Here is a 72,089-nt window from a genome sequence, read left to right on the forward strand (position 1 = left end):
TGAATACCTAAGCGACGGCAGCGGCAGTGAATATCAAAAGTTGCTCTTTCCTGTCTTGTTCTGCTCCTTTAGATTTGTTTCAGGAATCATACTGCCTCCGTAATGTAGGATACTTTGTATTCATAGAATATAGTTGCAAAAGTTTCGATTGTTGTCTCCTTATTTTGAAGCAGTATAGTTTGTAGAACCAAAGCCAAATTTCTCGTCAATATTTAGATGTTTCTAAACATCTATATACCTAGACATGTTTCAAGACAAGAGTACCTACATACATTATGAAGGTACCTACATATATTTTGCGGAACAAATTTGTTAACAACAACTGAACTTAAGGTGAGAGTACGAAAGCATCGGCAGATAAGTAAATCCAGGCACTGAATACATGGACTCAAATTATGACATCGTCCTTAGAGTGATAATGGTATTTAAAGCTTGAGGTAATCCTATCGAAGTCATTGACGAATGTTGTGAAAGTTCATGTTCAACTATGGGAGCATAATATATACTCTAACCATGGCAATGTTATGTCGGTGCATACACTTAAAAAACATCTCTTATCTAAAAGTACGTAGGTATGTTTAAGTACCCATGTTTATAGAATATACAAATTGGTATATATTTATCAGAGATGGATTTCCATCAAACTTTATTGACGTGACAATCCGTGATAACATTTTCAGCTATAGGTTTTATCATACTCATTTAATTGACAAACTGTTTTCAAAATTAAGCAATATGCTTGTATGACAAAAGACATTTACAAGGACGAAAAGCTATCTTTGTATACTATGTATATAAAAGCGCCTCCATAATAAAAGCCACAAAAACATCTTTTGCACACACAATATCTTACTTTCACGGTTCATTTGCAGTCTGAGATGGGTGAAGCGAAAAATGTCTTCATTATAAAAAAAAAGAAAATGCCTTCAGATTAAAGCGTACGTGTGGGTTGCTCAAAATTGTTCTTTAATCCTTTGATGAAAACATATCGATGTGTGCATGGAATTTTGAATTATGGGACGCGTTATTTACGTAAGGATGCTCTTGATTGAGAAGCGCGTTATCAATTTTTAAAAGAGATTCTTCAGAAAATGCCACCAAACTTTAATAATGTTAGGTTTTTTGTGCTGCAAAAGGAGTTTTAAGTTTTAAATATTGTATTATATTAAATGGTGTAGTGATTAAAAAAACGCATTCATGGTTCAAATTAACTCAAAGACTTTGCTTAGAAAATATTGCAAACTTTAAGATGTATTGTCAAGATTCCAGATTTTATTCTATGCAACTTAAGTTTACTTTTAAGTAGTTATTGTAATTTGTATGCCGAATGTTTGCATGCATATTTTGTCCTAAATTCATATTTGAATATCCTTCCTAAGCTACAACATTTTTAAAGATCGTTGTTTGAATTACCACCTCCAGTTTATTTAGTTGAGATAACATAAATAAAAGCCAAATTAATGTTTTAAACAACATTTTCAAAACGATTTGATATTTGATTGGAATTCGGTTGAGTGAGCTTACTATATATTTTGAACAAAACAAATAAAAACTTAATATATTCAGTTCAAAAAATAAGTACAAAAATTTACTTTTCAAATGTAAACTCAAATAAATTAAAATTTTGTAGCAACTAAAATATTTGCAAAATGTTATTTGTATAAATATTTACAATTCTACATAAATGTACATAAATAAAATAAATAATCCACTGTTTCACTTTTTGCATTAGAGGTCGATATTCCAAAGCTAATGCAAATCATCCCCATGTGATTTCTCGGTAGGATTTGTTGAATGAAGGCACTTATGACAAATAATACAATTTTTTTTATTTTTGTTTTGTGTGTAATCAATGATCATGGTGAAATATTCAATCAGCTGATGCATAAATTCTCAATTCACTCTAACAAATTAATTCACAACACCATATAATAATTATTTCAAACCACTGCTCTATCAAAAGCAGTCGCCATTATCCTAATGTATTTTATTTTCCGCGGCAGCAATTATGCAAATTTTTCCGCAAATTAACGCCATTTGCTGACGTCAAAAATGCGTTTTGCTTCTTGTATTACAGAAAGCGTGAAGTGTAGGCAAACAGCGAGTAAAGCGGTGCCATCAAATTTCCACACAAAATTTTATGGTACATTCCAATGGTTTATGTTATGCTCGCATATAGTCCTAACTATAGGAAACAATCTGCTTATATTTGTCTGCATTGTTATTCGTATTGGTTGTATGTGATAAACTAACGGTAATATTGTTGTAACACTTGGGTAAACGTGTATTTCAAACTATTAATTTTAATTCTAAAATGTTGTTAAGTACATAAGTTTAGGTAAGCGATATTTTTATATTTCTAAAGTGGGTTGATTATGGACATAAGCTTTGCTGTGTAACTCCGAAGGGTAAACAATTTTCGTTATAATTTGCGAAACATTTTAGCTGAAAATTACGTACTATCGACATATCTATGTATAGAATAAAAACTAGCCTTGTGAGCTTAGTTCTAACTTTTCATGTACTTGGAATAATTTCTTTGATACATATTAAAATGTTACGTATACGCCCGAGTGAACACATCGATATCAATTCTCGCTTTAGGAGAGAATAAAGGCGCAGCGTATTTACATAATCATTTCCTAGTTGATTAGAAGCATCACCAACAAGTTTTTCTCTCCTCTCCTCCTCCACTTCCTGATCCAAGTGCAAAGTGAACTAGTGATAGGTTTGGTTTTATGGAGCTGCTATATCATGGAACGGAACCGTGAAGGTTTCCTTCAATCAATAATTGGTTGAATGCTTTATCTATGATTGTTTTTGTGATGTAGTAGTGACTTTTATCAGATTTGTCTTCGGTTCCACAACCACTAAGCCGTGACTTTCCTATCCTTTGCTTTAAAGCCCTCCGCACATTTTCATTATTAAACGATAACATTCATTGAAGTCATATGCATATATATGTACATTAATTCAGACGGACACCGTTTGTGCGTCTGTTTAGTTTCAATATTTCTCTATTATCCTATTTGAAAGTCAAAGCTTTAGTCATGTGTACCTATACTGAAATACCCTCATTTGAATGAGAGGAACTCAACTCAATTCAAAAAGTAAGAGAAGGGTTAATACACATCTTGCCTTCTCACACAAAGCACATCTGTTGAATCTATTTGCAGGATTTTACTAAAAGAGAATTGTAAAATATTCAAGTTAAAACGAATGTGTACTAAAATATGAGGCATTTAGAAAAATCCTACCAACTCTATTTTTCTCTGAAGTTTTTCTAAAACAGAGTTGAAATATTATGTAATGCATGAGTCGCTACAACAAAAATTTCAATTCTATTTTTCTGTTTCGTAAATCCTGACATTTGATAGAAGTTTTCTCTTAAATCTCACTGAAAACTGAATTAAAGTGTGTTACTTAATTTAAGAGACATTCTGTTGGAATAGTAAAGTTTTAATCCAACTGAAATATATTCTGCAGCTATGTAATACGCCCACGTTTTTGAGGAGTATATAGTTTTTTTTATTGAATATAAGATAGTTAGAAATTAATTTCGAGATTCTTTATGACATTCAAAATTTTTTATTCAAAAAGCTTCTCACCATAGGCAACATCATTTAACATACAATTTCTCTGATATTTTAAAGAAATAATTTCGAGCCGAGGTAGCTTCCTTAAATTTGTTCCATATATGAATAATTTCATAATTTTCTGTTTTTTTGTTCAATAATGTAATGTAATGGAGTATGTATTTGTAAATGTACTCCCCTTGTTTCATTTAAGTGTATATAGATACTGAATAAATTATAACCAGGAAAAGAAAAAAATGAACTTTGAACCTTAATCTCCATACATATTTAACGAACAAGCATTGTGGTCAAATTACAAAAATAATTTCATTCAATTTTATTCATGGTGGTTGAAATCTCAATGGTAATGAATTTGAAATTTATAACATAAACCAATTGGAAAGTTTTATTATTCATGGTAGGAAAAACTTAAAGTTTTTTTTGTAATGTGGATAAAACTAAAGTCTATCAAAATTGTTTAAAAGTAGTTACAAGTTTCTTAAGAAAATTCCATAAATATTTGGAGGGTTGATTTTGACTATTAATGCCGAAACGTTGGGAAAGGTAATGTAACTTAATCACAATTATTACACAAATTGGTCAATAAATAAACTCTTTTAATAGAATAGTCTTCATCTGCTGAACCATACCTTCATGAAACTAATAAACATCGTATTCAAATTGTATCGTCTAGACTCTAGAGCAATTTTATACACATCGGTAATCAGACCAATTTTAATGTATGGTGTGGCAGTATGGTGGACAGCTTTAGAAAAGCTATAAATCGCGACAAAATAAATAAAGTCCAACGTTCTTCTTTCCTATGAATAGATTTTGGCACCCGGTGGTGGCCATTTCGTTTTGGTGACATCTGTCAAATCTTTTGTTTGTTATTCAGTTGCTTATGCCAAATCAAGTTACACGATTGAAACGCACACGTAGCGCGCATTGCACCCATTTTACGGTAGACGTGGTGGCCCTTTACAGTAGACTCTTCAACGTTTGGTAAAGTAAGCAATCAGCCAAAACCTGTACGTTTAAAAAACACAAGATCGGCCGAGAACATAGCCACGGTCCTTGAAAATGTACAGCAGAAAGCGGGGCAGTCTATTCCTCGCCGTGCACAAGTACTCGGCCATTCCAGACTTTAACTTGACGAATTTTTGCGTCGGGACAACTGTATTAGCCAGCAGCTCAAATGACCATAGACAACGCCGTTTGTTCGCTGACTGTGCTTCGAACCAATTGGATGAAGACCCGAATTTCTTCCGAAAAATAATCTTTAGTTGCGAGGCACATTTTTGGAAAGCTGCGTTAACAAGAAATTATTCACCAGGTGATAATAAATCTTCAAAAAGTTACCTTTTTGTTGTGGATTTTGGGTCGGCGGCGTAATTTGTCCCTACTTTTTTAAAAACTTCGTTAGTGAGGCGGTCACCGTCAACAGCGAGCGCTACATAACCGTGATAACAAATTTCTTATGGCCCAAATTAAATCATATGGACCCAGACGACATGTGGTTCCAGAAGGAAGGCGCTACGTGCCACACAGCAAACGCGACGATGGACATTTGCATCAACTACCCGCCCTTATTGAAAAAAATTATAAAAGCGAATCGTTTCGGCAGAGCCCATCTGCTGCACTAGACACAGTACTCTATCTAACACTTCTTGATATATTTAGCAAACAAGCTCTGTTATTCGCCTCAAAGCTTCGTCGCAGTGGATTAACAACAGTATTGGATAACTCATAATTCTTAAGAATTTTGAATCTTTTCCAAAGAACACAGACCTTCGAATTCGACAGAAACTTCCAGATTTCTATACCTTCCAGATCTTTCTGAGAGAAAAGGACATTCCTCGAAGACGAGTCAATTCACTTTTATACAGATGGTTCAAAAAGAAAAGAAGGGGTTGGTGGAGGTCTGTACTCTGAACGACTGAAATTGAGTCACTCATTCCGCCTTCCCAATCATTGAAGTGTATTCAAGGCGGAACTTTTGGCGATAAAAGAAAACGTTGTATCAACATCTGATATCAGTATTTTCTCAGACATTCAGGCACCTAACAAATCTCTGTACTGTGTCTCTACAAACTCTATAAAAGTAAGTAACTATCGATCATATCTAATGGAGATGCGATGGCACAACCCTTTGATAGTCACCTTTGCTGGGTCCGGGCCTTAGAGACATTCCAGGACACTCTAAGGCATATCACTCGCCAGGTATGCTACAGTACTTCCCATTCTACTACATTTGGCAAATGCTGGCATACCAAACACATGTAAATTATTGCTAATGGACGCTATGAAGAAGGCAAACACTAGGTGGAATAGCAGATTGCATATAAGCTCGATAATCGGTGTCATTACCGGGTACTGCCTAATAGGAAAGCACAACACTTTTGCGGAAGCTGTTTGGATGAGAGAGACTATCTTTTACGCTCAAGAATTACCTAAAAGAATTCTTCTATAACGATCTAAAAGATATAAACAGCTTCTCATGTTTCATAAATTACTTAAACTGGTTTCGTAGAGCTTATAAGAAAGCCTCAAGATTCATGTTCTATCACAATAGGCTATTAAACTGGCCTAAGTGTGTCCTCCTCTATTACGAGTCACTTAACCTAACCTAACCTAGTGAACCAATTTTTATTAGTTTTTTCCCCCAAAGTCAGTTATTAGGGAGTTTGAAAAGTTAGACCTGCTATGTTTTGTTCCACAGACACCTTGATCATTATTTAAAATACAATCAATCACAAAGGAATTCTAATTTCTGTACGAGTCATTTCTGACTTCGAACAAATTTCACACGATATGTTTCGCACTTTCAACCAGAAACATTTGTAACCCGATAAATTGATAAACCCTGCTATAAAATTCTCTCTATGAACAGAACACATATGTACATACTCGCATATTGATTGTAATTTTTTTAACGTTTTCAATTAATCTATCATGTTCTTACTTTATTTTGCCATGCGGATACACTTCCTCAAAAAAATATGTTAAATCAAAAAAAAGCTGGAAAGAAATAAAACTAAAAAAAAAACAAAAATTACAACACGATACGGAAATTGCAATTTCCTATGGCAATATGGACCTTCCAGTATTCGAAAATTCGCATAGCCGAGTTAAATTTGGTGTTCATTTCGAATTTCACAGCTTTAATTGAATAAAAAGAACAACGGCCTCTGCATATTTTGTTGATGGTTCTGCACTGCACGTGACTATGTCCAGTCCATCCGGGTGCATTGAATATATCGGTGGAGAGGGGGAGGGTTGGGAGTAGGCGATGCGCGACGTTATGGTCACTTTCCGATTCCATTTTTGCTTTGCTGAAAGTTAATAACAACTACAAGCATTGCAGACAGCAATGATCATCAGTAGGTTGTTCCGGGGTGCTGAAAATCAATATTTTCCCGATTGTTAATTCGTTGCTGGAAATGAAAACATGTTTAGTGATGCACATGCAATGTCGACATCCACTTTTTGGTTTATATGATTATATTTTTTATTTCTGTTTGCTAGCAACGATGTTTTAATGTTAACAACTTTAGTTGGAGTTAATAATTCTGGGTTTGAGAAATTTGATAGCAATATCAAAATTTCATGTTTTTGAGAAGTATTAAATCCTTTTACTCTATAAATTTGGAACACGAACGGTTAATAGTTAATGAATAAGGGTCTGTTATATTTAATATACATTAAAGAAACTATATAATTTTTTACATTCTATATTTTTTTTCTGGGAAAAGTTTGAAAAAAAAACGTAAGTTATACCAAATTGAAGAAAACTTTTTTCTCATTTTCAATAGATTGATGTGAAAATTTATAAAAACTTTAATAATCTTAGCTTTTGGATAGTGGCAAAATAAATGTTGCTTCTCTTGACTTTTAAAGTACTGACAAATGTCACTGAACCCTTAGAACAAAAACGTTTTGAATTTCTAATTAATTTATAAAATAATCAAACAAAATCAAAGGTTTATAACTAGCAATAAGTCCATTACTCTTTTTCCAAAAAAAAACGCTTTGGTTAAAAATTAATAGGGACAAATATTTTGATCAAAAAAGGAAAGAAATGTACTTATTTAAACACATTGTTCATTGTTTAAGTAATGGTTAATCAAAGTTCTTTCAAGGCGCTTTAAAAAAAGTCTCATTAACCTTGGTAAGCTAGTTAAAGCAGACTTTATTTAATTAATTTTGTATAAATAAAATTTTTCAAATTTTGTTAAGAAATACTTTTGGTAAACAGTTATTCAGTGCTTATAAAAATACTTTTTTTTTGGAATTTTGCAAAAAAACTATTGACCAGTTTTAGAGTTATCGAAATAAGAAAAAAAAACTAAATATTTTTCTTAAAAAAAATCGGACTTTGTTCAAAAAATATTTTAATCGCAAATAATGGTTAAGTAGAAGAAGAAAAGGACAAGTAAAGAACGAAAATGTAAGGGAAAATTTAGAAAAAATATATCTGACCATTTGCCAAAAAATTAAATTTTAGATTTTTGGCCAACAAATTTGTAAAAGTGCTACTGTTATTTTGGTCTTTAAAAAAATTAAACAAAATGAAAAACTTTTTAAACTTTGAACTCAGTCGACCCAATGGTTTGGGCTCTAGGGCCGAGGACAGGCACCCATTTCTTTTGATTTGTCTTTCTATAGGAAGTTATTGTAATGTTCCGATTTGTCAAATTACAAATTTTGACATTTCTCGACGTTTAAAGGTCCCTAGAGTCGAAATAAAAGATTTTTAGTAAGATGTCTGTGCGTGCGTGTGTACGAAGTTTTTTTCGTCGTCCATAGCTCAAGAACCAGAAGACATATCGACTTAAAATAAATTTTGTTATACTAATAATAAGGCAGAAAGATGCAAAAAGGGCTCTCAAGAAAATTGCATGGGCGGTTTTTTTACCATAGCAGTTTAAAAAAAAGGAGAACATTTTGGTTAACTCTAAATATCTTACGAACCAAAAACGCTAGAAACATGAATTAAATTTTTTATAATATATTGGAACGTGATATCAAATAAGTATATTCTTTGAAAAAAGTATTCAATTAACGGTTTTTTATAAATCAAAAAAACTTAATAAAAAATTTGTCACCTCGAAAATAATTTTATAACCAAAACAATTTTGTGAAATATAAAATAACGTTTTTAATATCTGGTAAAATTTTGAGAAAAGTCGAATTTACAGTTTTTTTAATAAAAAAACCTAAACTAATTTAAACATATAAAAAATATTGTTTTAAACATTCGGAAAAAATTTTGATAAAAATCGAATCGACAGTTTTTTTTTTACCAAAAATAAAAGCCTAAACAAAAAAATTAATAAAAGCTGATACAAATTGATAAAAAATAAAAATCTAAAAAAATCAATGCTATGACTTGGAAAACATTTTCTTACGATTCAAAAAGCTCTTTTTGTTTTACAAAAAATATTGTTTTGTTTTCAATATTAAGTAGTTTTTTTATAAAAATCCAACAGGCCGCTTTTTCATAAAAAATTAAAATCCACAAAATATAGTACACAAATTTGGTAAAAATTGATGATCGGTTCTTAATGTTTCGCAAATTAATTTCATTTATTCAATTTGTAAAAATTTAAGAAATGCTATTTAAATTGGCAAAAGTTTGTTTTTGACTAAAAATCTATTTAACAAAACTTGATTTTCAAACTAAACTATTTCTATATATGAAAAATATTGTTGGTAATTTTAAAATTTTTAAGAATAATTCAACTAACAACTTTTTAAACCTAACACGAAAAACTACAAACTTTTAAGGAAGACAAATAGACAAACGGGATGGAAAGTTATCAGTGTGGGTCGCATCCCAGCCTCCCTCTTTTTTTAAAGGCACTCAAGGGGTTTTAGTACTCTTCATATGTTTTTATTCAAACACAGTACGAGTATTAGGAAAATAGCGAAGATGGAAAAAGAAAAACAGAGTTGGCCAAAGCATTCCACATTATCGTTGTGCGGTTTAAGAATGAATCTTTATACTGTACACCCGAAATTGATTAATAAAAAAGAGCTTAGCAAACCAATATAAGGAGCTACGAGTAAGTATAGTTTTGGAATTTTGTCTAGCATAAAAAAACGCCCTGCATCTGGGATTTTGTGTGTTTGTTCTTTATTACATAATTTAATATTAACCATTTAAGTTCGGTTAAGCAAAGTGATTTTTGAAGATATGTGTAATTTGAAATTTTAATCCAATATGTAGGTCAATTTTTGAGTGTTTCCAGAAACTCAAATCCATATAAAAAGAATAAATCAATAAATTTTTAGTTATTAATAACGCTTAAGGGATTAAAATAGAGCACCCAGCTCTATAGCGCCCTAGTTCACCTCGACAACGTCATTTTGTCTATCCTTAAAAAATTCTTTATTGTATTTTGTATAAATTTGATTTTAAAATCAGGTGTTGTTTGTTTCAGTTTATTGTTTGTGGTTGGTTGTTCCATGGGGATTATACAGGGGAGAATTGTTTTTGGTTCCAATTTCGTTCGATTGGCTATAAATCATGGTTTCTCTTTTTCAATTTAATTTTATATTCTAAAGGGAATGGACTTTTTTCTTGTTGATAAAAATGTATAGTTTTGCCACAGACTGTATTTTACGATGTTGGCTGAATGATTTGACCTATTTGGTGCTTTTGTGTTGGAAACCAAGCAATTAAAAGATTAATTCGAAACGATAAAAAATAGAAAATTTGTGACCCGACTTTAATTTGTAATTTAAAGGATATTTATATATGTGTTTTTTTTATAGTTCAATAATTCAATCAAAAGCCATCCAAAAGGATCCGAAAATTAAAGGATCCTTTCAAATTTTCGCACAAAGTTAGCACAACAGGAAGGACACTGGACAGAGATTAAATATATGTATGTACGACTGACGACGTTCGTATATGCTGATGATGACACATTATGAAATTCTTCTGTTGGAATTCGTACACGAAGAAATCTAATTAAACATTCTGCAGAGGACTTCTGTCAACAAATATCACTGAGCAATTTTCAATTTATTTTCCTATTTATGTTTGAATGCGTGACTTGACATAGATACGAGGATACCCTAACCTAACCCTATTCCATAAACACTTTGCTGTCATATGTTTGAATAAGCATGAAGCAACCATCAGCCAATGAATATGTGCGCCAGTAGAGGAGAGGATATACGAGTAGTAAAATTAATATACATTTATGGGGTGTGGATTCTAATCATACCATTATCGCATTGTATAGAGACTAGAGAAACTAGAACTCTAGAAGAGCAGCAAGGATATTCTGTTAAGCACTGCACAAATAAATCTGTTCATTGTTTATGCTCAAAGGACATAGATATTTTAAAATAATTCCATACAGTGCTTTTTAAGGATTAACTGATGGTTGTTATCAAGCAACACATTTTATATGGGTAACACACACAATAATTCAGTTTCGTAAAATGTGATTGAAATTGCATTTTGGAAAAAGAACTGAATCGAAAAATATAAATTTGATACCAACGAGAGTAAAAATTAACACTTTTTTGGCAGTAAGAAAGGCATTGTTGAGTGGAACTCCTGTTTTTAATTTTGCACAGTTGACATTTCTCGACGTTTCTAGGTCCCTAGAATCTAAATCAAAGGTTCTTAGAGGGATATGTTTATGCGTGTAGGTTTATACTATCAAATGTTTAACCGTCGGTGCGTCTCTACGTTTGAAATACCTTTTTTCGTCACCCATTTCTTGACGAAAAAATGACATTACATTCAAAATAATTTAATGTATTGAAAAATAACGTTCTTTTGACATTTGGTAAATTTTTTATAAAAATCAAAGTGAAATTTGTTTTTTACTAAAAATATAAAATTAAAAAAAATACTATTCAAATACAAAAATTGTTTCTTATTATTTATAGAAAAATTAAACTGTCAGTTTGAATATCAAAATACTTAATCAACATGGTACATTGCTGTTTAGGTCGGAATTTAATGAACTTATCATTTTTTGTCGGTGCAGTTGCAGTGAGTTTGAAAACAAATATGAAAAGCTAACAACAATGTATTGGATGAGAAGTTGCAGACAGGAGATCATTCATAAAAATGAGAAAGAGTGTTGTAGATAGAACAGAGCCCTTGGGCATACCAGCATTTATTTTATGGTTTTCAGACTTGAACCCATCCAGTACAACTTGTATTGAACGATTCAAAAGGTAATTAATCTACTACTCCAATGAAGCAGGGATTCGTAAAAACCGAAAGCAAACAAAATGATAAGAGGGCCTAATGCTAAACCCTATCAAATGCTTTTGAAATATCAAGTGCAATAATCTTACTCCAAAACGATCTGAATATTTACTCCATTTTTCAGTGAGATGAACCATGAGATAACTAGTGGACATTAAGGAGCTTTCGATCTTCGATATACATATAACTTGAGCTGATAATTTATCAGCGTTTTCATGACCTTGGAAAGAAGGGACGTAAGTGCCATCGGTTGGTAACTAGATGGTGAGGAGAATTCGCATTTTTTTGGAATAGGTTGGACAAATGCTGTTTTCCATCCTCTCGGAAGGAAAAGGATATATGAAAAAAAAACTTACGGAGCGGTTTTGACAGTGTTGAAGAACACCTCGTAAAAAAAACAAAACTTATTTTAACATGTGTATGTAAAATATTCATGCAATCTTTTATTTAGTTTTTTAGAAAAATGTGGTTGACAAAAACAACAAATAACTTATAAGAAATTGATTTTGCTCTTGCATCTTGAAAACAAAGAAAGATATTGACTTCAAACTGTTTTATCTTTCACAAAGTTTTGTTATTAATGTTTTGTTAAGTTTTTAGAAAGATCGACAGAAGGGCACAAATGGGAAGTTCACAGCCAATTACCAACATATTGCCGGCTTTATAATGTTAAAAACCTTAATTCAAGAGGTCATTTATGTATTTTGTCCTTATCTTTAAAACAGTTGTAACATTTTTGAATTTTTGCTTTCTTAAATCAGGAATAGCAGCTTATACATAATTTAGTATAAGTGCATTTCTTGAACTTTTAAGATTGCTGGCAGGACCCCCTATATAATGTAGCCAATATATTCTTAAATATATTAAGTTAGGGCTAAGACGAGATGGGGTGTAATTTTTCGCCGAAAGCCATAATATCGTATAAGCTGATGAGAGGGCGAGATATAGATGATATCAAAAGCATTAAACTCGTTTAACAGCTATTAACAAAAAAAAAACATTACAAGCACGAAAGTGGAATAAATATTAATGAGATGTCTATATATTAAATTTATGTTTATGTTTATTTTAAAACAATCGTAGTTTTGTTTGTTATTTGTTTTCAATAAATACTGAATCTGAGCAAAATATTATTAAATGAGAATAATAAATCAGGACTAAAAGTCAAACGTGTACTTCCACAAACTCGCATATGTATCTATACTACTACTCGCGCTGCGCGTGCATCATTTTGTGTATAGGATGTAGATTCGAAACACAAACAAGGTTTTATTTAATTATTGAATGTTATGATCTATTTATAACAACACCACTTAGAGTCATGAATGAAATAAATTAAAATCCTGCAATCAATTCAAACTTCAAAAAAAATAATTCGAATCGATATTTTAAGGTAGATAAATAATATTATTGTGCTTCAAGGACTAAGTTTTTTTTTGGTTTTTTTTTGACAAAGGAAATTGAGATGATTGATGCATTTAGTTTTAATTAAAATTGTTTACATGAAAAACGATGAAACAGCTAACCATTGACTTTGTTAATTTTTATAACGATTTCTGAAAATTATGTTTACGTGTAATGAGATTGAGTATGAATAAATTTTGGGGAGAGAACATATTTTTTTAAACGGAAAAACTTTATTTAAAAAAACGAGATTCATTTAATTGAGTATTTAACATTACATTGAATTTGAATTATTATTAAGCATAATGGAAAATTAGTGGTTAAGGTATGCTCCAGAATATATATAAATAAAAGAACATCTCTTCAGGACTACGAGTTTTATATTTCACGGTGTGAGGGTGAAAATGTATCTAAAAATAAAAGTAAATGGTGAATGATGAGATATTTTTGTTTTGTTAAAAGACTCTTACTCTCAAAGTTTGTTCCACTTAATAATCAAAGACGATTTGAGTTTTGTAAGCCCGGATTGACATAAAAAAAGACTATATAGCATCAAAAATTTGTATGTACAGATGAGTATACCTATGATACCTACTATGATCGTAAGGATACTGATAGCAAGACTACAAATTTTATTTAAGGGCTTAGGTCACCCTATCTTAATGGTATTAATCTCAACGCTGCATTTTTAAAGCTGACTGGGCATACAAAAGTGCGCCATTTACTTATTATATATAATTAAAGAATATATGGGATTATTGTGATTAAAAATTTAATGTGGACCCTTAAAAACTAATGAGCTCGTCCCAAAAAACGCTGCACGGCTGCCATTTGTAGTAAATCTATCTCAAGAGTTATCCTAAAAAGTCAAATAATGTTCATGTGTTGAAAAAAACGAAAGCCTATTTTATGTAACCTTTATCGTTACATAAGCCCTTTACACTAAATGGAAAGTGATATTTGAAGTAAAGTCTGTTTTCGATATCCTTATCTGGCCAGAAGATATATTGAAGATGTTGTTACGTGTTTCCGCGACCGAATTGTGTCATAATTAATTTCATCCATTTATCCAATAGGAAAAACAACAAAAAGTTCATGAAATCATTGAAACTCGTGAGCAATGAGAGACTTCGGTATAGCTATTGAAAGGTAGCTTTAATTAATTGTAAAATAAGACAGCTTTGTTGCACTTAAAACACATATATTATTTGATTTGGCATCACTGCACTGAGTCTTGTTAATCGAGCTAAGTAAATGTTAAAGGATCAACCTTTGCTTATCTTCACCTTCAAACTGAAGTTCTCTTCAACGATTAAGTATGTTTTTGTTTTAAGTACAAGCGCATTATCTATGTACATACCTCAACGTTTGCATTGCACATCATATATTAAGAGTAGCTTTAAGCCCTTCCGTGCGTTTCAAACAACAGAAGATAGTAAATTTATTATTTTGTAGGTAGGTACTATTCTTACATTGCAAGCTCGTAAAATATTGTTTGAGGTTCATATTAATTGAAAATTCAGCCTCTTCATGGTTTCGTATTAAACTATTTATAAGGCGTTTAATAATAGCACCATACATAACTAACGTGACCTTTTGGCCATCTTATGATTTTGAATTATCATTCCCATTTCCAAAATGAGCAGAAAAAAAAAAACAAATAATAATATTTATTCAATCCTCATAACTTCAAGATTGAATGAAATTAAATTAAAAATTATTAAAGTTACAAAATAGAAAATAATTTCCAACCTTTTTCATCTTAAAATTTAGTATTCATTTATGTATAAATAAAAAGAACTTAAGTATTACTTACATAATTTTTTCTCAAGCATGAAATCACCCAAAATCATCAAAAAATATTCAATCACAAAAAATATGAAGGTTACGTTTATTTTAAATCACGTGGGCTTGTACTTATGTATAATGTATATTCCTACCTACCTACCTATCTACAAATCAAAACAACACTATTGGGTCTTTTGGTTCTAAGCAACTTCAGGTACTTTGTTTTTTGTATAATTTTTTTTTTATCAACAGTATCTTTTGCTACCAAGGAAAACATCCATTTTGTAAAAGCAGACTACACCATCATACATATACTATACATATATCAGAAGCATAAAAGCTACTTGATGCTAAAAGCCTCTTAACGTACCTTACCGAAGTTTTTGCGCCTACGAAACTTTATGGTTGATGTCATAATATTTCATGCTCCTTTTCGTATTCTTGTAGATAGGTAAGCAAGCATAGGTAAGTATATATAAGATTTCAAGGCGGAAGAGTATCATCGTAAATGTATGCTGCACACTTATGGAAGTATACCTACCTACATACGTATCGTATAGTGTCATAGGCCCTTGAAAGCCTTGAAAAGAAATTACACTCGTTTAGAGAAAATCCTTTTAGTTTCTCATTTTCCTTGAAGAAACCAATGTATAAAAGCATCAAGATAACAAAAAGTGAATTTTTATTCAAATGTGAGTTGATATTTATTAGATTTTGTGTCACTCCCTTTCCCATATCCACTTTCCATCAGGGCAGGGACGCCGGGTTTTAGATTAATACTCATTGTTATAGTTAAAAGAATTATGAACTGAACTATGGCAACTTTGTTCATCAAACAGTAATCCTTATGCAGGTTTTAACAGTATTGTGTACATTGTCATCGAAAAATATATTCGCAGGTACCAAATTTTGGGGACCTATAGTTTTGAGTCTCCTCCATTATCTGAACCTTTGTATATTGTTATTTTATGATTTATTAAAGTTTCGAGTTCAATTCTGTATGATGCATAAATTACCTCTATAGTGCCTACCTACTGCTTCGCAAGTACACAAACTTAATGAAGCATTATTCACGCAAAAGCCGACACCAATTTACATTAAGGCTCTGGAATTGAAAAGGCGCCTATAAGGCGCGTTGAAGTTCATGCAAATGGCAGTGATTAAAAACTGTCGTCATGTCTGATAAATTTATTTTAAGCCCCAACAACACAGCTTAAAACAATGTCACGAGACGAAAAGAGTACGGCTTAACGATTTGATGAAATGTGATAGCAAATAAATATTTATCACTTTCGGGGCCAACAACATTCTCTTTTAAGCAAAGGATTCTTCCTTTTGATACTCATATTCAACTCAGTTTCGTACATATTATATATTTGCATATAAATTTAATAACATTTCTGAATGAGTTTAATGTGAGAATACATTATTATGAAATTTATAGATATTATGGTTTCAATTAGTATGAAATGTTGTGTTTGATGATTTATGTGATTGGGGTGAAGTATAATTTAATAAAATAAAGTAGGACGTAAGGTGAACCTCTTTCCTTTCCTTTGGTTTCTTTCATTTTTTGTGACGACATAAATTATTTTTATTTGTTCAGTCATTGATCCTTGTTTCAGAAAAAACGTTTAACTCAATTTTTTAAAAGAAGAACGTTTAATTGAATTAATTCAAATGAGTGTGAAATTAAAGGATATACATGTATAAAATATTTCTGGTGGTTTGAATTTTAAAAACTTCAACAACGCTTGACAGGATCACCAATCGCCACATGAAATCTTTCATGATATCCATAATTTTTCTTCATTAAGAAGGTTTCAGGGTATGGGTTAATGATAAATTGTTTGTATAAAAAGCATTAAACAAGTGTTTTATAAAAAGGTGGTTTTGTGCTAGAATTAACAGGAAGAAATGTTTTTGAAGGGAAAGAGAATGCAAACTGAAACACGGAGATGTTTATTTCTTCTCTTAAAATCTCTAAACGGACTTAAATGTTCACTCGGGCGTATACGCACTTTTTTAGTTCATACAAATATCTATCAATGAATATTTCTATGGGTACCTTCGTTGTTTTTCCCATTGGATAAGTGAGTAAGGACTATTTGTTGTTTTAAAGTAAACTATGCACCGAAGTTTTTGTGGAATATACTTTTAAAGGAATAAATATATTGAAGGTGGCTAAAATGCGTTTTTTCTACCAACAACGCCGAAGAGATATCATCATCAGGCATCACTGTTGTTTAAAGCTCATATTATCAATTTCATAACATATCATTTTTATTTAATTAATACAATTAAATTTTCACGATTATAACAGCTTCTGATTTTACCACCCATCCGTCACTTGTCCCCCCTTTAACACGATACGAACTAAGTATATTATTATTAAGCATCCATTTGAATTTATGTATATATTCCAGTGTTCAGTTTGTGTGATGAAAATTGTAATTATGCAAAACTATTGAATTTTCCCATAAAACACAATCTGCACTCAAGCTTATATTGTTAAAGAGAAATGTCTCAAGGGAGAATGATACAAATCAAATAATGTCAATACTTGATGGGATTAGGAGACTACTTCATTCATGATATTTCAATCTGCCTGGCATGGTGCTTGGTCTAGCTAGACCAAGGCACCTTACATAATACTCCAAGCAATCCAAATCCAAAGACCTATTGTCCCTTTAGCATTGTTCTGAGTAGGTTTGTAGATAAGTGTGTATAAGATGTATAGTGAGAATTCTGCAAACATTCATTTGCATAAATACATTTCGACACAAAATGTAATCTCATTGAAATCTCCGGAGACTTGGTATGTCTTCTTCTTTATCAGTAAGCAACTGTTGTTCATATTAATTAAAAGTCCTGTAAGAAAGTGATTTCATTTTGAGTAAGGACAAAAATAAAAATTCAATCAATCATCAAAAGATTTTCTTTTTTCATTTGCTTTTGCTTATCTTTTAAATTCTTATTTTTCAAACAGGTCAAAGTAAATGTCAGTAAATGTTTTAAAATAATATCTTTTTGAATTAAAAACAGAATTTTTCAATTTTTTTTTTATTCACGAGTATAATGAAAATGCACATTTTTCACAACAAAGAAACATCATTCATCACAACAGTTATCTAATGCATTTCCTGTTAGTATTTAAAACTTAATAGTTCCACTCGTCATCATCCCTTTTGCACATCCTTTTGGGTGTAGCGGTGCAGCAGTATTTCTATTCATTGTCACTCTTTATCTCGATTCATTCACCACAAAACAATTAAAACAATTCTAAACCTTTTTGCTGAAAGTCAACGATTTACATTTCTGTTTTTGTTACTTATATACAATATACACTCACATCTATCTATCTATCCTGCCAGTCTGCTGTTTTGTAAGGTTTTCGTTTTGTATCCTTTTTCCTGCAACAGTCAAGCATCATTATCGCTCTTATTATAGTGCATCGTTTTCGCTTTACGGATCCATTTATATCTCGCACAAAAATAGATACATATGTATCTATACATGGTATTAGATATTTCATGTTAACATTTTTAACGATTGTTTTGGAATTTTCATCTTCGCTATCTTCACACTCTTATTGGAGCTATTTAGCTATTTAAGTGTAGTTATGAGTCATTAAATTGTTTGCCAAAACGACAAAGTAATTGCCACATCGGAGTTGGAGATAGAATCGATATTTTCGAAGCATTGTCGCCCGCCGCCGGAGGGCAAGAACGTCGTAAGAAATTATTGTCAAATGTTGTTTCGGGCATGGTCATCAGAGAAACCAACTAGAGTTGTTTGTTTTTTCTTTTTATTTTATTTTTCCGATATTATAGTTATAGCCGGGAGGAGGAGGGAATATTGGCTGATTTTCAAATTAACTGCCTTAGTGTGGGTGATGATTGCGATGACGATGGCAGTGAATTACTTTATTAATTAAATTTGAAGATTTCAAAACACTCAACATTTATTGAAAAGTACACAAATACATACAGCAATGAAATGGATTGGATTTTTTCCTTTTCATCAATTAAGCTCGAAATTATACAATTTCGAAACATGAATTATGTTCAATATTGGATATTTTGTTTTGTGGGAAGTAACCTTGGTTATGTAAGATGGCGGAAGAGCAAAGTATGCATGAATGATGCAAATTAAAAACATCAACAAGTAATTAAAAAACTCTTAATTGAAACAAAAAGTTTTGTTTAAGTTAATCTTTTTTACAAATACAAAAAGGTAAAGATGAAGCTTTGAAGGTTGTTAATATTGTGGTTCAATGCAAATATTATTTTTTCAATTAAGAATGACATTGACAAATAAATATTCTAGGGGAATGGTGATAACTGTGAGGTGGCGAATACAAGTAAGGACATTCATTTTTTTATCATCTCAAAGTATTGAACTGTCAATATTAGACTCTTATTAGATCTTATACAAACGAGTTTTTTATAGATATGGAGTTGGTGCCATCACTTTTTAGTGTTTTGTGTTTTTTTATTGAGGGCTATGGAAGCTGTGTTTTTAATTGTTTGGTTCTATTGTTGCGTTTAGAATGCTATTGCAATCACTTTTTGAGGTGAAAATTAAATAAACAAATTAAAAGTTTAGCTATCCAAGAACTACGTAAATATTCTATTTTAGTGCTTCCTTTATTGATACTCGTAGTGAATACATAAACAAATTCTGCTTAAGGGAGACATTCAGTGGCGTTAGTCGCCTCCAGTTTACCCATCAGTTAAATTTCATTACTACTGTTGCGTAATGATATTCGTTTTTCAGCCATACTTTGCGAATGTGGATTATTTTTTTTCAAACACTCTGTCTTTTCCAGTTATTAAAATATCCGACATTCGAATCCTATGGGCACTGACATATCGTTTCGATCGTTGGAATTAAATGCAAGAAAAACCCTTTAAGTGTGCATTTATACTATAAAAAAGTGTGGACCGTATGGAAAAGTGGGCAGAAGAGAAAAATTACTTAGAAGAAAAAAAACTTAGGAAAAATTATTCCACTGTTGACCAGATCTTTACTCTGTCATTTGAAACAAGAAATAAAAAGGATTACTCGATGTTAGTCGACTTCAAAGCAGTGTTTAATATGGTAATTTGCAATGCTTTAATATACAAACTTTCACAGACAGGTTTTTCAACCATATTTTTAAATATCTAACGTCTGGGATGAAACGCAATATTTTAAATGGTTAAGTACTGATTCTGGTGTCAAAACAAGGTTGTCCGCTAAGTGCACTTTTATTTTCATTTTTCATTACTGACATTGTTAACAACTTACCTGCTGGAATTAGAATGGCCCGAATACGGATGAATGTGAAATGAAATGTTGACGACATGGGCATATTATCGGAATAGAAAGAAAATCTTCAATTGGTGATAAAAGGACTGTCTGCATACTGCGATAAATGGAGATTTTAAATCAATACAGATAAATTAAAAATAATGATCCTTTAGCGATCCAATCGGACTGAAGCTGAAAGTTATTTGAAGTACAACAGAAGAAGTTTGGAAGTGACAAAAGAGTATAGATATCTTGGAGTGAACCTCACCCCACGGCTGAATTTTAGTAGGCACCTTGATATTAAAGCAAAAACATCACAAAGTCTAATTAACTTAACATGGTGAAAGATTTTTAAGAATAACCTTATTTATTTGTCTACCAAATACCAAATTTTTAATTCAGTTGTAAAGTCCAATTTCTGTTATGAAGCTCAAGTTTGGGGAATGGAAGATTATGACAAAATTAAAAAAATTGAGAAGAAATTCGCGAATTATGTGATCTACTTAGAAACTGGCTTACCAAAGTTATTTACTAGCCTTTTATAACTACAAACGGATTATGTTATTAAAGTCTTATGCTTCCCAGGTAAGGGATTGAGCAAAATGTTGATCACTATATAATAAGGAACATCGATTGGTGGTATGATAAAGGGCAACGAATTGCCACTTCATCTGGTGAAGATATGCAAATTGATACAAGTAATATTTTTGATGTGAAGGAACAAATGGATAAAATTATCTAGTCAAATGAAGACTCGGTTCGGAATCAACTTATAAATACAGCTATTGCATCAGAAAGTCGAACATTATATAGCCTGATACAATTAAATCTTTAATTTTCAAAGCAAGGTGCAAAGTCTTCTATTCTAACGGTAGACCATATAATGGGAGTTTCAGCCAGTTCTGTTCACTCTGTAATTATAAATCCAAAGGAGAATGCTTCACTTTTTTTAAGCGTATGTCCAATTTTCAAAATCAAGCGATTCTTATATTTAAAAAATTCTGTCTCACTCTACAAGAGACAATTTTAATATTAGATGGACCAGATTGGACAAGTCTTGTCAACTATCTGAAAGAAATTTGCTGATTTAGAAAACTGATTATGAGAGAATATGATTAAATAAGTAGATGTATATTTGTATCTATATGTATGTAAATATCGATGTATAACTAAAACTTTGAAAAAAGTAGACCAATGAATATGTTAAGTCGCTAGTCAAGCTGACAGCAAAGCCAAAGCTTTTTATCTATTTATTTAAAAAATTATTACAAATTAATTACTTACTTACTTATTTACATAAAAAAGTTTGGCCAGACCCAAGTAACGTTTCTTGTATCCTGTTTTTTTACTTCTATTCAGTAAGGATCAATATTATCAGACCTATAACTAACATAGTTAAATATCTATTTTATTCGTAAAACAGATTTTAAATCAAAGGACAAAAAGAAAATTAAGTTAGTATTGCAAAATGCATTACTGTTTTCTGTTCTTTACATTTGGTGCACTTGCACATACAATTTGGTTCGATTTGAATTAAGACTTTTGTGTTTTTAATCAATTTCTGTGATCTGAGAAATATTTGATGAACATCAACGTCACTAACTTCTGAAAATTCATAAAAGCAATAATTTTGTTTTAAAAATATTATTGCTTCTTTCCCATTCTCCTTTTAGATTCGGAGTCAAGTAGATAATAATAAAAGCTATATAGCAATTATCTACGAGCAATCTCTTAGATAGACGTTAGCCCTACTCAATGGATATCATCTTCAAACAAAAATCATTTCTCTAGCGTTCTCTGGGGTTTTCTTCTTTTTCTTCAAAATAGAAAAAAGAAAACCAAAACGGAAAAAAATTAATTCCACAAATACCTAACTGACTTCACAACGAAAAAAAAATTAAAAATACGACAAAAACTTTGTCCGCTCCAGTCCACGTGAATGTCTAGAAATGGTTTTTCATTTTTCATTTTATCATCATCAGTTGGATCCACAAATTCATTTTTTTCGTTATTATTTTTATTTTCATTTCTATTTTATTTGTCAGTTGTTTTTTGTTACTGTTAAAAACACAAGCATCGAGAATGGTTTATGGACATGGTTTTTATATATTTAAGATTGTTTCAATGAACTCTTGAAAAATGATTCACAATTTTCCATCATAACTATAGCCCACAGGACAATCTTTACAAAAGCATAGTTTTTTTTCGGGCATTATTCTGAAAAGATATTGTTTTTGTATGTATAGTAAGGTTCCTTTTAAAGAATTCATTCATAAATTTTAATAACCATCGATGTTGACCTATATCTATGGGTCTGCTGTGTGTACAGCAACCTTTTGCTTGTTCAAGATAAGCCCATAACCAATTTGTGGTCACTGTTAAATAACTCATGTGGTTGCATAAGCCCAACCTGTTGCAAGGACTTTTAATCAATATTCCAATTTCATGTAATCTTAATTAAAATATGAGAATAACCTTTGATAAGAGATAAAAATGCCCAGGAATTTAAAGTTGGCATGACTCCTACGGTTTCATATCAGATATTTAGCGGCTTTAAACTTCTCTGATAAAAAAGGATACTTTGGAAAAGGTAGTTATTATGTCAGAAAACAACTCAATTACATACTAGGATACTTAAATTTGTATATATTTATGTGGAGTGGAGGATGGAGAGGATTTTTATATCCATTGTTCTTAACCTGTCAACAGTTCCCATAAATACATTGCCATAAAATTCATCTTAAAATAATTATTATTTTGTTTCCAGAGATACGGAACCCATAGGCTATTCCATGTCGATTGGTCTTCCTCGCTTGTCCCGTGAAATCCTAAGATATAATGTCTCGTAACTTGGACTATAATTGCTAAAGAACCTTTTTTTATGGTGGGGCTTAAAAGATCTTAGGGCAAAGATTTACTGGAAAAATTCCAAGGAAACAAAAGTGAATTAATGCAATCCCGAAGGAAAATAAAAACGAGAAAAGAAAACGGAGACAAGGTGAAAGAGTCTTATCTGATTTATAAGGGTGCAATCTAACAGTTTCATTCTTCCAAGACTTCCATATACCTAACGTAGCTAAGCTTTTATCTCTGGCTCCGGCTCCAGCTTCAGCTCCGGCTATGGCATTTTTTTCTTCATTTTTTTTGTTTTCTTCTGATTTTGCGGTGGAAAGTAGTAAAAAGAAAATTTGATAATAACGCTTGACGGTCAAAGGGATTTTTTTTTGCGGCGGAGGCGGTAGATAGATAGGGAACAGTGGTTGGGATATTTATGACTTCAAACGTCTTCATTATAAGATTTAGCTGTATCCAATTGCGTTGCTGTGCCCAGTGAGCAATGCGGATAATGAATATGAAACAAAGTAAGCTAGTTGTATTAAATTCCCTTTGTTAACAATCATTATGGGACTAGGGACAAGCACAAAAGGTTTACACTCTAGGGAACATGTCAGTTGGTGCGCTGGCTGCTTTGGTAAAATGATATTTATTTATACATACCAAATTTAAGTTACACAAAAATTAGGTAGGTAAACTTAAACAAATCAAGAGTTCCAACCTTACACATTGATCTTTTATACTATTTCATGAGGATATATTATTTATAACTATCACTTTCACCAGAGTCAAAAGTCACATAATAGAAAACAACGGAGATCATAATAAAAAATCATCATGAGACTCACATAATTTGTTCGTCGTCTTCTAAAAATAAAAACCTTAAACCTAAATGAATGGCAGTTCCTGCCGAACTGACAACCAACATAATAGAATTGAGTGCTAGAATCTTTTGCGTCAGCTACTCGTATTGCCTATTCTATGCGAGATGCTGTTGCTCCTAAATATATATATATTTTTTAATGAGTGACAATAAGGACATCCCTTCTTCATAAGGAAATCAAATTAAATAAGAGACTTTTCAAATATATATTATTATCGTTTTCAAAGAATTGAGAGCAAATTGAATTTCGTTTTGAGTATCTACAAGTCGAAGTTTTTTTTTCTATTTTTTGTGTGTACGCCATCATCATCATCCTTAAAGGATGAAGATAAAAATGAAAAGAAGGTCTACAAGTAGATGTTGGCAAAAGGGCTTGCGTTAAGTAGTATTCAAGTGTTTGCTTCAAGCTAAAAGCCAATTTCTCTAGCTTCTTTTTTTTTTTAATTTTGCATTTTTGTATTGCATAGAGATTTTTCTGGAGTGTGATTGTGGATAAGGACATGTAATATTGATTAAAATATTAGGTGTCTTTAGGTGAAAATTATTAAGAAACATTTAGAAAATTAAGATGATTTGTATGAAAAGCTTTTCCTTTTAGAATGTGATTGTCAGGAATAAACTTTATATTTTGTGTTAATACAGGTAAGTATGTATATTTAAAAAGTCTTTTTACGAAAAATGTTTTATGTCTTCGTTCAGTTTTTGTTAACACATTTTTGAAAGAAGCATTTAAGGCTTTAACTTTGAAAAGTTTGAAAAAGAATAGACAAAATTTTTGTACCAATCTTATTTCTTTAATACGCATTCTTACCAACATAAGAAAAAACCATATACGAATAGTTTATGGTTTTTAAATTTATGGCCAGCGATATCAGCGATAATTTATGAAAAGGAAAAGTACCGTTTGGGATGCACTCATTTTTTATAATTTCATTTTTATTCAATTTCCAATGAAGAAATACCTGAACTTACTTTCAAAAAAAATTTTATTTTTCCATTTTTTTGAAAAAGAGTTAAAAGTACTCGTTATTTCATATAAGTGCATATCAAGATTCACCAGTCTTTTTGGTTTCAAAATTTCTCTTTGATAACAAACTCTTTAAAACAATTCCAAGTGAACCTTTGATTTGGGTTTCAAATTCATCTTCCTCTTGCCACTCAAACTAGATTAAGATGGAACAACTGACAGCTTAATAATATAATAATTATAATATGCATGTAAGGTACGTTATTAAATTAAGCAATGAGTCAATCAACATCTTATTTAAAGGTATAAATAAGTTATAAGCCTCTGCAGAGTTTCTGTGCCACTTTTTGTTAATTATCAATTGGGAATCCTTAACCACTGAGGGAAATTATATAAAAAGCCCTTCACCTTAAATTACGCACAAAGAAGATGAAACTTTTGAAAGTGAATTAGAAGCTCCTCAATTTTGTCAACAGGTATAAAGAAATCTATTTTCCATTTAAGTTAAGGTTAGTTAAAGTTAATTAAAGTGAAAGAGTAATTTTATTAAGGTTGACAATCTACTCATTCAACTTTATTTAGATACTTTCAAATAAATAATTTTGGATGAAATATTATAGTTACTTAGTTTAACAGGGCTACAGAGAAGTATAAAACTTAAGTATTCAAATGTGCTGATTGCTTGCTGGTAAAAATTATATGAAAATGAATTAATAAGCGATATAAATATATCTAAGCTTGGTAGAATCAAGATTACTTATATCTAAAAAAAACTATTATTCACAGTTTACAGACACTGTTACTTGTTTAAAAAGACCATTCAGACACTAACTAATGCTTCAAACCTTAATCTTTGTTGTTCTGTTTTAATCTAAGAACTAATTTGTTTTTTTTTTTGGTCTTTTTGAAAAAATTAAGCTTCACATTCTTAAACGAGCCCTAGCGAAAACAAATACTAACATTCACCAAACTATAAAACTGTAATTGAAAATTAATGCATTTCGAGTCTATTCGAATCGAAAAGTTTCATTAATCTTCATTTACAATCAAGCAAGCGAAATAAAGAAAATAAATTTTAACTTAATTGTATATAAAAGGGTGGAAAACTGAGAAAAAAGCAATCTCTTAGTTGCTTTTCTTTACTTTTTTTTGTTTAAACTTTTCTGGTGGTGTTGAAAATGGTAAAACTTTTTGCTTAACATCCGTATAATGGGTTAGAAAAGATGTTCACTTTTTTCAGATGTACACAGATATATTTTTTTCATAAGAAAGTTTAATTTTCTTCTTATAACCTCACTAACCAGTCCATTTAAAAAGACTTGGTGTTTTGGTTAGAATTGTATATTTATTTTATATTGTGTTCAAAGCCTACACAAGTGTGGGTACTTACATAACCTATTCAACCTAGTTTGTTGCTTGTGGAGGTTCCAAGAAATAGTGGCCTACAATGTCCTTAAAAAGGTCACAAATGTAATATATTATTCTTTCAATATGTTAAAATGGAGAATGGAACCTAAACTTAAAGATTCAAAATCATTTTTAGTCTAGCATTAAATATTTTCTATTACGTCGAATATTCAAAATATGACCCCTTAAAAATGTTTAAGACATTCAAAAACTCGGTTTTTAAGGCTAGTTAAAAACACAATATATCCCTCAACAAGTGAGTAAGTAAATACTCGTATGTACTTATTTGAAGAACTTGCGAAGTACAAGTCTTCGTCTTCTAAAGCTTAATGTTATGCATTACAAAAATATGTGTGCATTTTACTGTTTAAAGCCGTAACAAGCATAAATATGGTTTACTTTTTCCTTCAAAGTTATGCGAAACAGGCGAAATCTTAAAACTTATGAAGATTTTTCGAATATATTATAAAATACTATAAATATTTGAAGTGAATATTAAAGAAAAGAATTACATATTTGAAAAACCATCGCGATTGTTTTTATTCATGAAGCATCATAATATATGAGTATGCTTCCAATTTAAAAAAGGTATATGTCAAAAACCTGACATCATAAAGTTTTTCACAGGTTGATTTGAATTAAGGCCATCAAAAACATATCGAAAAACATGGGATTCAGATTTCAGGACATAGGAATTCTCTGGAAATAGTCAAACAAATTTCAGGTAACTTTGACTGTAGTGTTAACAATTATAATTTTCAGCTCATAACAAAAGGCTGTACAAAATTAAGTTATAGACACACCAATAATAAATTAGCAATTTATTTTTATGAAACATCATACCTTACTTGTACAGTAAATATACGTGCCCGTGTAAAACCCTAAATAAATATTTATTTTCAAAGTCATTTCCAGCTGACACTTGATTTCTTGACTCGAAAACACTTCTATCCTCTACCATTTCGAGTCTTCTATACATACATTGGTTTATTATTAGCATCTTACAGCTTTTGAGCTTAAATCAATACGCAAGCAATATTCCAATTACTTTACCCGAAGACCGAAGACCAATGCTTCTCAATATAGCCAAATGAAAGTTCTTGGTTTATTTACAAGACTCTCCTTTGCACAACATGAGTACCTAGGTACTGGAACATTAATGTTCCGTTATATCAAAGTTTCCGAAATTCATAAATTCCAATTTTGCAAGGACTTGAAAGTTGTAAGGAATTAAAATATCATTCATTTTCATTGATATTATGTATAATTGGATATAATATGTAAGTAAGCATCAAATTTGGTTTGCTTGTTTGCTTCGTAAAATCAACCCCCTCAGCCCATCACTTACTTAATATTTAAATTAATATACGAGTAGGTTAGGTGGTTACGGTATACCTACCTTTTCACAGATTATTATAATATTTCCAATTTAATTTATAAACTCTTACCTTGAATACACAATACCTTACCTAAATCCCTTTTTGTTTGATAGTAATCGATCTGAAAATTATCTTGACACGTATATTCTCAGGCACATAAATATTATAATCGTATCTATGTATTCAGGGGGGTGAGCTTAGATGTTAGATACTCTACACATTGCTACTTTTGGCCCTCCTCTCGACTGGCTTACCTACAACGCCCTGTGACTCAGTGTGAGGTTTTCATTTATTGAAGGCATTGCCCCACTTGAGGTTACTACTTGGTGAGAAACTTTTATGAGTAAAGTGGGAAAATCGTTTCATATTTTATAAGAAAAGACTAGGGATTTGAATATTAAAGAAAGATAACTCACCTTCTTTGATATACCTACTTGAAGTTATTTTTTATAGCTAACGTCTTCGGTTGGGAAGGAAAATACAACAGGAACATACTTAAGCTAATTAATTAAAATAAAATTAAATTAGTTTGACGATTTTTGTTATAAAAAACCTTTCAACAAGTGGGATTAAATGCTTATATACTACACGAGTACATAATTTCTTATATTTACTTTTACTTGTCTTGGAATCATTCAATTTTTTATAACGTATCAAGCTATGAAACTAAACTGCAATAAAAGTGGATAATTTTGTTGATGTTATTCAGATTTCATCTAAATAACTAAATGTATCTACGTACGGAGCGTATAATTATAAAGGTACAAGGAACACTTGAATTTACTTTACGACGTCCGTCAAGGAAGCACTTAAGGAAGATACTTCCGTTCGTGCAAAACCCTTCTTTGAAGCTATTTAGCTAATTTTATGTCATCATCAACGTTACGTAGAAGGAAACAATAAATTGAAGAAATTGTAAGGAAATACGTTACGATCCAAGCAGATGGTGCCCTCAGTTGAAGGACTTAGACTCAGTACTCAGAGATTTTTCAAGGCAATAACGCAATATCCTGATGGCCTGTAGAGTTTTGCGTATAAAAGTTTTAACGGCTTTTAATGCGTGTTTAGTTGTTTTTCTTGATTGAAGTGAGCTCCAGAAATTTTCTAACCTAATAACAGTTTTTTTCCCCTTAATTTGTTTGTAAAATCAAAATGTAAATGCTTTTTACGACTATTCTGAAGAATTATAGTATTTTGGAATATCTTTTATTCATGGCGTTTGGGTGTGGTTCGATATGGACTTCTATTAAATTTCAAATGTTTTTTTGTTTTTTTAATTACTTATACCAACCATTTCTGTGGATCACATTTATTTTGTGTAAATTTTGTTGTTTTTCCTTTTAAATTTTATAGGTATACTTAATTCAACTGCTTTCGAAATAAAAGTTGGAATAAATGTTTCTTGTAGATAAATAAACGCTCATAATATTTCTTTTGTTTTTAGAATTCCGAGAAGGGTCCTAAGATGCATGCACATTCTGTATATTGTCATTAGAAAATATATCAAGCCATTTTATAATAAGTGACATTTTCAGTAATGGATACTCTCAGTGTCCACTGTTTTATAAGGACGAGTTTCAAAGATGTAATACTTTTTTACTCTATGTTTGCAAAATTAAGATCTTTTTCAAAGATGTAATACTTTTTTACTCTATGTTTAAAGATTTCAAAAACTCTATTATATGAGCTGCATTTACAATACCTACCCTAATGACCTCAAAAACAAAGTCTCAATGTCTTTTCAGCTAAATCTGAAAACAAAAAACTCAAAAGATTTTTAAATGAATGACATTACAACGAACGAGTGGAAAATCAATATGTTGTTATGTCTCAAAAGTAAAGTCATTTCCGCCAACCACAAACACTTTTTCTGATTGAAACATCTCCGTTATTATGGTGATGGCAAACAAGCTTTGAAAATCAACAACCCTTCGTACTATATGTTATCACTGAAACTTTGCACTTCCTTTTCCAAGTCCACCCAAGTACACAAACTTCAATAGGCCCTATAGACCATCAGTCCAGAGTTCAATAGCAAGCTGTCCTCCTTGTCTTTTACTTTGCTACTCATCTTTATTTAGCTTTGTTGGGGGAAAAAAATTCTTTTCACTTTGTCAGAGGGTTTCATATAGAAACAAATCCTATGGGACACTGATGAAAGCGGAATAATGTCACAGGTACAAAACAATAATCGAGAATGCAGTTCTAGACGTTGTTGGCTTAACTTGGGCCAACAAAGTCTGGAATTGCAAGTTTTTTAAGAATATTTATTTTTCACTTGAAAGTCTACGCTTTTCTTGTCTTGTTTGTTTTATTTATTAAATTTGTCATATCAAGTAAAAACAATTAATGTGTAGTATACTTTAAGACAAGGATATTAACTATTTGTTAAGTTAATTACTTTTGTCTTAAAATAGAAAATATTGGAAGTACAGCATAATTAGTATATTAAGAAGCATTGGGGGTTTGGGTTTGAAATAAAATTATGTAATATTTTCTGAGTCTTCTACGATTCAGTTTCGAGAAATTGAAGTAGTCTCATTTGTTGGTCGATCAAGTGAAGTGATCCTGAAAAATAATACTCAGAGTATTTTTAAAGCTATTTTAATTGACAGCTTTTGCTATGAGGCATCTAGTAGAATATTTAAAACAATCTTGTTGACAAAAAGTAAAGAATAGTTAACGTTTTATTCTCACGTATGTATTCGAAATTATGTGAAATGAAATCGAGATCAAAATTGAATATTGGGTGAACTATCTCTCGATCGATATTATAACTGAGAGTACTTTTCAAAAACACGTTAGTAAAACAAATATAGAATATTAGTGTTTTTTTGGAGACTGTTAATGCATATTACAGCAAGCTTTGAATTTACGATCTTTGCAAAATTAAGATATGAAATATCGATTGAAAAAGTAAGTTAATTCGAAAAAGTGTGTTGAAAGTCTATGAGGAACATTGTTTTACTCGAAAAGTTTGGGAAGACATTTGTTTGTTTCCTTAAATATGGAGCAGAAGCTGCAATTTTCCATGAACTAACACTATTTTGAAAATTAGTTATCATTGCAATGACTTCTGTTTTAAAATGAAATCGAACTGTAGAAAACGAAAATAAAACAAGTCTTCTTTGACAAATCTGAATTTCAGAACTCCAATTTTAATTTGGAATCTGTTTTAATTATATTTTTGTTGCCATTTAATAAATTTTTTTAAATAAAGTCCTACAAAAAGTTCTAATGACCCAATATTTTATATACAACATGCATAGTTAAAAAATTCTAAATTTGGTTTGATACTTTTTAATTTCTTTTGATGATAATTTTGAACAATTTTTAAAAACTCCATTATGGGAAGTTATCAGTGGGGGTCGGTCGCTATATAAAAGAAACCTTTAAATCCCAAAAAAAGAAAACAATTAGTCTTGATTAAGTATTTTCGGGGTAATCTCGAGCCTTTGTAATCCTATGAATTCAAAAGAGTACCTCACTTTAAATTTCAAGCAAAATAAACATATGGGAATTGCGAGGACTTCGTGGACTCAATTACACAATAGATACCAATTTTTAGAATCATCAATTATCCGATTGGATTAAAAAAGTGTTATGACATTTATTATTTTATTTTCCGCTTATAATCTGATAATAAACATTTGTTTGTTTCATTATGGGTACCCTTCGGTAGGTATATATTATTTTTCGCTCATATCTTCTTCTATTTAAATTTAGTTTGAAGCCTCTAAATTTTGTTCAGTTCTCTCAATATTGTACTAAAACTCTTGGAAGCTCTGATAAGGTAATTTTCATGCTTCCATGGATATTTTCTGGAGGAATAGGGATTTTAGTAAACATGCGCTCTGTAAATTATTTATTTGTATACATACTAACATTTGCTGGAAAAGAAAACCGAAAAAGCTTTGACAGGGGTAGTTTGTTTTTGTTTTGTTGTTGCTCCATAAAAGAGTTCGATGGTAATCTGAGTTCTGCCACCTACTTTGAGCATTTGGAGTCTTTTGAAAGAGCATAGAGATCTGCAAATGATGTAAAAATCATATTTAGGCCATACAAATGAACAAAATACTCTTTGCCATTATTTAGGTAGGTATACTCGTGCAAGGATAATGAACAAATGCTATATACATATATGATATGTTTATGTATGTCTAAATAATAGACATCATTCTGTAATATTGCTTATTCCTCACCACTTAGTTTAGCATATGAAAGCCTAGCATCAAATCATTTGAGCACTATTGTTTTGCCTTTTCTGGGTACAGGATTTCAAACAAGGACCTTCTCTGAATAGATATTTACTTGCTACACACACATACTCGTACACTAATCGAACATACCATACATACATTCAACATAAAAACTATTCTTTTATCATCCATGGTGTTGGTTGGTATAATATTATCTAATTGGCATGACAGTCATGGTCAGAAATAATTCAAAGGACGACGACGGATGAAAGGACCAAAAAATGAGAGAATAAAAAGAAGAAAAAAAGAATTCATGTCAGTGTGAATGTCGGCCTTCTCTCTAACGCCTATTTACGGTTGGAAGGTGTCTAATGGGCATCCGTTTTGGCCAGCTTGCGGAAATCCGGAAGGGTCAACAAAGATTCATTGTGTAAATACAAAATAAAATCTCCATGTAACTAAAATGAGGATAATGGCAAAAATACAAAGCCGATTTGGATGATGTATAATGTAGGTACATATATGGTTATTTTTTGTTTACTTTAGATGCAGGATTAAATAGAATAGTTATTTGTGAATATATAAAATTATGAGCACATGTGAATCAACTCTAAGGTGACCCACAATTTGACCTAATCAGTTCCTTTTGTGTAAGTCAAAAGTAAAAAATATAACTGCTAGCAAGTTCATAATTAAAAAAAGTTCTAAATACAAAATTTATCAAAATGAACACATGAACTAAAGAACAATTGATGCATTGAGGTAAATTATATTTTATAAAATATATCTAATTCTTTTTTTTTAACTTTTTATTACAGTTTAAAAAACGGTACAAGAATTATTAAATTTGAAAAATATATTTTTGTTGGGACGAATTGCCATTGAAAGGACGTCAAGAAAAATGCATTTGATAAATAAAGGTTAAATCGGTTTTTTGGCATTTGATTTTTTAAGTAAACTTTGTCAAATATGGAGTGGAGTTGTGTCTTTAAGCCCTTTGGGATACTTGATTTTAACATTTTATTGCAAGCTAAATTACTAGCTATCTGGTATCTGCTATTTGACAGTCAGCTATCAATTGTACTACAACACCCTCTAAACTGGTCAATAAATGTCTGGATGAACTATCAAACATAAACATTAAGGTCTTTGTCACTCTTACTTAGGTTCCAGGTCTTAGAGCCAATAATAGTAATGAGGCTGATGAGTTGACAGGGGAAGGTTTAGCTATTTATTTCTCCCTTGCGGAAAGAGTAAATATTTCTTATGGATAAAAAAAAATAAGATTGGGTGGCGCAACAGTTCGTTGAGAACTAGGGCCTAGTGACTAACAACTCTCAACCATTCCTGTGGGCGAGTAATGTTGTCAGGAATGGAGGGGACCTACAGATTATATGCCCAATCCGAACGGCTAATTTGAGAAAGCACTTTTCATGACAAGAGTTACTCTTGGAGAATTGGTCAATTCCTCGCTAGAGCAGTATCCGTGAAAACACTTAAGATAGCATAGGCAGGGATCGAACCCAAGAAGTCTGGCATGACAGTCCAACGCACTAACCATCATGCCACGGGTACTACAATTTCGTATGGATGGCGGAAAATCTTCCTAATTTTTTTGACAGAATCAACTGTAGGTTTAACAGTATAACGGGCTTTATATGGGTATCACTCACAATACTCATTTCGGTAGTTGCGAAGACCAAAAAAAAAACTGTGATTCACTTTTCCTGTAAATGTCATAGCTTCGCCACTTCCAGAATTTCTGATTAGTTTGCTTGTTTTTGAATGACTGTCCTAAATGATGCAATGTCCTAAACATTGATTTTTAAAAGTGTTTTTACGAAATAATATTTAACATTACACCAAATTGTATAGGCATATGTTTCACTCTTATTTCTAAATTTCATAAAGTTTTAAGGAAATAAAACTAGGAAGAGCGGGAAAATATTCATAATATACATACAAAACGTCCTCATAACTGCCGGAATTTAATTTCTAAAAAAATGAGCTTTGTTTTTTTACTGCAAGCTATTTAAAATGCACTTTATATACATACGTGCTTGTTAAGAACAAACAAACACATGATATAAATGTAATATGTTTGTTAGAAATTCCTTTATTCAACCCGTTTTTAATGTCACGGACGAAAATCCGTTTCCTGGAGTTCAATTATACCTAAAGTGCACGTCCTAAACAGGACGACTGAGACACCGACTCCGACTCTAACTCTGACTGCACAGGCACATCACATGAAACACCACAGCACAGAATAGAGAATAGAAGGTTCTTTCTTTAAGTAGCAAAGATGACACTACCTCTAATTGCACACTGAAATTATTCCTGGTACGTGCTTGGCTTTATAATAACACACATGTCATAAGTCTGAGCTCAAAAGCTCATTAATATCACAAACTTGTCCTTTTTAAGTGTTTTGTTAAAAAACATTCAAACTCAAATAGTAATAATAATTTATATTTTCTTGCTTTTCGGAACCGACTATTTGTGGGTTGTTGACACTTGGAACATTAGACGAGTGATGTTCGACAATGTGATGATAGGTTAACAAATGCAAACAAACAAATTGACAAATTTATAACAGAACTTAAATATAATAGTGCATATGTGATGTTCAAGTAAGGCGGTATAAAGTTATAATTGCATTGGTTTATTTTCAAGGATGTAGACCATTTTTAACATCGTTTATAAATTCATAAAGTAAAAAGAAGCGAAGACAATGACACTTAGGCTACTATAATTGTTTTGAAGTGGTTCATGCCATGCATCGTTTTGGTTTTCAAATATTGTCTTATTTGGAATGAATCACAACCCAAATGAAATAAAAATGGAGATTTTGGAAAAGTATTTTCAGAATAAACTTGAAGAATTATTACGACTGTTGAACGAACTTGTTGTGTCGTTTTTTAAATGACTTTTCGAAACTTGAATGTTAAATTAAATTGCAAAATTATGATGAATTCTATGAAATAAATTTTGGATCTTAAGGCATTCCATTCTTTAAAGAATGTTGCAATGTTTTTCTTATACATTAACAAAACGAAATGGGCAAATATTTTGTTCATTTATATGAACATTAGCAGAGGTGAAATAATATAAAGGAAAAAATTCTTTTAGTCTTTAAATTGTAAATTTTTTGTATGTGATCATGAAGTAGATTGGATAGGGTTATTTATGGAATAACATGTCAGACACGTGAACTTCAAGGCTTTGCGTCCACTTAAGTACTCGTTTGTCGAATATTTCCATGACCATTCTGTATAAATTTGTCTGAATTCCATTGATATAACGTTGAATCCATGGGCTACTTAAAGAAATATTATGATGCTAAATCACATGATTAAGGTTGCCATTTCTGACCACGGAAATGAGAAAGAAGTAATAAACGATCTCATGTGTCATGCAGTGGAACCGTCTTGTTGAAACCACATATTATTGTTCAATTTTAACAAAAAGAATTGTGTTATCATGATATCAATCATCAGAAATAGTAACTCTTTGACCAGTCTCAATTTCAAATAACTATGGTTCAACTATGGATCCAGCTTTCAGTATTTTGAAAATATTGCAGACACGTTCTTTTATCGCGTAATGCTCCAATTTATCTAACCCTAAACTATCAGCTGTCGATTTTTTTCTTTTTTAAGGTTTTTCAACACTTTACTTTAACAACTTCCATAATCATTCATTAGCTTTGTCAGAAAATCATCACAGAGCATTGAAATACAATATTTTTTTATTTTAACAAAACGAACCGAAAAAACTATTATTAATACAAAAATAAACCATACCTATGCGTATGTTGTTCACATGTCTAGTTGCTTCCCGAAAAATATGTCACGAAATTCCTTCCGTCAATAGTCTTTTCAATACCCATTTCGAAGCTAATACCATATATTTTTTAACAATAGGAATGTTCTTTTTGTCTGAGGCTTAATTTTATAATTCTCATTTCCTAATAAATTTAACTAAACACAGGAATCTTCCATAACATCATTTTCCTTGCTACCACTTTGGAATTACGATACCTTCAAAGAAAACCTTCATAGAAATAGAGACTCTGTTTTGTTAGGAGCAATATTTTGAGTGATAGACGACAATTGCATGCTTAAGTGGGAGAGAGAGAGAGGTAGGTAATGATAATAAGAGCAGTTGATATTTTACGGTTGTGCAATAATAATTTCCGAAGTACCACAGAGCTGGCAAAAATGTCCTCAAGGAGCAAAGGAGTCCCACTAGTGAACGCATATATCCATATTCACATATGTATATAGCACCCGTGTCATGTGTGCTGAACATTTATCATTGAATCAAGTGCGGGTGGATGGGGTTTTGGATTTGTTTATACCACCTCGGGGTGATGCCATTATAAATTTCCCATGAGAGTTCTTATCTTGTTTTCATATTAAATGGCTTTTTGAATAACTTGGTGTTTCGCAAGAGACGTTTAGGAAAAACGATAGAAAAGATTAAAAGTCAAGGCTTATATAGGAAACTTTTTTTTTTTGTATCTGCTATTCAAATAAATTAAACTTTTCCTTTTTGTTGTGTGATTAAAAAGATGGTCGTATGAGGGAATTTTTATCGCACATGAGTCCATAATATTGAATTTAATTCCCAAAGAATGTTATTCATCATTCAAAAATTAGTATCAAAATATTAGTGAAGGTGTAAGTCACGTTTTGAAAACTCAATGTTCGGCTGATTACACAAATAAAATTTGTGTTTCAAGCAATAAATTGAAGACAATATATTAACTAAATTCTTCATAAATTTCGATTCTACACCAACATTCTATACTGCCTACTTTATTTTGTTGATGACCCTGCTGTCAAAGTGCAACATCACAACTTAACAAGTTGTTATCCTAAAAAACTTGTTATACCTTAAACCATATTATCTCATACTCTGAATAAGCAACTCCTGTAGGAGGATAAACAAAATATTTACTTATGTCTCCAATTCGAGGCCAATTTTCGGTGTATTTTATATTTCGCTCGCTAATTTATGTCTACTCTTCCACATAAAACCTACAGACAGATACTTACTTTTCTGTAAAGTTTGTCTTAATTTATTCACTCCCACATATTTAAACATACAGAAAGTAACAAGAACAAAAAAAAACTCAAGAATATTGAAAACTTTGATGGGAGAAAAGACAGATGGATGTTGCGAAGTTGTTATATTCTAAAAACATTTTATGCCTTATGCCAACTTCAAGTTCAAGTAGGTATGTGTATAGGTAGATAAACCCCTCTTCTTCCCTTCCCTCTAACTCTATAGACCTTTGCGTATTAACCGAATTGAGGAAAAATAGGAAATGTGAAGTCCTTGGAGGTTTTTAACTTTCTTCTCACTGAAGAAACATAATTGAATTCTTTTATTTATCATATAAAAAGGTTGTTCTTCAGTGTGGCAGAATTACTTTAAAAAATGATAATCTTTTTTGATTTGCTTTGGATTTTGAGAATGGGGAATGGGCAACTCAACTTAAGTTCGGCTGTTTATATGGCAACATTTAAAAGTCAAATTTAAATTGAAGTAAGGTGGAGAACCTAATGACTTACAACTCAGGGATCAAGGGAACCTTCAGTTTTATTTCAAATTCAAGTTTATAATTTGGGAAGAACTTTTCATGACAGGAATAACTCTTGTCAATTTTTCGAAAAGGGCAGTACCAATGAAAAAAATTTAAGTTGGCAAGCAGAGATTGAACCCAAGATCTCTTTGGTGATAGTGCAACACACGCCAGTCAAATCGTTATAAAAAATTGCAATATTAACAAAAAAAAACGAAGAATCTGTTTTCGAATATTAGAAATATAAAATATTTTGTAACTGACAATGTGTAGAACCAGTGGCATGATGGTTAGTGCGTTGGACTGTCGTGCTAGAGGTCTTGGGTTCGATCCCTGCGAGGAGACAAATTCTCCAAGACTAATTCTTTTCATGAAATAGTGCTTTCTCAAATAAGACGTTCGGATTCGGCATATAAATTGTAGGTCCTTCCATCCCTGCAATTACTCGCACAAAGGAATGGTTGAGAGTTGTAAGTCACTAGGCTCTGGTTCTTCATGGACTGTTGCGCCACTTAATTTATTTAACTGACTATGAAATCATACTTTTAAGTATAAAATGTTGGTGGCCTAAGTTCGAATCTGGCTTAAAAAATACTTTTTATCCATCGTGTTTTTGATATGATACATTCCAGATTGATAAGATCATTTTTGAATAAAATATTTTCAGTACTTCATGAAATTATTGAAAAATCTACATAATTCTAAAAAAACCTAAAAAAAATACAGAAGATACTCGTAAGTGAGATACTCAAAGATTGAACCTGTTTTAAGAAAATATGTATATCTATACTTTGCAACATCGTCATAAGACTTCTTGTTAAGAAATGTGCTTTGTTTTCAAATTTTTTAAGATATACACCTCTAAAACCTGACAAGACTAAGCTTAATTTTGTTGACCTGTGTTATCTTTCAAATATGCAGCAGAAAAATGTTTTACTGATAGAACATAACCTTGAATCCTTTTACCAGTGTTTTTTATAGCATATTATCAACTTTTAATAAAACAGATAGATAGAAAGGTGTTTTTCAAATTTTTAATTAAACAAAATCAAGACTCAATTGAGAACAGAACTGGAGCTGGACAATTTTATCTGGTCTACTCAACAAAGGCAGATAAAAATGACAATTATTTTAGTATCTGATGTTTAACTGGGGTTGGGGGTTTTCCTGTTGGCATAAGGTTACAATTACAAAAAAAACTATTTAATTTTATTCTGGTTGGAAAAAAAGTATTGATTTTCCTAATATTTATTTATTTTTTGCTTTAAATGAACAAAAACATTATTTGAACACTAATTCTAATGATGTAATCTATTTACCTAACCTCATTCCCTCTGTTTTTGTGTTTTTTTTTGTTCTGTCCTATTTAACTGGGAGCATAATTCATTTCATTAAACTTAGAAACGGGAGTCCGCATTGGGATCAATTTAATGCGATTAACCATGTTTATTTCAGTTGAATTTGTATAATGACTAAAATCCTATTATGCGGGATTACATTGAAATTGGTTTGTTGGTTTGGCAAAACTTTATAGGTATAAAAGCTTTGTGTAAATAGAACACGCAATAAACTTTTATATTCAAAGGATTTCCAACAAAACGTTTGAGGTTTTCCATTCTTTGCAATTTTATTTGGCAACGTTGATAAAATAAATTTTCATTGAAGCTCTCTTCTGTTGATTTAGTTCTATTTCTATTTTATATTAATTGTTGTGTTGATTGTGATTCATTCTTCTTATTCATAAAAAATGTCCCTGTGAATATTCCAAAGTGATAAATTTACCCTTGCGTAGCTTAATTAGTTCTTAATTACTTGAAGCATAAGTTTTAATACGGTTTAAGTTCAAGACCAGCTTAAAGAGATACATAGATATTTTCAAAAACCAGCAAATTCAAGCTTCTACGAGTAGTATCTTTGACTCTATGGTATTGGTATTCTTGTGTTCTTTGAAAACAATACGCAACTCCTTTTGAATCAGCATCATATTGATAGTTCCGCAATCCAGATAAAGGCTAAAGGAAATTTCAATGTAAGAGAGAACGATGCAAAGGCATTATACGTACCGTATCGTACATATTCGCATAGTGCCACATATTGTTTTGTGGACTGGCTGTATCAAAGGATGGAAAAGTTGAAAACACTGCCGACACCCTCGCACTTTTCATGCCAACGCCGCTTCCACCTGCGCCATTCTTCCACAAAACCGAACTATGGCATCACAAACTTCAATACACCACCTACGCTACATAGAATATGCATTCAAAATTGAGGAGTGATGCTGCACGAAACTATGGACACATGAATGTATGGCTTTTGTTTACAGGATGCATATGCAAATAACTCTAAAAAACTACGAGTATGAGGGAAAGTCGTACAATCCAAGCTTACAATCAGCATCCTTGTCAATTCTATTCAAATTTTCACATTGGCCATGGATGGGAGTTGAAATATTGTTTTTATTTCTTTTTCTTTTTCTATGAAAACTCAAAAACATCGGTATTGGGATTTATAGAAACATCAAGGAGAAAGTCGTGAAAAAAATATCCCAACTTAGGAGAAAATAAGAAGATTAAAAAATATATATGTATGTACTTGTACCTACTCGTATGTACATACATTTATCCAAAAAAGGCTTGAAATATAATATGTTCTGCACTTTGGATGGCTTAACATTCCATTTTGCTCTTTCGAAATATAAAAAAGTACATATATATATATATATAGAAGGTAGATAGGTATATGCAAACGACTTTCGATATCTTATCGTCATAGATGCTTTGCATTTTCACTTTTTTCATCAATAAAGATTGTCACAATGAACTTAGAACTGTGTTCGTTATTTCACAGAGAAAATACTTGCAAAAATATTTTTAAGGACATTCATTGAGAAAAATGAACAGAAAAAAATTTCTTGATCTATCATTTTCTTTTTACAGATTTTCTTTTCACATGAGAGAAAATTGGTAATGGAAATTTGCGTCATTCCATAAAAAATGCATGTCCAGGGCGATTCTTACTAAGAAAAACGTTGAGTGTTTGATGCTTTTGTTTGACTTACAAAGAACAATTTCATGCTCTATTTGATGTGACATTTTAAGGACGAGCGACGAGAAAGGACTTTTTGCAACCCGAAAATGTTCAAATATCATGATACTGAAGCAACAGAATTTACATTTGTGTGTATTTATTTTTTATATGAAGATTTCTATGCGAAATTTTTGTTCAAATTCTTCCATTCGTAAATATGTAGACTTCACTATTGATATGTATTTTTATGTTATTCAACCATGGTCAATGGTCATATCCTGAAGTCAAAGGTAAGATTTGTTTGCTAGATATAAACTGTGGATATTCGTAGATATTTCCAAGTTCTATCGCATTTAATTGGTACTTTCTTTATTTTAGCAAAAAACGAATCTACTCGTATACTTTTTTATTTTCTCCATTCATTCATTTTGTAAGTATAAATGTCGTTTAGTAATAATAAACCTTCATCTTTTCAAATTTGTTTTTTTTTTGATAATTTCTTCTTTAAGTAAACTATTAACAAAAAAAAACCTCATGTACTATTTTATTCCAAGATCCAAAGTTCATTAAAACGCTTTTAAAAGCTAATTAGTGATGTTCTGAAATTATTGGTTAACATTTTGAAAACGACTTAGTTCGTGAAAAGTTTTTCTTGTGAAATATATAAAAAAAAACGGCCAAAGCTTCCAAAATGTCTTTCTTATATTATTTTTAGTAAAACTTTCCTGAAAAACATTGAAGACACTTTTTCGATTGTGTTTCAGCCCTCAGTCTTTTCCAACCAACCTTTTGCAAAGAAACGTAAACATATGACAATCAGCTAAATTGTTAATAGGCTGACATATATCAGCCTTTTTTAATTTAACTGGAAGTGATTTCGAAAACTATTATAAGTAGATCGAAAGATTAAGCCCTGAATATTTTCGAACATGTGATTTTTTCTTGTAGGATTCTACAACCCTCAGTCGATCAAAACGTTTTTTAAAACATAACAATTTCAAAAGTGATTTACCTATTTAATTTATCAATATTCAGAAATCAGAAACTTTAATTTTCACGAATATGTTCTTCTAAAATGTTCATATTACTTCAGATAAAATAAAACTTTAACTCTAAATGTTTTTTCCTTTTTTCTTTGTGAAATTATCTCTTCTGTTTTGTAGACAAAGTTATTTCTCCCATTTTTGAATTAACTTATCAGTGGAACGAATTTGAATTCTTCAACAATCATCAATTATTAAATATATTTCACTCTTCACTTGGAATAGAAAAAAACAACACCAAAACTTCACTTAAAACAATTTCAATGATACATATTTGGCAATTTTTAACACGAATGCTAATTTTTTCTATTTTCGTTATCTTATGGGATAATGTGACGAATAATTGGGATTTATACATTTACAGCTGGGAAACTCAATTTATTTTGCATGCTAAATTCCTATTTCTATTCCACACCAAGTTATACATATAATTTGATATATCTTAACATTTTCAACAACAACAAAAATTCCAAGTAGCTAGAAAACCTTCATTAGCATAATTGATTTATTTTTCTTCCAGAGCAATAAACCTTTTAGTCACAAGTCGTGTAGAGCGTGGCGTAAGTATTGTATATTCAATTTCAAATGGCAGCAGACAAGAAACACCCAAAATAAGACGCGAACGAAAATACTTATGGGGAACTTTAAAAAATAAAGCAATTTTGAATCTACATTTTTGATACTCTTTCCATCAGCGATATTTTTTCTTTCTTCATTTTGAAACCACAAAATGTTTATTCAAATTGTTGCTAAACATTTTTACTTCATTTTAGTTTTTTAATATTTAGCGGTCTACTATACTGATTATGTATGTTTTGTGGACTGATGATATATGATTGTTCAGGAAGCTGTTGAGGGAAATTTGTGCGCAATAACGCACGAAATGTCCAAACTCATTTTAGATTACACGAGATAAAAGCGCTTAATGTCTTTATTAGAGACATTTCACTGAAGAAAAATGTGAGACAGCTAATATAATCTTATCTTTAAAATTATTATGCTTAAATAAGTATTAAATATGGAATATCAGGAAAACGTTAGACGTTTACATTTTTAAGCTTGAAAGACATAAAAAACATAATCTTTGTCTTTTTATTCTTATCATGAAATTTCGAACAGAAATACATCCCAAACCCTTAACCCACCAAAACCCAACCCAAACCCAAACCCAAACCCAACACCCACCTTTTCTTATTTCTGAAAATAAAATAAAATAAAATGAAGAATGTCCCGTTAATATTATATAGAGCTAGAGCACCATTAACAAAAAGGTCAACTCGCTTCAATTTACGACGAGCACAAATTTCCAACAAGAAAACCAACCTTATTAATATTCACAACTCAGCATAATTTGCATAGATATTAAAATTTGGCCATCAAATGGACAGCTCTACCCGAGTGGAATAGCAAAAAGTGTTGCACTCTTTTATATGAATAATTATATATTACTTCTTTTTTCCAGCACCATCAGAAGTGATTACAAAATTAAATTGAGCACAACGTTATGAGGTCCTTCAAACCTCAAACCTCAACACAAACTGCATATTGGTAGAATCAAATATTTTTTCTTGTGCTCGTATTATAAAATTAATGGCCTTATCTTATTTCTTTCAAAACAGCAAAACACAAACTTTTTTCACGGAACAAGGTTTTTATTGCTTCCTTGTGAAAACAATATCAAAAAAGAAAAAAGAAAACAAGGAGACATAAACCATGTAATTATATTCATCTGGTGCGGCAGGGGGGTTAAAATGGCTAAAACGATAATTTGACGCATCTGTTGTAAGTGTCACGTAGAGTCGAGCACGGTCAGTTTCGGTTTCTAGTTAGCATTTGAGCCGCTATGATAAATTAGGTTCTCCTTAGGGATAAAACAAACAGAACCAATCCTCCACAAAGCCTCATTCTAACGATCTCTTGGAATGACGTTATTGCTTCAAATAAACTGACACAAAAACAAATAAAAAGGCTTGAATGAAACAAAGGAAAGCAATCAACGCTGTTGGCATTGGCGTTTGCGTTGGCGTTGGTGGCATGGTGATTGCAGGTGAAACGAATTATGAACGCACTAATAAAGCGGATTCGGTGGAAAGAAAAATAACAATAATATAAAACGATGGGAGTTTCAAATGATATCTTACCTAAGGCTTATGCCCTTACTTACCTGACCGACAACAGTGCGATTTAAAATATATAGACTTACCGTTGGATATTTATTATGTTTATCTATTTATTTAAATGTTTTTTTTTTATTTAATTGCTTACTTATAAAAATGGTTTATATGGAGATGAGGATTAAATCAGTATTCAAATCTGAGTCTCAGTGTCATTTAAATTTGATTTAAATGCATTTTACATGACATAAGAAGTATTCGAGGTGTTTTAAGTCAGATGAACAGAGAGGTGAGTAAGCCCGATTTTTTCTTGAAAGAAAAGTTGTCTGGTGTAGAAATGTCATCTTGGGTTGAATTCATAAGGTTTTTAAACTGGTATTGCCTCTTGGAGGAAAGTAATTCTTGTCATAAAAAGTGCATTATCAAATAATCCTCTCGAATTCACCATAAAAACTGTAGGTCTGCTCTATTCCTGACATTACTGGAACATGGTTACGATTGTCACTTTTAAATCACTAGTGTCTGTTTCTGTTGCACCAATTTATTTTTGTTTTAAAGTTGTCACTAGGTGATTTTGAACAGAAATTGATGACTAAGGGTGCTGTGTAATAAGTTGCTCCTCCACCACTGCAGTCTAGTTGAAATCAACTGTAATCGGTGTTTAGCTGATTGATTCCAGTTTGTATGCTTACTTACTTAGGTTGGCGCTACAGTCCTGTGTGAACTAGGGCCCCACCCAAAAAACTTTTCCATCTAGCTCGGTCCCTAGCTAGATGTCTCCAGTAACGCGCTCCAAGTTGGGTGAGGTCACTTTCCCCAAGTTCGTGCCACCTGGTGTGTGTGGATTCGAAGACTTTCCGGGCCGGAGCATTGGTTTCCATGCGCTCTACTTGACCCAGCCATCTTAGTCGTTGGACTTTTACCCTTCTGGCTAAGTCTAAGTCGCTGTACAGCTCGACGTTCAATCTTCTCCTCCACTCCTTTTCGATTCATACGAGACCGTAGATCACACGAAGAACTTTTCTCTCAAACGACCCAAGGTGCTTTCATCCGCTTTTGTCATATTCCATGCTTCTGTACCGTATAGCAGGACGGGAATGATAAGGGTCTTATATAGCGACACTTTGGTCCCTCAATAGGACTGTACCATTTAATTGCTTTCTTAGCCCAAAGAAACAGCGGTCCTTGACCAAGACTTCGGTGTTCTAGGTCCTTTCTTGACGACAGCATGTACTTTGTTTTGCACTCATTAACCGTTAAACCCATATGCTAGTAATTGGACATACTTTTAAAATATAGTGCCTCTAGTGTTGACGTTTGAGGTCTACACTATTCTTTCAAGTACCTTGTTAAAAAATCGCATGACAGCGCATTAACTTGTCTGAAACGTTTTTTGACATCGAAAGGTTCTGTTAAGTTGTTTCCAACCTTAATGAAGCAGCGTAAATTCTCCATGGTCATCCTACACAAACGGACGAGTTTGGCAGGGATGCCAAACCTATACAATGCTGTATACAGCTCGTCCCTGTAGATGCTGTCATATGCGGCCTTGAAGTTGATAAAAAGATGGTGGGTGTCCATTTGGTTTTCTTGGTTTTTTTTTTCAGGACCTGCTGTAATGTCAATATTTGATCAACTGTGGACCTTCCTGGTCTAAAACCACACTGATAAGGACCTATCAGGATGTTGACGATGGGCTTTAGACGTTCACATATTACGGCAGAAAAGATTTTGTAGGTGATGTTAAGAGGACTGATTCCTCTATAGTTGGTGCAGTTAAGAGGGTCTCCTTTTTTCAGGATCCAGTTTGTATGGCGCCATATATTATAACAGTTAAGTTCAAAATCTCTGAAAAACACCCGTTATTATTTACATACATACATATACTATACAAATTATTCAAAGAAAATTATTCAATTGTGTTCTTGAGATGTTTTTATTCAATAACAAGACCCCACACAAAAGATGATGCATTTTCAAGAAAAAGAAACAAATTTGAATCAAAAGCATTATAATCTAATAATGAATATCCAGCTGTTTGTAGATTCTAATATAAATATACATGTACGTATATTGTAATCAAATAGAAATAATCCTTCTAGCAAATATGCACAAATAACAAATAAGTTATATTCATTCAGTCTATGTATATTCAATTGAAATGATAAACAGATCAAAGATTAATTGAAATAACTTATAAATTTAGGAGAGTGAGCAAGGTACCAACACACAAGACACATAATCGGGAAATAGGATTAACTTATTTTATCCAGAATCACAAACACACACCCTCTAATACATTTGTCCTATCATATAGCTTCAAGGCATTAATATGTAGACATATACATATATATCTCCGGGACAACGTCAATGAATTTCCTTACTAATTAAATCAGTTCTTTGACTAATTAGGCCGATTTCGTCAGTAACCTAATACAATATAGTCATACATACATACATACATACATACATAGAGATATAATATCTTACATCTTTATAAATATATAGGTCCTTTAGTTATCACTAGACCCCAAAAGTTAGTTCTATAAAACATATAATGTATGTGGAGTTTGAATTGAATTTAGAATTTTCACATTGAACTATTTAATTAGCTCAAAAGAGTATAAGCTTCTGCCTGACAAACTTCCCTTTTGTGAGTACAGAATGTTCTGTTCAGCATTCGGAGAACTAATTAAATTATTTAATGTTGAACTTTCATCGAACATCTACCCTCTGGCCTTCCATAGTTAGCTAGCTGGCTATAGTGTTCAACCAGTTCACATAGTTTTTTTTAAATTTTATTTTTTGGTTGGAATGTATCCTGTAGAAGGAGTATTTAATACTTTTGAATTTATTAGTTTCAAAAAAAAGAGAGGAAGGAATGGAAGTCAAAGCAAGTGAAGAAAAATAGAATTTAGGTAGAGGAACCTAGGTATGCACCTACTAGTATTTCAAAGGAATATTTAATTCCTGCCAAAGTTTTTGATCATTTTTGAAGTAAGATATGCATAGACGGACGAACCTGGCTGAAAGGATTAAGGAAGCTTTGAAAACCCCATTGAGTTCTGGGTACCCACAGTTTTGTAAAGGTTATTGTCTTACTTTAATATGTATGTTCGTTCCTCACAATTACTTTCAGTTTTGAGATGGTTATTGTCTTACATAAATAATTACTTACTGCAAAATTCCTTTAACTGACTTCAAATACTCCATGTAATCAGGATTTCGAAGGACGTGGTGTGTTTAATGTTACCTGATTTACACCTATCAGAGTAGAATATTCGAAGGCCTTCTTTTACTAAGGACATTATTTCATGTGCTTAAGGAATGATAAAGCTTAAAATAAAAAAAATAATTCAATAGTTATAAATATTCAATTTATCTAGATTTAAAAATTGAATGAGATAAACTAAAAGACTAGAATAGAAAATCATTATCAACAATTATAGATTTTCCGCAGGACGTCAGGATTGGGCTCTATATTACTTACTTTACTTTTAGTTGGCGCTACAGTGCATTGTGCTCCTGGGCCTTAAGTAATACCTTTCGCCAGCTTACTCGATCTTGCTGCCTCCAGTTCAAATGCCAAGTTGACGTGTGTCGGAATCAACTTGATTACTCCACCGGAGATGAGGCCTGCCTGTGCTTCTTGTTCCCTCAGGCTTGGCGTTGAATGCCTTACGGGCTGGAGCTTCGATGTTTATTCGCTTATCATCTTAAGCGTTGTTCATGCAGTTTTTTGACCAGTTGCAAGTGACTGTACAGCTCGTATAACTCCTGATTAAATCTTCTCCACCCGATGTTACTTTGCCTGTCGACAAAAACCGAACCCTAGATCTCACGCGGAACTTTCCTCTCGAAGATACCAAGAGATCCTTCCTTCGCATGGGAGAGGGTAAATGCTTCTGCACCATACATCAATACTGGGATGATTAAAGTTTTGTACAGTGTCTCTTTTGTACTTCGCCAAAGAAACAGCGATTAGCAAGTTTAATTCTACGTTTGATCTCCGCACTGATGTCATGTGCAGAATTGACAGCAGTGCTCAGATAAACAAATTCGTTTACCACCCCGAAGATGATGCTGTCAATTGTCAAATTTTGACCAATGGTGGTTTCGATGATTTCGGTCGAGTCTCTTCCAATTTTGACGTAGCCACGAGCATTTTCCAATGTTATCCTGATAAGTCGTATCATTAAATAAAAACCAACCCCTTATAGATTAACCTTTGTTTAACATTCATCCAATTTAAGAATCCAGCATGAAACGAATTGGAATTTACATAAATTTTCAGCTTGAAGATAACTGTCATTTCCTAGTTCTGAATCATTTAAAACTTGAGCTTGACATCTTCATTAGATTTGAACTATTAAGTCGAGTAAAAGTTGGCCTGTGGCATAACCTGGGCATCATATAGAATAATAGAAGCTTCCAATTTCGGTAGCTCTTTTATTCTACTCACAAAATATAATTCCTAAGAATAGTTTGAAAGTTTCTTGTATTATAATTATTGATTATGTACAAATAAGTGTGATTTATTTTATATATGCCACGGTGGCGTATGAGCGTTGTTATAAGAAAAGATTTAAAATTGAAAATCTCAGCATTTGTTTCAAAACTGATGGGCTTTTCAGAAAATTATTGAAAAATTATATTTTGTGAGACAAAAATAAGATATAAGACATATTTCCCTGCAACTGAAATTATTAATCTTTTTGTTTAAGATTTATCAAACTCCTTAAAATGGCATTTCATCTATATTTCTTAATTTAGGCGAAAAATTGTCTGTTTGTTTCAATTTGTTCTTTATGTATAAAGTTAACTTAACCAAACTTTACTAATACACAAATATTGCCGAAATATTTTCCTTGGTAGAACATTTGATAAGGTCTTTAAAAAAATTAATAAGAAATCTTGAAACTCAAACTTAACACTTATTTAAAGCTTTACAAAAATATGTCAAAATATATATCACCTCAAGACATTGAAGTTTAAACAACCCATAATGAAAATCCAACATTTTTAATATTAAGAAAAAAAATCAAAATCTCTCACACCTCGCCATAAAATGTATTTATATCTATACTTTGATGGATAAACATAACATAGGCAGGCAGGTAAAGGTATATAAACAGAAACAGATCCTATTATAGCCGTTAGCAGAGTATATTCCATGAATTACTTATCTGACTTTTAGGACATTTTAAGTAAAGTTATATAGCTTTTCATCAGAAGAGATGAAGACGGAATGAAACTTAGCACACGAGAAAGAAGTTTGATAAGTAAAGTTTCATGAAGTGCCCGAAGGATAAAGATAACTTGCTTCGATGCATCTTTAATGATGACATGGTGTTAACGGACCAGATTTTGTTATTGTTTCATCAGGGGAACTGTATTTTCTAACGATGTAATATTAAACTAAAACATAATTCTATACATCAATTTCAGATATATACTCGTATTATATGCTCTTGTTATTTGACGGGAGTATAATTATGTTCGTTTCTCTTAAAAGGAAATAGATAAAGCCTTGAAGTTATGGAGGACGCAAATATACATTCAGTCTTAAGCTAAAGTTCTTAAGTTATAAAGACAAAACCCCAATGTCCGCGTTGAGTAGGTATGGTGAAAGGCATTGTCGTGAAAAAATTGTACTTTACTTCGACTTTCATACGTAACCAACTTCAATAAAGTTCACTGTAATGAAATAACACAAAAGAACTTATAAATGTAGGCACTCAACATTGCCCTATACCATCAAAAACTCAACACAAATCATCAAAAGCTTCTTAAGTGCGTATTTCTTGCTCCCTTAGAAACCATTAAGAACTCATCAAAGCAAATTATACCATAAGCACCAATGGTACTCGCATTCTTTTATAGTACCGCACATATTTTAAGTATTGCTCCACAATACTTAACTTGATTTATAATGTGTTTATATGAGACATTATCATATTTAATCGTATGAGAAAGATTAATGCGCTAGTGTCACATATGAAAATATCATTCACTCATCGTTTAAAGGGTTTCTTCAATTAAAGTTAAGAGAATAAAACATTCAATATCAAGCGGAGTTTTTATTCTTTTATTTCGCTCAACAATCATAATATCCTTAATTCTTCTTAAAGATGTAAGATACAAAATTTAATTTCCATTTGATGGGTAAGTTAATGCAAGACAGAAAGATTGAATTGTTAATATTCTGAGCATAAAGTTTAAAGATTATGTCTTTTCAAAGGTTCAGGTATATAATTTTTAAGTTTGCGCTTGACAGATTTTTCTAAGAATATCTTTTTCTCCATCAAGTAAATGTGACCAGTCGATATTATGACGAAGTTATTCTTGGGGGTTATACTTACTCACGTTTTGATAGAAGAAGCGACCTTGAGATAAGAGTTTGACATCTCTCAGATTCTTTTTTGACTATTATTTCGAAATTTGTGTAAGGAAATGTACCTTCATATTTTAATATCGCGGATGTGGTATAGTTATATAGGAAACCTAATCACACAACATTAAGGATGATTTCAGTCTTTCCAAAAACTCTTGAGCTATGAGATTTTGAACGATTGTAGATGGGAAATGGATCACGTTAGTTAAATTCTACTCAATTTTATCTTTGGAGACGTCAAGAACGATTTTAACAAAGTTTGAATAAAATGTAAGATAAGTAAGCTGTTTTGCTTATTGTAATGCTTTTTTTTAATAATATTTTGAATGAAGTTTTTTCGTATTTTCCTTCTATTTTCTTCTTAACTATTTATTATATTATTTTTTTCCCCGAAGGTAATGTTTCAGTTATAAGGTATAGTTATCAAGTCTCTGAATTGTAAAATGAGCTGTCATAGACTTTTTTGAAAATATTTTGTACGTAGTAAAGAAACTAACCTAAGGTAAATAAACGGACAATTAATTTCAAATGAAATTAAGGATCTTGCATTTAAGAGATGCAAGTTACTTTTGTATGCTTTTGGGGACACATCCTTACATTAAAAAATTGCATTAATTACTAATATTATTGACTTATCCTAAAACAATATTTAACAAATGTGAAGGCTTGCAAATTGTTTAATAACATATCATTTCAAATATTCGTGAAACAAATTGTTTTTCGAAAAAATTTATTTTGATTTTGGTTAAGATTGCACTTGTCCACCTTTAGATTAAACGCTTACGAAAATTTGACATTTAGGGCTTTAGTTATTACATGTGCCTTAATATTTTTACGTTTCTACCAATAAAGAATTTTGAGCCCTTTTGTAAAAAAAATGTAATCTTTCTCGTTGTAAAATTTGAGTTCCGCAACACATTTCTCTTATTTTTCCACCTGTGTCTCATCATGGCTCACTTATAACTTCATCAAGGACAATCAACTGCTGGCAATACAAAGAACAAATACCCTAAATACACTGTTTAGTGTACATCTTCCATCTTCGAGGTGGAGAGAAATATCTATAACTAATCAAATTCTTTTCAACACCTGCATCTGATGATAATTTACTCTTACACCAAAACTAACTATTCTGACAAATTGGTCCTTAATGTAGCCTCCTTATCACATTTGCTCCTTACATATATATAATACCTATCATTTATTTCTGGTTTTTTTTTGTTGATGAAAGGAGTGGGAGGGGAAAGAATTATTTTGTTATCATACAAGGAACTACCATATAAAAGCACATAGGTAGAATTTCATAAGTGCCATTATGTCATGTCAAAATATTGTTTCTTTTTTGTTTCTCATAAGTAAAATCCTGCTTAAACAAACTTCGTGTTCTATACGTAAACTTCTTACAGTCAACATCAATATCTGACTAGCATCAATCATTATCATGTTTATGGTAGATAGGTACATATATACTCGCAGGATGTAGGACACTCGAACTCCCACATTTTCGTATACAGTCACTCAGGTGCAGAAAAGTGAAATTGTGTATTAGATAAGTGAGTTTTAGTCATGTTGTTTTTATTTTTCTGATGTTTTGGATTAGGTAAGATTAACTTTAACTAAATAATTGAGTGCTTGACAAATGTTTACCAAGCTTGTTATGGAGGATGTATTTTAAGATACGATAACTTTCATTATATTTTAACGAACAGCAGATGCATCATTTAATTCAAGCGTTAGACATGTATTGATAGACTTTATGTGATTTGGTAAAAGCGAACTGACCCATTCTATTACAGTTCTGTTTTATTTCTCTGTTAAATTTACAACAGCTGTTTCCCAAAAATTAACTAAAACTTTAAATACAATGATTAAAATATTAAAAGACCCAGTTTAAACTTGAAATCATGTCGTCCTTTGTTAACTTTAACTGCAAACCGTGTATTTTCTAAGATTGATAAAACTTTTAGTAGGCAAAACTATTTTAATTTTAAGCTGTTTTGTCAGTTGAGAAGTGATTAATTTTTAGTTTGGTTCAGCATTTTCAGAATTGAAACCAAAGGATCATCTAGATTGGCAAAAACAAGATTGCCGTTGATCCTAACTTTTCAACCGATGAAGCTCACTTTTGATTGAATGGATACGTCAATAAACAAAACTTCCGTATTCGGAGTGAAGTTAATTCCCAAATGTGTGTTTAGACACCATTACATCTACTGAAACTGACTTGGTGTGCTTTATAGGTTGTTGGACTAATTAATACGTTTTTTCGGAAAAACGATACTGGCTAGAAGGTTACGGCTATTAATCCATGATTACTGACTTGTTCGTTCATCAATTGAACAACTATGCAATACAGAAGCTGTTGTTTAAACAAGACGTGACAATATGTCACACTACGGGCACGAGAATTGGGCTTAAAGATTGTACGATTTGACGCAGCTTGAACCTTGATAAATAGCCAATTGTTAATCAGTAAATTTTATACGTATTGTAACGTAATACCATACAAATATAATTTTGAAAAAAAATACAATTAACAATTTTTTTTAATAAATCAAAAAACTGAACAAAAAATATTTGCCACCTCGAAAACTGTACGAACATAAAACGATTTTATCTCCAAAACAATTTTGTGCAACGAAGAATAACGTTTTGAACATCTGGTAAAATTTTGAAAAAATCGAATCGATAGTTTTTTTTACAAAAAATAAAAACCTAAACAAAATTTACAGAAGTTTGTAAAAATTGATTTCCGACTGATACATCTTTTTAAAACTTTTAGATATTGGCTTTAAAATAAAAAATATTGTTGTCAACATTCAGTCAATTTTTTTGAAAAATCGAATCGAAAAATTTTTACAATACATACAAAACTAACAGTAAGAGTTTGTAAAAATTTACTCTCGACTCCAATAGTTTTTCAAAAATTAAAATATATTGCCTTCAAACTTATTTTATCTCACAGAAAATATTGTTTTCGATATTCAATAAGTTTTTATAAGAATATAACAATCCATTTTTTCATAAAAAAATAAAGTCTACAAAATAGTACGCAAATTTGGTAAAAATTGATGTTCGGTTCTCGATATCTCTTAAATTAATTTCATTCATCCAATTTGTATTTTTTTATAAGAAATGAAAACTTTTAAGAAATGCTACTAAAATAAGTAAAAATTGGTTTTAGACTAAAAATATCGTTAGCAAAACTAGATTTTGAAATAAAGCTATTTCATTATATGTAAAAAATTGTTGGTAGTTTTGAAATTTGTAAGAAAAATTTAAATGACAACTGTTTCAACACAACACGGAAAATTACAAACTTTAAGTCAAGACAAATCGACAGACGAGATGGGAAGTTATCAGTGTACGTCACATCCCCGTCTCTTTTTTATTCGATTTCGATCGATTTCTTGAACCTAATTTTATTAAGTGTTCTTACTTCCTGAAAAAAATGTATTCATAACAATATGGAAATTTAATAGTTGAAATTAAAAACGAAAAAAGTCATATACGCAAACAGTATACTTTATAATTAATAACAACCATTGAATTGAAATTTGTTTGCAATATATTAATTAATCAGTATTAATCAAAATTGATAGCATTGTAGTACTAATTACTATTCGACTACAGTTAAACATTAAATATTTGCCAATTTATTTATTGTTTTGATTTTTCATGCAAAATTGCAAACGCACAAATCTTTATTCAAATCAATTAAATGTAAAAAAAAAAAAACAAACAAAAAACACATTTTCTCAAAAATTGTGCAGCATTAAAAACATTTGTTTTTTAAACTGTGGTTTTTATTAACCATGCGAGTGCAATTAATTAAGGTTTGCACATTCAAATAAATCAATATGTGCAATTTCAATAAAGTTGTTGATGAAAAAATATCATTTCATGTCTGCTAATAGAACCATGGCAAGAAACATAAATAAAGTCCTTGCCATTCATAAGCTCGTATATAAAACTAATCTGCATCCACTTTAGAAAGCAAGCCGTTAGTTGCATCACTAAGTGCACTTGCAATTCAAAATGATATTCACAGAACATTAAATTTCATTTATAGTAAAATATTGAAGGTCTAAGAGCTTATTACTGCTTTTAATATGATAATAATCTTGCTTAATAAGTGTATTACGTTATTATTTAAAACCCGCAAAATTAACCCCAAAAGAGCTACTTTAGAGAGGGATGCTTAAATGAAAAATTACTATGCATCTACCCATATGGGTGGGGCTTTAACCGGTTGTATATGGGACTGGCATTACAACAAACCCATGGAGAGGAAACAAAAAACCAAAAACAAAAAAGCTATTTTCATTATACGTTCAGGTAAAACACATTTACGAGAGCCCTGTTTTCATGCATACCAAATTCAGAGTCCTTTCCGAATTTAATGAATATTCATGCGTTTATGTTCCATTTTGTGATTTCCTGGAAATGGACATTCAAAAATGTCCAATTTTACTTTTTTTTTTTAAATTTCCATTTCGCTGCTATTGCCCGTCTGATGAGCGTGAAAAGACGAAACTTTTTCAATCCCTTTTGTCTTTGTTGGGAATCCAACAAAATCTCTTGGCTGGACTTTTGAGTAAAAGGATATCTTTATCCTGGTGCATAGTGCAGGACTACAAAAACAAAACTAACACAAAAAAAAATAATTTGTCTGTGCATAAATAAATGATAAAGAGTAGCTTCCAATTGCCAGTCAAACATTTTCATACTACACCTTGTAAGAGTTTAAATTCGGAATAAATTTTAATTTCTGTAGCTGCAGGAAGCAGGGTTTGTTTTGTAAATATTAAGTTTGAGTCTAATTTTAAAATTCGGCTTTAAGATTTGTTTTCTAGAATTATTTGACGTCGTCAACGGGATTTTTGAAATTCATATTCCTTCTGATTTTCTGAGACAAACAAATATTAATGAACAAAATTAAGAAGACTTTTTTCGAGCTCAGAGTTCTTCTTTTATTTTCAATGTTATAATTCAATTAAATTAAAATAATTTTTAGGTTTCACTTTCGAACGATAGTAACGGCGAAGTTGGTGGACTAAATGCAACTTTAGACAATTATTTTAACTTGTAAACGATTTGGCTTCATCGGCGAAACACAAGGATATTTGAAACTGGATACTAGAAAACATGCAGCTTTAAATATTTTAAAGCATCATTGTGCTACGTTTTCTTTTTAATTTTCTAGATTTCACGTTCTTGTTAAAATAAAATATTTATATTCGTGAGTAGTTCCATTATTTCGACGTACTAATGAAATGATATTGGGTTTCAAGAATAAGGTAGACAAATAAATCTTTCTCTTTAAATTCTCACTTGAATTAAATGTGATGTTTTTCTTCATGCTTAGCCTTATTTTAAATTAGGAACATTTCTATTTAAACTTCAAAATAAACTTAAATTTAAACCATGACTTATAGTCCCAAAAACAAAATTATGTATGCAATTTTCTCTGTTGTTTCCTGAAGCAAACTTTAAGTGCATTATTATCTTATTAAGAATTTTCTTAAAGCTCAAATCTTACCTGTTTCTTTATATTCTTTTGTTTCCATCCAACGTTTAACTTTCAAACTTGATTTTCTTTAGGCAAACTTGTATATGTAATCCTAATATAAGTTTCTAGCTCAAACACGAGTAGGTATAAGGTACGTCGAGTATATCAAACCGTCTGAACATTGTTTTGACTTACGAAGCAATAACAAAATATCTCAAAGCAAAAGATTATACCATCCTATCAGTGGAATTCAAAGCCACAAGGTCTGTTTCGGGGCTGCTTATCAAGGTTAGCGATACGTAAGGAATAAGCGAAAAGCACAGTGGCGGCCATATACACTAGTATACATCATCCTTTCATATTCTGCTTGGAGTGTTTTCGAATGAGATATACAAAACATGTGTACGTTATATAAAATAGAGGAGTTTTTGTAGTTATGTATATAAAGCACAAAAACATTTATCTTTTGTTTTCCTCAAAGCAATCGCTTTGTGGTTCAGAACTATATTTACACTGACTGGTTGAATATGATGATTTGAAGTTATACTCAAATATTGTAGGTTTAGGTAGCTTTGACAAAACAAAGAGAAATGAAGGTATATTGTGGAAAATATTGTGTACAATGTACATAAGCATTATTTCTTTAATTTGCTCAAGAAGACAGACGCAAAATTGTTACGTAAGAAAAAAATAAATCTGCAGTTATGTTTTTAGCTTAACTATTGGAAAGAAGGAAAAGCAATCTACACAAGTCTTTAGTAGTTTTGGTTCTGTCAATATAAAAGTTGATTCTGTAAGTATACCTTACACAAGTCTTTACTCTATATTTAATCTATACTTGTAGGTTTGGCGATACAACATTTGTCAAAGAATACAAAACTTATTGTGTTCTTAAGCTCTTAATTGATAACAATCATTAATTAATGATGATTTTAGATCAAACCAACTTTTAAAATAGGAAAAAGTCATTTCAATAAAATGTTTTATTTTCAAATCTCCAGTATTTAATTCAAATATTTTCATTGTTTCAAAAAAAATTTGAAAATTCCTCAATCCTGAAAGAAAACGGAACTGTTAGGATAAATGAGTTTTTGACAAAAAAAAAATGAATTGATAAATTTAAACGTGAACGAGATGTTTTATGCAATGTGGGAACATAGTTGAATTCGAAATTAGGATTCGGGATCAGAACTTAAAATTAAGTCTGAAATTAAATTTAAAAATTCATGAAAGCACAATATTCAAGATTTTTTAAGACATTACTTACTTACTTACTTAAGGAGGCGCTACGGTCCGGGCGGACCTGGGCTTCAACAAACATGCGTATCCAGCCAGCTCGGATCCCAGCTAGCTGTCTCCAGTTTCGCACGCCAAGTTGGTTAAGGTCCTCTCCCACCTGGGTGCGCCACCTGAGTCGCGGTCTTCCTCTACTGCACCGTCCCTCGGGATTGGATTCGAAGACCTTCCGGGCTGGAGCGTTGATGTCCATTCGTTCTACATGACCTAGCCATCTTAGCCGTTGCACTTTAGTTCTCTTAACTAGGTCAGTGTGGCTGTACAGCTCGTACAGCACGTCGTTATTTCTTTTCCTCCATTCTCCATCTTTGCATACGGGACCAAAAACACCCGAAGAATTTTTCTCTCGAAGCGTCCTAAGACGCTCTCAACTTTCTTTGACAGGGCCCAGGCCTCAGCGCCATAAATGAGAACCGGGATGGTGTGTGTCTTAAAGATGGTGATTTTAGATGCTCGAGAGAGGACTTTACTTCTCAATTGCATTCTAAGTCCAAAGAAGCAGCGATTTGCAAGAGTTATTCTTCGTTGATTTCAGCGCTGGTGTCTTTGTCTGTGTTTATAGCGGTGGTGCCTAGGTAGACAAAGTCCTTAACTAACTCGATGTTATAGCTGTCCATGGTGACGTTTTGTCAAAGACTTCGTTGTTCAATGTGCTTTATACTTATATACTTGGTCTTGCCCTCATTGACCACTAAACCCTTCTCTTCGCCTCCGTCACAATGCTCAAAAGCGCTCCACTGACATCACGCTTTGATCTTCCAACTATGTCAATATCATCTGCGTATCCATGTAATTGGATGGACGTTTGAGTTTTGCGCAATTCTTTCCAGAACGATATTGAAGAAGTAGCATGACAGTGCATCGCCTTGTCTAAAATCTTTTTTGACATCAAATGCATCGGTGAGATCTTTTCCGACCTTGATAGAACAGCATGCATTTCCAATCGTCATTCTGCACAAATGAATAAGTATGACAGGGATGCCAAAGCTAGACATTGCTTTGAAAAGCTCTTCCCTATAGATGCTGTCATAGGCTTTAAAATCAATAAAGAGATGGTGGGTATCGATTTGAAGTTCTTGGGTTTTTTCCAAGATCTGCCGTAGTGTGACTATTTGGTCAATAGTGGACTTTTCTGGTCTGAAGCCACACTGATAGGGACCTATCAGGTTGTTGACAAACGGCATCAGACGTTCACATAACACGGCAGAGAAGATCTTATATGCAATATTAAGAAGACTGTAGTTGGCACAATTTAGAGGGTCTCCATATTTATGTATCGGACAAACTATGCTGAGATTCCACTCATGGGGCATACTTTCCTCCAACCATATTTTGCAGATGAGTTGGTGCATGCTCTCCACCAAGTCATCGCCTGCTGCTTTAAATAGTTGACAGCGATTTCGTGAGCTCCACCAGCTTTGTTTGAATTCAGTTTATATATATAGCTATCTTCACTTCGTTGAGGTCGGTTAGGCAGAATTGTTGATCTGCGTCGCCTAGGTTGAGTGGTTCTATCTCCCTTACAGCGGAATTCTGTTTGTCATAGCCGTTATATAATTTTGAGAAATTGTCTTTCCACATTCAGACCATAGACTGCGGTTCTACTACGGTGTTCTCTTGGGATGTATTTTTTTATATTTGGTAAAATTTACGCACCTCATTCCTGTTGTGTTTTAAGACATTATATGAATCAAATAAAAATCATAACTAATGAGAATTTCCGGAACTATGCAAGACCCTAAAACGAATTAGACTGTATCTAAGAGTTATATACATTTGTAGTTTGCAAAATTATCACATAATTTATCTCGAAAGCTTAAAAAACACTGTACTATGGATTTCTTAAAGATTTTTAAAGAGGTTCATTTCAAAAACTCGACCTTTAAACTTATAAGGTCAAATTGGAATTCAAAACAACAAAAACCCTTGGTAAAGTATTATTTTACTTTAGCATCAGAAAATAAAGCTTTATTTGACTAATATAGTTAAATGAGTTTAAATCCATGTCAGGACTTATTACGGTGACTAGACTAGAAGAAAATTATTATAACAATTGCTGTTGCGGATGTAGAACTACGACTTTCCTAGGAAAAATATGAACTTTGTTGAATGTAAGTGTGTTTTCTTGTTATTGTTTTGTTCATCGCCATAACAACCAAAGTTAAATCAGTTTGCAAAGAACCAATTCCTCCCCTACTTGTTTTTATGAAAATATTTACAAATCTTATAATTCTAAGAAGACTGAAAGCCTATTCACCTACTTGTACGTGAGCTTCGATCATTTTGGTACTTACGTATTATTTTGTAACATTACCAGAATAGTCAATTTTTGTTTTCTATGATTTATGTCTTCATATCTCCGTCTCCATATATGTACATAGTCGTTACATCAAAATTACACAGCAAAATGTCTCCATCATTTCTCATCATTTGTAATTCGAAAAAGTTAAAGTAAAATTATTCCCATCTTCATTAGTTTTAAATTTTCCCATTTGATAGTTGACTCCATGTTCGGTTCGGTTCGTTCAGTTCGTTCGGAACTCCTCAAATGCTCTCCTTCAATTTACAGGCACACTGTAAATCTATGTGGTATATTGGTAATAAAATCAAATAAGAAACCATAAATTGCAGAAACCATGGCAGCCACACAAGATTCCAAGTAATGTATATGAAATAGATTTTATTTTGGACCAAGTATGTTGTACCATGTGTATATATGTTATATGTTTGGTTCTTTAACATAATCGTATTTGTATCTTACATGGTATGATTCTATGTACAAATGTAGATATGTATATGTATACAGGAGAAACCCACTTATGTGTGGGCAACTATATCCTTCGGCTTAGTTACAATCGATTTCAAAATAAAGAAAAGTAGGATGCATTATGTAAATGTATATTTATTCCCAAATGGTATTTTGCCTTTGGGTTGGCATTGGATACAATACACAGCGAGTGAGTGTGTTTATGCTCATCGTGATCCCCAATGACCAGCTTTATAGCATTTGAAATCTAGATTCAATTCTTAGAATAAAAAATATAAAAAAATAAACAAAAAAAGAATGTCGGAAGAATTTTTATTAAATTTCTTTTCTAGTCTCTTCCAATATAATTCTTATTGTGTTCCGGTGTTTTATTTCCTTTTTCTGTCGCTTCCTCTTTTTCCTTAAATTGTAATCTAAAGTAGTTCTTTATGCTATTTTTTACTCAGTGTTTTCAACATTCACAACTTCAAAAAGGAATAAGGAAGAGGGATGAACTTTTTGCACTTTCTTTTACTTTTTGTACTCAAAGGACTCTTGATTTTATAAGGTAGGTTCCTTTATTACAGGAATCTTCAAACGTTTCTCTTCTAAAGTGTTTATGTATATGATAAGCTTCATCTAGCATTTCGTTTTGTCAGTTTATAAATTCAGCGTGAAAATCCGGATTAAGGATTGAAGTTTATATGGCAAAGGGTTTGTTTTTGAAGATTTTATTTATTGGTCGTAATACGATTTAAATCATCATGACATTCATCATACTCTGAATTAATAAGGAAGTTGATTTTTGGTTGAGAATTGATTTTCTTTAACAACTTTAAGCAAGTTTAGTATTAAAATGACATTTTGCTGCAAAAGTTCTTGACGTCTTTTGGAATCCTTTCACTTGCATGTTAGGGTAATTTATATTAGAAAAGCCAAGCTCTCATGCAATTTGTATGGAAAATAGAAAAAATCAGATATTTGGACAGGTCTATTACTTCACCAAGCTCTAAAACATTTCCAATTTTTTTAAATCAGTCTTTATAGCAGACTGCTACTCCACCAACCCATAAAACATGCATGGATGTAACATTGTTTCAACATACACTTAAATAAAATAATCGTTCCAAATTTTGTTTAATTTTGTCTTTTGACGTATCCATGCAACCAAAAATGAGTTTCATCGCTTATCAAAATTTGCTTATAAAACAAAAGGAAAACGATTTTCAAAATAAAATAAAAATAAATAAAATAAATATTTATGTTGAAATTCCAAACTAAGCTAAAAATTAATCACTTGACAACTGGCAAAATGGTCGCCGGGCGGAAAAGGGGTTCATACTGTTTTACAGAATAAGTAGGTTCCTCCATTTTTGTGAGGCTGAATATCGTCTACTGGGTCTGCTAGTTTACCAACACTCTTCAAGCTGATATATAAGTATAATCCATCTGGAATAATTACATAAACTAGTTTCATGATTTTGGTTTAACATAAAATTGTGTTAATTGTTTTAATTTTCCATTTACAATTGTCAGCTTTTAAAATTGTCAATTAATTAATTATAATGTTTTCCCCGTAAAAATTACCCCATACCACCTCCGCGGTGCCGGGATACAATTAACTACATTTTGACTTAAATAATTGTATTATCAATGTTCTACCGCCTTGAATTGTCTGATTCGAGATAACAAGGTGTTAAGAATAAAATTGAACATTCGAATCGTCGTCGTCATTGGATCGCTCTTTTATCAGGTAAACGTCCATTTAAATTCCAATAATTGAATTCCGTCGATATGTGAGTGAATGAAAATGATGACGTTCAGAAGGACAAAAGGACTTTTATTTTGTGTGATATATTTTTCATCAGAGAAATAAGTTTAAGTTTTTTTTTTATTATTTTATATCGAATACTCAGCATGCCATTACAAGCGCACTCAGCATCCCATATAGTTGGAAATATTTTAATTTGATTCTGAAAAAGAAAGAGTGGTGCTTAACGCGAGAGCTGTTAAGGCAGGTATTGTTCACTTGGTATTTAAAAAACATTAAAATTAATTATATTGAGATATTCCGCAATTTAAGGCAGTGTATAAGGAAATTGAAAGGTGTTGAGATTCATACAATGAAGTAATTTAGTACAAGCACAATTATGTATGCACATACATATAGCTACCATATAATAAGTTTGTATAAGGTATCAATACAATTTTCAAGGAGTTGGTTTATAGGGAGGATGTTTACTTTTTCTTTGTACTTAAAAGCTCCTGCTTTATTAAAATGTAATCGGATCCAATATAATTGTAAGAGGAAAATCTGATGACGAAACAGAATTTGGTTTAATAATGAGGAGAATTTTAAAGAAAATTTTAATTGTGTATTGAGCTGCAAATTTATGAAAATGGTAAACAAATATTCATAAAAGATCTGCATCTTTAAATATTTTGATCATATGCGTATATATCATTTTCAAAGAACTGTTCGTTCACGCTAAAGAGTTTGAATTTAAAAAGTGTCTTGAAAGATTGTGGAAAACAAAAAAAAAACTGTGTATGTAGGAATCTTTGTAAAATACAAGAGTATAGGGTTTTCCAATAAGGACTTGACAATAAGCCCAATCGGAGCGATGAAATCCAAGATGATCATGCAAAAAACACCATAAGTGGTCTGCTAGATGCCACCTTAAGCCTTAGTTAAAAACTGAGAAGGGTTGGTATTTGAATACAGAATTTGAGCTCAGCCAGCATAAAAAAGACCTACAAAATTCTCAAAAATACAAATAGATTTTTGATGGTTCTTCAGTTTTCCCCTACCAGTAATAGACTAAGAAATAAAATAATCGTTAATTTAGATAGAGTTATTAGAACGAAAATAATGACAAGCGTAAATGTAGCTAAGCAACGTTTGTGAAAAAATATGCTAAGTTTGCATGCCAGAATAAAATGAACTTAGGTATGTTGATCAACGAGTTGTAAGTCGAGGTACAGCTAGGTCAACCTGGCGACCGAAACTAAAACACCTCCAACGGGAGTCTTTAAAAGTTCTTTGAATTAAAACAAATTAAAATCGGTGACTTTCTAGGACTAAAAGCAGTTGTTACACACAAAGTAAGGTATTTGGAGATTTTATTTAAAGAAATGGAGAAACTCTATACCAAAAAAGCTCTTCAAAAAAACTCTTCGAAGAGCTTCCCAAACTAAAATATGGTTAAATAAATAAAGAGATAAGATTTGCACACAGTGCAATAGAATCAAGGGAAGATGGTGTCAAAGTTTTTGTGTACAAACGATAGAGAAGCCAAACGAAGTTCAGACTATAAACCAAGATACCCTAGATCCCCAGTTCCATAACACAAACGTGGTTAATGATGAAATGTCGATATTCCAATTGGTATCAGAGGCTAAACTTATTGTGTCCATTGGCAACGGCGTAGTCCCTGATAAAGCTTCGGTTCCCATGGATCACCGAAATCAACCATCAGTGAGCGTGGTTAGTAGACAGATGGGGGACCGTCTCAAAACCTACCACGTGCTGTTGTCATGTGTTATTTCTGTCAGTTGTTCTTTCTCTTCTATACTTCTGTCTTGTATTAATGTCTTGTCAAAAATATCATCTAGAAGGTGTAGAAGACCTAGCAGTTATACGAAAACAAAGACCACTGTAAATCTTAGTGTCATTTCCAACGCTTCAGCTAAATCAACAAGTGACAAAATTTCAAATATTTTATACTAATATAACTAAGGTTACAATGCTATATCTCTGTCATAATTTTGAAATGGAGGCTTTGGAAATACCGTCGGAAAGTATTTTTCACTAAACTCAACTTCTAATGTGGAAACGTGTATCCTATTTATATCAGTATCTTATCTCAAGCTCCTTAGATTTAAGTAGCTAAAAATAGTTGTAAGTAGGTTAAGAGTTTTTAAATTGAAATGAAAACTCAGAAGAAAATAGCCATGTCCTTCTTTTCATTATAGATTTATTTTCAATTGGAGTTAAATCTCTGAAAGTTGCCTTTACAAGTCCGAATTTCGGTAGCATATTTAAGAAGACATTGCTCGTTCGTGAACTTTAACATGATGGAAATGTTCAAGTTTATTGAACAAATCAACAATGAAAGTTCAACGATTAATGAAAGGGTGTGTCTAATCATTAAATTTTTGTTTATGACAAACATTGCAGTTGAGGTAAACAACGCATTTTTGGCGAAGCCTCAGAAATAGAAGTGTTTAAGCAAACATTTTATCAACTTGTATTGAAACATTATGTTCAATTTCTTAATTAAATTATCAAATTTTAAAGTTTCCACTTAATCTAATGAAGTGTAGTTACAATTTTAATTTATTCGTAGTACAAGTATCAGCTAAGGAAATTATTGATATGTTAGAAATTGTAGTTAAGTTGCTTCAATTAAATGCTCTTATTATAATTTGCTGTCGGTGATAACTAAAGCACTAAATACTATTTACAAACTGCGCAAATTCTCAATTCCTGCCGAGTATCGCAATGGGTAAACCAGAATTTCCATCAGAAATGGATTAGAATGGAATAGAACCTATACAATATTTGCTATATACAGTTCTACAATCAATACCGCAATTTGCAATGATAATTCACAATAGAAGGGCATTGAATAGAGGTGAATTTAATTCATTCAGCTGTTCGTGTGTACTGCATACTTGAACAAATACGCAAATTATGCCATTCTAAGCTCTTGTATATCCCATACAAGCCCTATATTGAAGTTTAATGGGAAAATAATGAGCTATTCGCTTATGTAGAAATTAATTAATGAGTTTTCATTTATTTTTTTTTAAAGAAACAAATCAATATATGTTTTGTCAATGAACCTTGATTAATTTTAAAAATTATGCTTAATTTATTAGTTTTGAAGATAAGGTTAAAAATGACATACATTGAATCTCTAAAAGTATCAATAACAACCGCTTTTACTGTATGAAATGGGTTTTTTTAATTCAATTTATTTAAATGATTGGTGGATTTTGAATAGCTTGAGAAATATTCATCGAGTATTGTGGTTCGTTTAATGTACATTTTGGGAGAAAAACTAAAAATATTGGCGAACATTTTTGAAAGAGTTTAGTAAAGTTAACTATAAGCTAAACAGAAGTTTTATAGAATTTTTAAAGATTTTAACATCTAAATATCACTTAAAATGTTGGTTAAGTTAAAATAACGGAATGTTAACTATAACTTTTAGTAGTTTTCTTAATCTTTATGAAATTAGTTATTTTATCCTAGAAATATGTACTTGCCAATTTCGTTTAAAGGAGGTAATTTGGGTGTTTTTTTTTTAAATTTGTTAGTTAAAATAGTACTGTTTAGAATTAATTAAATGTTTTGGGAAGAAGGTGATTTCGAAATATCTGAAGTTTAGGCTTTGTGCTTGAAAGTGTGATTTTTTAAGTCTCGAACAAAAACCCTTCTGGACGAAGGAGAATTTTACTTTAAGTTTGATAGTTCGGTACTTGGTTGAATGCCTAAACATTCTTTAACAATAAGTTGTTTAAAATTCGAAGCCATTATTTTGAACTTCCCCTGTTACATTTTCTGTAGAAGCAGTGTTTTCATTTTTATAACGAAGTAATTATAAACAAAAACCTGTATCTTTTGTTGAATTTAATCTTGTATCAATCTTTTATGATGCATCAGGTAGGCAGTTGTCATTGAATGTCCAATTTTTATATCGTTCCAAGGACTTTTTTGAAAAAGGTAATACGTTTTGCCTACTCACAATGACGACGACAACGACGCACAGCTTCTTAAACCCATGTCAAATCTCATTTTACAGTACACATCTACTTCTACCGAACTTCTTCCACCTGCCAGACGTCATTATAAAAATCCATCAATTTATTTCGAGATTTCTTTTGATTTTTTTTTGTTTGCCTAAGCTATGTGCCATACAAATTTGTTTATCTTGATTGATACGCATATAACTTTCTTGTATATTTCTACATCATTAAACATATTTTGCTAAGGTATTTCATAATTTCGAGACTTTCAGATACGACCGTTGGCGGTTCTCGGGCACGGGCATACGGAGGGTTTTGGGTGATAAACAAACGAGAAACAACAAATGTATTACATTCAATATTTTGAATTGCAAGTTCAATGCTAAGCCCGCGAGGAATACATTGTTTTTTATATTACATGATAATTATTATTATGATTGAATTTTTTTAATATCCTTTGGAAAATTCAAATTATACATTTGCACATATAGCTTACGGCGGGCGGCGCGCCGGCGAAGCTTCTTTTTGTACACACATATTACGTACTCTAGAAAACAAAATTGAACTTTTATTGACACAATGAAGCTGTAAACAAAATATTATAAACAAATTCATAGTCTAAGTTAACACCTCGCGCCAACACGCGCGACTATGATTTGCCAATTCAGCATAACAGCATATTCTCATAAGTTCCCACGATTGGTGGGTATCATATTCTGGACAACGGTGCATTGAGGTGAATGCACCGACACTACGAGTATCAAGGTCGCTGACGCAGCAATCATCGATGCACGCCGTTAGGTGTTATTTTAGGGAATTAGTTTTAAGTTAATCAGTTCAATTGTGAGCCCGGACCTGATTAGTCGTTAAATAAATATATTGTCGAATTTAATAACCGTTTATTTATTCCGTAAGTCGAACCGTTGGGCCAGCCCCTCAGGGGTTGGCGTTCGCTTTTTTTTTCATATACGAATCCGCGATTCGTTAATTGGCGCCCGAGCAGGGACCGCGTTGCAAAACTGTATCCTTTTCGCCTGTAGATCCTAGTTCATTACCAATACGCTCTATTTGAGTGAACGTCACTGTTAACATGGGAACACAGTTGACCATTTTGGATAATAACTAAACTTTTCGCATAAACATGGGAACATGCGAATATCTGTTAAGGCTAAAGGATACGACGGTGATGGTGATCGTTCCATTAGTAGGCTGCTTGCGGCTAAACGGGATTCAAACGACACCTCCCACGCAACACGGTTCCTTGGAAACCCTATTCCGTCGGTTAAGGGGAGTACTAAATCTAAACCCTTTTTTTTCAGGAAAAAATATTTCAACAAAAAATATATATCTTTTAAAAGACTAAAGACTAAAGCGAGGAAGTTATGATAATTGTGTGAGTGGGAAAAAAGAGCCCATAATTTATCTATATTCTATAGAAAAAGTGATCCTTGAAGCATTAAGCTATTCAAAGAAAAGATATATATATATTATTCCTAATTTGAAAAGAATAATCATATTTAATTTATTAATTGTTATTAATTGTGCAAGTGTGAGTGTGTGCAGTTATTTGATATAAAAGAAAAAAGAAGTTTAATAAGGTGAAAAATAATCTTTCATAATCTGTGCCTAGTGTCTGTTAAGGTAAGCCTACATTTTACATTTTTTTTATTCTTATTTTATTTTTTGAGAGAGATTTTTAAAATAAAAACATAAACTATGGATCAAGTCGCCCAACAAATTGTTGAATTGAGTGGGGCAGTCAGTAGCTTGATTTCCCAATTGAAAAGCTTTGAGAGGAGAATCGAAGCTGTCGAAGGAAAAACAAATTCGTCAGCCTCCTCAGCTGCACCTTCTTCGGCTGTTAGCCATTTTGAGCTTAGTCCTCCTCAAACAGAGGCTGATCTCAGGGAAATAAGTAAGCTACCTGACTGCGTTAAAGAACTTCAGGTCTTTAATGGAAATCCTACTCAATATGTATCATGGATACATACTGTAGAGGGAATCCTTAAAGACTATGAAATAGTTAAATCAAAACCGCTTTACCGTGCGATTTTACAACACATTCGGGGTAAAATCAGAGGTCCGGCTGACGCCGCACTAGTTAGTTACAATATCTTTGATGGTGACTGGAGTGAGATGAAGACTTGCTTATCTCTACATTATGCAGATAAGCGAGACCTTCGAACTCTGGAGCACCAGCTCAACCAGCTTGCTCAAAAGGGCAGCAAGCTGGATGAATTCTATGCGGCTGTTAACCATCAATTATCGTTGATGGTTAACAAAATAAAAACGGAGTCGCATAGTGAGGAAACCGTAAGGGCTTTGGTAGAAACCTACCGGAATAGGGCTCTGGATGTGTTCGTGCGTGGCCTCAATGGTGATATCTCACGAATGTTGATGATTCAACGGCCACGGACACTCCCAGAAGCTTACTCTGCCTGCCTGGAAATACAGAACGTCAACTATCGGAGTAGTTCTGTACACTCCTCTTCCTTCTCTAACACCATCACGTCTCCTATGAATCAACATTTTGGTAATAGAGACGTGAGACCCAATATTCCTCCGAGAAGGCCCCAACAAAATTCAATAGGGAAGCATAACAGGTTTGCCTGGAATGCTCCTCAGGAAAATGTTCCTGCACCGAAGCCTTCGGAGAAGATGGATGTTGATCGAAGCATCCAGAGCAAACAAGTGAACTATGCAAATCGATCAAAGTTCCAGGGCAACCCCTTTAAACGTAGAGCAGCCTCTGATAACTTCCCTAACAAGCAGCAACGCTTGTACAACATCGAAGCGGAAGACGAAGTGGATTTAGAAAGCTACTCCGCATCTGCGGAGGAAGCTACTTGTGACGAGATAAATTTTATGTCAGGGGGCCATCTAGCGTACCATACATAGAGTATGTTGCAAAGGATGGAGTAGTGTTGAAGTTTCTTGTTGATACGGGGGCCAACAAGAATTTCATTAGCCCAAAAATCGACCAGCCCTCAATCTCGCTTCCAAAACCTTTTTCTGTAAAGTCTGCCGCTGGTAATGTTAAAATTTCTAATTATGTCGAGGGAAGATTTTTCTCTAAGGTTGGCAATGATACTCCTGTTAAATTCTTTGTACTACCTGGACTCGATTCTTTCGATGGAATCATTGGGGATGACACCCTCAAAGAATTGGAGGCTGTCATTGATAGAAAAAACAACCTTCTAACGATAAAACCCAATATAGAGATTCCGCTCAAAGCAAAGATATCACGACAGGTGAACGTTGTGCTTAATGAGGATCTTCCCCACGACATTAGACAGGGATTGGAAAAATTGATTAGGAAACACGAATCGCTTTTCGGGCCGATCAATATTAACGAAGTAATCGATACTTCCATTCAGGCCGAAATCAAAACAAATACAGATGAGCCTATATATACAAAGAGCTATCCGTACCCGTCATCCTTAAGAGAAGTTGTTGAGGAAGAAATAAATAAACTTCTAGACGAAGGGATAATAAGGCCTTCCAGAAGTCCTTATAATTCACCAATTTGGGTTGTGCCCAAAAAACCTAAGGCGAATGGCGAGAAGCAATTCAGAATGGTCATCGACTACAAAGGACTTAACAGCGTGACAATTTCTGATGCATATCCAATACCGGATATAAATGCCACTCTTGCTAGCCTAGGGAACGCCCGATACTTCACAACCCTAGACTTGACCTCGGGATTTCACCAAATTCCCATGAAACCCTCGGATGTTCCTAAAACAGCTTTTTCCACTATGAATGGCAAATACGAGTTTTTGAGGCTGCCATTCGGGCTCAAAAACGCTCCAGCTATTTTTCAACGCACAATTGACGATGTGCTCAAGCCATTCATAGGGAAAATATGTTACGTTTATATCGACGATATAATCGTTTTCAGTGAGAATGAGGAAAAGCACTTAGAAAATCTTGACATGGTTTTGAAAAGACTTAGTGAAGCGCACTTGAAAGTCAACCTTGAAAAAACCCACTTTATGGATACAACTGTAGAATTCCTTGGATACGTCATAACTGCTGATGGTGTACGACCAGATAATACGAAAATCGAGGCAATCCAGAACATACAGCCTCCTACTAACCTTAAGGAACTAAAATCATTCCTCGGGCTTACTTCCTACTATAGGAAATTTATTCGTGACTATGCCAAGATCGCCAAGCCCTTGACTAACTTAACTAGGGGAGAAAATGCCCAAGTTAAAGCCAACCAGTCAAGGAAAATCCCAATTAAATTAGATGAGTGTGCGCTAAAAGCTTTCAATAATTTAAAAGTACTCCTTACCTCTGCCGAAGTCCTGGCATTCCCCGACTTTAATAAGCCGTTCATTCTCACGACGGACGCTTCAAATATAGCAATTGGTGCAGTTTTGTCGCAAGGTGAAACAGGCAAGGAAAGACCCATTGCCTTCATTTCAAGGTCTTTGAGTGGTAGTGAAGAAAATTACGCCACGAACGAGAAGGAAATGTTGGCGATAGTCTGGGCCTTAGACAACCTCAGGTCTTATCTTTACGGAGCGAAAAAAATCCGAATATTCACCGACCATCAACCGCTGACTTACGCCCTAGGTAACCGCAACTACAATGCGAAATTGAAGCGTTGGAAGTCGAGGATTGAAGAATACAATTGCGAACTGATTTACACGCCCGGTAAATCTAATGTCGTAGCGGATGCACTCTCTAGACTTAATATTGTAAACGACCACTCGACTGTCTCAGCTAAAGCTGAAACAGAATGTGAAGTGAATGCGTTACAGAACACATCTTCAACAGACACAGCTTCCGAACAAAATTTCGCTGATGGTAGATCCGATACTGATACAGCTTTCGAACAGGTTTCCTCCTTAGGATCACAAGATGTCGAATCGGCTTCAACTGTGTCGGCCAGTGGAACAATGCACAGTGCAGAGCAGGATTCAACGGATCTGATTCCTCATGTGGAAGCTCCATTGAATGTTTTCCGAAACCAGATTATTATCAGGGTTTCAGATAATAAACTTGATTCGATGGAGGAACCACATCCCGGTTACATAAGACACTACTTCTCAACTCCGTATCTAGATAACGTTGCCCTAACAGCTGTCCTTAAAGCCAAACTTAGGCCCAATATAGTTAATGGCATTAAAATTCCTGAACCTTGTATGGAACTTCTGCAAAAGGTATATTTGGAAACGTTTTCCAGCTATAAGATTAGGCTGACACAAAGAATTGTTGAAGATGTCACAGACGAGAATCGAGTGTGGGAACTCATTAGTAAGGAACACAAGCGAGCTCATAGAAATGCTCGAGAGAACAAGGAACAACTCCTTGAAAGATATTACTTCCCGAAAATGAATAGCTTAATAACACGCTATGTAAAGTCCTGTGACATTTGCCTTACAAACAAGTATGATCGACATCCGGCGACCCCTATGTTTCAGCCTACTCCTATTCCCTCTTATCCTTGTGAGATATTGCACATGGATATTATGGAAATCCAGGGTGAAAAGTTTATATCATGTATCGACAAGTTTTCAAAGTTTGCTAAATTATTCCACATTAGGAACAAGTCCTCTCTATATCTAAGGGACAAAGTGATGAAAGTACTTCACTATTTTACAGTCCCCAGGATATTAGTTACAGACAATGAAAAAAGTTTTCTCAGCCCCATAATAATTAACTTTATCAAAATGCTCGACATAAAGATGTACCAAACACCCGTTAATCGTAGCGAGGTTAACGGCCAAGTTGAAAGATTTCATTCAACAGTTCTCGAAATTTTTCGATGTTTGAGAGCCGAGTATAAAGAACTTAAGCTAAGGGAGCTGATACACATATCGGTCGATCGATATAACAATACAATTCACTCGGTCACTGGCAGAAAACCATCTGACATGTTTTTTAACAGAAGTTCCAGAGTAAATTATCAAAAGATGTCAAATTATCGGATAAAAGTAAATCAGGAACTTAGGGAAAAGATAGAAAAAAATCAAAAGGCCAAAAACCAATGGCATAATAAAAAGAAATCTATCCCGAAGAAATACAAAAAAGGTGACGTAGTCTACACATCCTTCAAGAGGATTCAGGGCAAACATAAGCCGCTGTATCGGAAGGAGGTGGTAGCAAAAGATAACAAGGTAACCATTATAACAGACACAGGTAGAAAAATTCACAAATCCCAATTAAAGAATATTTAACTACAGAACACACACCCGCACAAAGAAAGCACACATCGAAAAAAAAAAAAAAAAAAAAAAAAAAAAAAAAAAAAAAAAATGTACCCTTGCAATGTAATGTAAAAAGACATAAAATGATAAAATGTAATGAAATAAATACATAAAATGTATAAAATAGTACATTTAATAAAATGACATAGGTAACGAAACCTTAATGTCAAAGCCAAAGCATAGAATAATGAAATGAATAAAATGCAGAAAAATTGTATATTTATTAAATGTATGGCAAAAATCATCATACTAATGAAATACATGCATACATAAAATTGCATAAAAATTGCAAAAAATTATTTATATATAAAAATTTAATTTTTTATAATATATATGTATAAAAAAAAAAAAAAAAAAAAAAAAAAAGGTCAATGGCACCATGCCTAAACAAAAACCAAACTATATTATCTATATT

This window comes from Eupeodes corollae, chromosome 2 (genome assembly GCF_945859685.1).
Source record: "Eupeodes corollae chromosome 2, idEupCoro1.1, whole genome shotgun sequence".
In the NCBI taxonomy this organism is placed as follows: Eukaryota; Metazoa; Arthropoda; class Insecta; order Diptera; family Syrphidae; genus Eupeodes; species Eupeodes corollae.